We start from the raw sequence: 71,283 nt of genomic DNA on the forward strand, positions 1-71,283 counted from the left end.
GGTGAGGGTGATGCCCATGCCACGGCCTAGAGCCACCTGAAAGTCAAAAAGGACCCAGCAGGTAAGGCGGTTGATGGGCACGCGGAGGGCGCGGCGGCCGTGCAGGACGGTGCCCACGGCGTTGAAGCTGGTCACACAGGCACAGTGCTGGCACAGCAGAACGAAGCGGACATTGCGGCGCAGCTCGGCTGTGTGGAACACTGTCACCACAATGAGGTAGGTAAAGAAGAAGGTGGTCAGGAAGATGCCCCCGTGGACACACACTTTCACTGTGTCCAGCAGCCCTACGTCATCCCCAGATATAGTAGCATTTAAAAGGCCTGAGTAGAGGAAAGACACAGAAACCCTGAGAAATAACATGTGAAGTTAAACCACATAAAGGCATGAGTGAGATTATTTTGATACTTTGATAAACCACATAGGACGTCAATGACAATACAATGACTGTAAACCCAAGATAGAGCAAACTCATAGGTTGAGATGAAAGAAAAATTACAGGGAGGAAAAACAGCCATGTCTTACCTGTATTCTGTTCCACTGCCACATCATAGTTGGAGTCATTGGACATCGCTTCTGCTGATTCTGGCAGGTCACAGGGGTGAAAACTAAATTTGGAATTTGCAAAACCAAGAATTCGGAAAACCAAGTTATTGGTGCCAACATCTACAGTATGGGTGTCTCTACTGTGGCTGTTAGCCCTTAGCTTCAGGTAACTGTGACCTTCTATATCTTTGCCTTGTATTTTCTGTCACGTGTCACCACCGCCATGCATTTAGTTAGATTCTTTATCGACTGCCTCCTAATCCGTGGGTTTAGTGGAATAGACTGTTCTGAGAGTCAACACCTGCCTCTCAGCATAGCAAAATTCTATATTTAACAGTAGGTGGAGCAATTTATTGTGCTCCTAGGTGTGTGTGCTGTGCTGAGTGTGTGTGTGTGGACATCTGACCTGCACCAGGAGGGTGTGTCGCTAGTGACTGTGAAGGTCCATGAGTGGAGATCAGACTGAACACTTTCCCTATTATTAACTAGAAGGATGTTAAAATGATTGAACCCTTTGGTCCTCAAGTTATTTAGCTGAGATAAGGATTTAATATAGAATATACTGTAGGTTTAAGTCATGAGCATGTTTAAAATATTGTTATATTTTAAACATTGTAAAAATACATAATATATATTTACAAAACAATATCAAATAGGAAGAAATTTGTTATGAGAACACAGCTGGCAGGTTTTAATCCTTTTATTTTTACCAAACGTGGCCACCCTGAATCATTCCACTGGATGGTATTGTCCTGCTCGTGCAAAAATGTATAAGGAAAAAGATTATGGCACATGTACAACACAACGCAACAGCAGGTTAAAATGCATATTAACATCTCCAGCCATTGCCACAACATCCTTTGCTGCCAGGCAACAGTCTATGAGACAAACTGTCTTCCAACACAACACAGCCACTGTGCTGATTGAAAGACAAGAAGCATAACTAACATGAATTCAACAAACATTCAACAGTCATCATATTTGTATCAAAAACGACTTGTACTGTCTCCACCCGAGATCAAGCCGTCCTCTATTCCTCTGCATGGAAACCTCAAGGATCCTATTTAGAGTGTAAAGATAAAACAAACGTCATTTCTGTGAGCTCCCTGAATCAGAGCTCCAGTCCCCCTGTGCCACACCACGACCCTGGCCCGCAATCACCCCACAGAGCTGCATGTCTGTACAGAGCTGCTCCGGCCCAGGGTCCGACTCAGAACCTGGCTCTATATCTGCAGCGCGGCTCTCTGGGTCCTCACTGCGCTCCACCATTGTGTCTACATCATAGTGCTCCGGGTCTGTACAGAGTAGCTTCTGGCTCCTCTTCCTCCTGCGGCTGATCTGTTTCTGCAGCTGCAGCTTGCTGGTGAAGAAGACGCTCTTCCAGCCCAGCTCCAGGGCCAGGGCCTCCACCTCGGCCGACACGGTGCCGCAGTGGCCGCGCACCGCTTGCTCCCAGAACTCCTCCGAACGACACAGCTGACAGACACACAGGGAACAGTGGTTAGGGACCTAGACCAGAGTTTGTGGTCAATCATTCAGTCAGTTAACTCACCAGGGGTTTAAACCACAAACAAAAACAACAGATTCACTACAGAAAATAAACCAACAGAATATGGAAATATGAATATGGAAAACACATAATTACAGTCAGATATATCCATGTAGTTACAAAAGGATTCACATACAGTATACATCATAGGCAGTACACTGTCTACATCATAGGCAGTATACAGTCTACATCATAGGCAGTATACAGTCTACATCATAGGCAGTATACTGTCTACATCATAGGCAGTATACAGTCTACATCATAGGCAGTATACAGTCTACATCAAAGGCAGTATACAGTCTACATCAAAGGCAGTATACAGTCTACATCACAGGGTTTGATCCCGGGCTGTATCATAACCGACCGTGATCGGGGGTCACATAGGGGGGCTCACAATTGGCCCAGCGTCGTCAGGATTAGGGGAGGGTTTGCCCGGGGTAGGCCGTCATTGTAAATAAGAATTTTTCTTAACTGACTTGCCTAGTTAAATAATGGTAAAAAAATTCAAATAAATAGGCAGTAACACTGTCTACAGTACATGCATGCACCGAGTCTCACACAGACTGAGTGGGTCCATTCACCTTCCTGAACCTGTGTGAGGTGTGTCCAAGCCGTGCCACGTCCTCCAGTTCCAGATGGGTCAGGATGTGGAGAAGCAGGGGATCGGGCAGACGCTCCAGGTAGTCATAGTGGCCCTGACATAGTGCCTGGCTGTACTGAAGGATCCTTGGGCCAAACACCACACTCACCTGACCTAGGAAACCATCACACCAGTGGAGGCTGCTGAGGGGAGGACGGCTCATAATAATGGCTGGAATGGAGTCAACGGAATGGTATCAACCACATGGAAACCACGTCGTTGATGTATTTGATACCATTCCACTGACTCCATTCCAGCCATTATTATGAGCCGTCCTCCCCTCAGCAGCCTCTACTTGATCACACAGACAGCACCTGTCAACAGAGTCACTTAGCCTCATGCCCACCAATGGGGACGTTGCTTAACTTTTTTTTGTGCTGTGCCCAACCTAGCCAAAGTCCGTTACAAGGGCAGTAGACCATGGGAGAATCTCAATTACATTTCCTTGACTCCTCACGTCCCCTCTCCTTCTCAAACCCCATTGGATGAGAAAGTCAGAGCTCCCTCCCCTCTGACCATCTCCAATGGGTTTTGAGATTCTCCCCATCTCTCTGATTTCAAAAGTCTTCCTAGTAAAAGATGCTTAAAAAAACACAACACCCGTGAATGGACACAATCTCTACACCAAGGGTCTCCAATCCTGTTCCTGGAGAGCTACCCTCCTGTAGATTTTCATTCCAACCCTAGTTGTATCTAACCTGGTTCATCTTATCAACCAGATAATTATTAGAATCAGGTGTGCTAGATTAGGGTAGGAGTGTAAACCTACAGGACAGTAGCTCTCCAGGAACAGGGTTGGAGTTAAAACCTACAGGAGGGTAGCTCTCCAGGAACAGGGTTGGAGTTAAAACCTACAGGAGGGTAGCTCTCCAGGAACAGGGTTGGAGTTAAAACCTACAGGACAGTAGCTCTCCAGTGTCAGGTTTGGAGTGAAAACCTACAGGAGGTTATCTCTCCAGGAACAGGGTTGGAGAGCCCTAGGCCATTGCCTCTACGACCTCTGCCCTCCTAGAAACTACCCTTCTAACACAACTGTGAACCTAAATCATGTGGGAACTGCCGACTTAGCCGCTTGGAATAGTATCATTTAATTAGGGGTTGATTGGGTTACAATCAAAGCAGTCATTTTTAGCAAGGTAATTTGCTTCATTCGAGGGCATAGGGTTATTTTGGGCATTTACGCTCATTATCTATCTTGCTATTAGTGAGCTGTTGGGCTGTATGTTGAGCAGGTGGGCTGAGGGCTACACTGGGCACCTTACTCTGAAGCAGGCTGTCATCCAAGTAGTCATTGTGAGACTCCCTCAGTTCTCCTGGCTTTGTGTTCCTACCATCTCTTCTCAAAGAAATCTTCCACCATCTCCAAATAACCTGAAAATATGAGTATTGCAGAGCAAGTGGTATTACAGTATTTACTTAGAACAATTTAGCTAGCTAAATTGCTTTGCTGACTATTTGTTACGAGTGCTATTTACTTTAACTATTTGTTGCCAGCTTTCTGGCATAGCCTTATTTGTTAGTTAGCCGAGCAAGCTACTACTAGATTATATTGTTATGTGTTTAACGTTAACGTTACTGACATGTACGTTATTATAGCTAGCTAACGCGTTGGCTAAACTAAGATTGAAAGATTACTGTAGCGTTAGAGAATGAAAGGGCAAGGCAGTAAATGGCTAGCTTAGAAATGTCTAAGAAAAAATGTTCTAAATACTTTACATTTTAGAGAGGACATAACACGAAAAGATTTACCTCTGTCTTGGTAACAGAAAATTGGAAGAAGTCTTTATTGGGTGCAGGGCCTTGACCACTGACTTCAAATAAACTTTTCCCCAGCAAAGTCGACATTTTGGACGCTTGGTTTGGGTTGCCATGGCAACGAAATGGTTCGTTAAGTTCATTTCCAAGGTGCTAGAATGTAACGAAACCCCTCCTGCTGCGACATTCCTTCCTGCCGCAACATGCTACAATGTAACAAATGCAAAAATTTACAACATCCTCTTGGTTTTGAAGTCACTTTTGCAGCTGTGTATAAATGAAAAGCTAAGTTTTCCTGGTACTTGAGTCAATGAAAACATTTCCTCATAAAGAGCTATAGTGAACACAATTTTACTGAGTTACAGATCATATAAGGAAATCAGTCAATTGAAATAAATTCATTTGGCCCCAATCTTTGGATTTCATATGACTGGAAATACAGAGAAAAAAAGGTAGGGGTGTGGATCAGAAAACCAGTCAGTATCTGGTGTGACCATCATAGAGTTGATCAGGCTGTTGATTGTGGCCTGTGTAATGTTGTCCCACTCCTCGTCAATGGCTGTGCAAAGTTGTTGAATATTGGCAGGAACCTGAACACACTGTCGTACACGTCGATCTAGACTCTAGAGCATCCCAAACATGCTCAATGGGTGACATGTCTGGTGAGTTTGCAGGCCACGGAAGAACAGGGACATTTTCAGCTTCCAGGAATTGTGTACAGATCCTTGTGACATGGGACCGTGCATTATCATCCCGAAACATGAGGTGATGGGGGCGATTGAAAGGCATGACAATGGGCCTCAGGATCTCATGCAAATGCATTGTGCTCGTTGTCCATAGTTTATGCCTGCCCATACCATAACCCCACCATGGGGCACTCTGTTCACAATGTTGACATCAGCAAACCGCTCGCCAACACGACACCATACACGTGGTCTGTGGTTATGAGGCCGGTTCTACATACTGCCAAATTCTCTAAAATGACATTTGAGGCAGCTTATGGTAGAGAAAGGAACATTCAATTATCTGGCAACAGCTCTGGTGGACATTCCTGCAGTCTGCATGCCAACTGCACTCCCTTAAAACTAGAGACATCTGTGGCATTGTGTTGTGTGACAAAAATTTATATTATAGTGTCCTTTTGACCCCAGCACAAGGTGCACTTGTGTAATGATCATGCTGTTTAATCAGCTTCTTGATATGCCACACCTGTCAGGTGGATGGATTATCTTGGCAAAGGAGAAATGCTCACTAACAGGGATGTGAACAAATTTGTGTACAACATTTTAGAGAAATAAGCTTTTTGTGCATATGGAACACTACTGGGATCTTTTATTTCAGCTCATGAAACATGGGACCAACACTTTACATGTTGCGATTATATTTTTGTTCACTGTAGATTTTAACCTCAAATTCTAAATGAGAATCAAGCGCAAACTGCAGTTAAAAATCTTTAATATATTTATACATATTTATATATGTACACATTGACTTACGTATTACTGTAATGGCGAGTAACACAATTCCATTAATTAAAAGTGATTGGGGGGGCACAAGTTAACCATCTCTCCAAATAAATACAAACTTGTCATGTGTTTTTACACACCTGCGCAGGGCCGTAGCTACATATGAAGACACCGAGGTCCGGACACTGAGGTATAATGGTCCGGACCTCGGTCATTCTTTACAATTAAAAAAATAAAACATTTATTTAAAAAAAAAAATGTACGAACCTACTCGGGGTCTCCACTTACTGTTGCTAGGTAGAATAGTAAAATACACAAGGTGCAATTTAAAAACTTGGTTGTGCATCAGCAGTTTCCCTCATGTCACTCACTGACAATCACTAAAAAATGTTGGGATTGGTAAATGGGTCTCGTTAGTCTAGCCAGCTATCTAAACTTGTAGTAATCATGGTTGAATTACCAACCGGGCACGTGTCCTATTAACATGGCATGAGTCATGGCAAAATGTGTAGAATTGCAGGAAATTAGCTTTAAAACGGCAACAACAAGAAAATGTATGTAAAGCAAAAATGTTGTTGTTTATCTTTTGTTACTAAAAAAACTTTTTCTGTTAACAGATCCCTCTGTACGTATTAATTTCTAGTTTGTAATCCCGGTGCTGAGTTAATATGAGTTAATGTGTAGCGGCTAATCGTATAGCTAATAGGCTGTGTTTGTAGGCCGACTGAGGTGAATGAAGCTACAGCAACCACTGTGATAATGGCAGGGGTCATTTAAGCTTGTTTTTGCTGTTCTTCAAATAGCATTTTAGAGTTTATAAATTGTATAAATGCAGTAAATGAGCTTTAACTTTCTTAATTTCTTTGGGTAAAATCTAGGATTTTTTGGGTGGGTTTTGGGGGGGGGGGGGGGGGGTCCTGCTCCACAATCTTGTACTCTGCTGAACGCACCCCAGGTTGCACCCCAAGTAATAGTGGTATTAATCATGCACCAAATAAAAGTCCCTTTCCCAAACACCATAACTGCAGGCAGAGGCGTCATGCCAATTGAAACCACTACACAATAGATTGTTTCTTTAACACAGAATTCATTAAATGATAGTGAATATGACCATCGGTGCTACCTCGTTCACCAGCCTGATTCTTCACCAACATCTAATCGTCATCGTTTCCCGATGAGAAAATCTTTGTCACCTCAGTTCCCTCCTAGACTTGTTGTATACAACCATGTTAGTTATCATATAAACCCACTGGTAGAAACATTGTAGTGGCGTCAGCACAATGTCGTCCGCTCACGTCAAGTCCTAATTATACATAACATGTATTTTAAACGTGATTACAAATGCCGACATGCACAATAACTGTCAAACATAATAAACTACAAAATATATGTATAAAGAACGTATAAGTCCCAGGGCATAGTTCCAGGGCAGTCCCCGATCCCATAGTCCTTCATAGTGTCGTAAACATAGTTAAGAAAATCTTGAATTCAGAGTTTCAGAAATGTACTGTCACATCACAAGCTGTGAGTGAGCCGGTACATTGAATAGGTGCTGCATGCTGCCCTCTGGTGGTGACGACGGGGAGGGAGGCGCGCTACAGGAAGGGGTTGGTGTTGGAGCTTCCAGAGGGGTAGGATCCTGCCGGGGCTCCCGCCTGGTTGGAGACAAAGGGTTAATCAATATTGTAAAATACATGACCATCAGCATGACTTCCAAACATTCATCCATGAAGTTAGCAGAGAGAGAGGGGGCGCACAGATGCGTTTTTACATTGGACCCATGCAGAAGTTGAATGTGTGTAAGTAAATTGTATGTGTTCGGACTTGCATTTTGTTGGTCAAAGTCAGGCACAAAGTGTTTCACACTTGTATTACAAATCAAAGACCACAAAACATTCTTCGACATGATCTGGAAACATACACACTATTAAATACTCCCCATAAATGGGTTATTGGTCATCCCAGGACCAGCCATGGGCTGCCCAAACGGGGTCATGGAGGGCTTGGTCTGTCCATAGACTGTATATCCACCAGGACCTGTCAATGCAGAGAAAAAAACTGATTAAGGCTTAATGGTCTCTTTACCAATTAGGTTCCCAAATAGTGGAATGATGGCTATTTAGTTGCAGAGTGGATACTAGCCAGAAACATGATATTTGTTTATAGTGTAGGGTCACAAGAAAAGTCACAGCACAAAAATTGTTTTGGAAATGACAGCTTTAATGTTATGGCCAAACTATATTGCGATTGAAACTACACTACTTACCATTGGGTTGTTGGGGTTGGTAGGCCCCCGGCTGGGGGTAAGGGCAGGGGGCCTGGCCAGGGAAGGGCTGCTGGAAGGTCCCACTAAAACTGGTTGGGAGGCAGTAAGAGGAGGCATTCCCAAAGCCAGCAGGCATACTCATAGAGCCTGTGCCAAACGAGGCTAAGATACACAGAGAGATGGGAAGGGGCGGAGTGAGTAACATGAACACAGTGGCAAACACAAACTAACCTTTCAATGTACAGGATCTACTGATTTCAAAACACTATTTCAGACAAAGAGAGACAACTGGCTGAGTTCCAAACACACACTTGATATGCATGTATGTATGCACTTTCATGTGCTCACACAAACACACCTGTGGCCGGTGCTATACCATTGGTCTGGAAGGGGTTGGTGGCCATATCCGGGGCAGCAGCAACAAATGGGTTATTGGACGAGACGGCTATAACAACAGGAAATTACATTATGCTTTCATTGTGTTTGAGAGTCAACCATTTCAGAAAATACTGTAGGTGTAACAATCCACTCACCTCCAAAGCCTTGCTGCACATGCATGTTGGGCAAGACTGGCTGAGTCTGGGCAGGCGAGGTTCCCAACACAGCGCCAAACATACTCCTAGATTCACTTAAATACAGAACATTAATACATTTCTTAGCTCATTGAACCACCATTTTAATTTTTTTTATTTAAGGAGATGCAAAGGCTAAAAATATGTTTTTAGTGCCAAATTTTGGAGTGGTGTCTATCTCTCACCCCTGGACACTACTCCCTGTGGGGGCAGAGGAGCTCAACTCGTTGTCCAGCTCAGCCAGAGCAGCGTAGCGGTCCTCTGCCGACGTGCCCAGCTGGGATTGGGCCGGTACAGCACCAGCCACTGACGGCACTGGGACACCTCGCCCTACAGAGAGCGAGAGAGACATACACAGGGGTCAATATACACACATTCACACACAGGAGAAAGGACATGGACACAAACACACACACTAAAGAAAGAGGCACACATGGTATGATAAAAACAAGCTAACCTGTTCCCCTGTTGGGCTTGGAACAGAGATAATGAATTAAATGACATTTCATTTTCGTGTCAAACCGCCAATAGGCAACCCATCCCTTATGGGATTAATTGACACAAACAAACATTACAATAATTCACTGTGGCAATTAAATCATGTAAATGAGAGGGTATGTATGAGAATGGGACCCGGCGGTACCTGACGCAAACGACTGAGAGGGGGATGAGGTCCTGAAATGCGGAGGTACTCCAGAGTTGCCAAACGCCTCAAAGTTGGCAAAGTCAGCTTTTGAGTTAACCTTAGTCACTGCAAACCACAGAGGAGGAAACACAAAACCCTGACAATGTGAGGAATGAGGAATGGCGTGACGGTAAAACCCTGACAATGGGAGGAGCAGCAAATGACAATGATTTAACATACAAACAACATTATAATGACTTGTGTACCTGCTTAGGCACATTGGCAGTTTTACTACTCTTCTTAACTCATTTGCATTGAACTCGAGATTTATTTCATTTTGACTCCTTGAAGACAAATCATTCAAATCTACTCAATATTGGGCGACGTCTAAATCCAACTTAAAAAGGGTCAATCTGCAGTTGCTACATACATTTTTGGACTAATTAATTAATTAAATGTACCCATTGATTCTTGAAGAATATAACTTATAAATGTCTCATGAGCTTAGTTCAACAGCGGTACCTCATCAGAACCCAAAATATAAGCTTGTTTTACTCCAATGTTTGTAAACAAAGTACATTTTACATTTAAGTCATTTAGCAGACGCTCTTATCCAGAGCGACTTACAAATTTACCTTCTAATATTTAACTAGGCAAGTCAGTTAAGAACAAATTCTTATTTTTCAATGACGGCCTAGGAACAGTGGGTTAACTGCCTGTTCAGGGGCAGAACGACAGATTTGTACCTTGTCAGCTCGGGGATTTGAACTTGCAACCTTTCGGTTACTAGTCCAACGCTCTAACCACTAGGCTACCCATGCAGACCCGTAAATGTAAACAAACACTAAAAAGCCTCTAAACATGGTTAAAACTATCATCTTTGATATCATGGATGGTCAGTCCATCCATAGTGGTCTATGAATTTGAGAGTGGTTACATTTCTCCAGTCCTATCCATCACCTTTATACTAAAACAACAGTCTGTTATTGTTTCCACTGCTGATTGCTGCTTTAAATACAATTTTCACTTAGTCTCCCATTAACATCCACGCATGACCAAGTGAAAATTCAACCTAAATGGAAGTTAGGATTTGCCCCTGGGAGTTTGAGTGAAGGCCAATCGCACTCATTACTAGATTGTCTTGGGAACCTGGTTGGCTAGGGAAACCTGATTGGCTCATTACCTGATTGGCTGGGGAAATTCGCAAAGTTGGCAAAATTGGCGTTGCTGGCAGCCTGAGAGGGCAGAGCGGCAAAGATGTCTCCACCCAGGTCCGTAAGGAGGTCAATCTTCTTCTCCTGAACTATGGGATGGGCCAGGGAGCGAACCACCATCGGGGACTGGCGGAGGGAGAGAAAGACCATGAGAAATAATTAATAACAATTTATCAACGTGTATATAGTGCTTTTCAAAGAATCTTAAAGTGCCTGCACTTCAAAGCACAAAAAAAATATAGGTAATTTAGAAAAACAACATCACAACGTTATGAGATGGACAGTCATTAGAAAGTTCATGGCTTGAGTGGTCATCTGAGGGAGGTGGTCAAGCAGGGAGAGACAGTCCAGAGACAGGCAGGAAGAGTGATGTCTTCAAGGTGTCTCACTGTCTCTGGCTTTTCCGTAGTAGAACTCAGTCAGATGAAGTCTGAGCTAAGCCACTGTAGTCCATGGACTCCGTAGAAGGTAGGTAGCTAGCTACCAAAATTAAGCGCCCACTTGGATGATGCTATGGCAGTCACGTGGCACCAAAAGCACACCACGTTTCAATAATAATTAAATAGCAGCCTTGTAACTACGTCCTCTCTACGAGCCTCATCACTGCACACCTCTGCAGTCTTGTAGTCTTGCTTTTGGCTTCTCTCCATCCTCACCCTCCAGACACTAGCTGGCATTCGTATCAAAACAGCTAGCCAGCTAACATTAGCTAGCTATTCAAACAGCTTCAGTCAGCTTCAAGTCTTAACGTTGTGGTGGATTCTGATTATATTAGCTATATTAATTGTTCATTCTTAAAACAAAAAGATTGTAGGTAAAAATACCATACAAATTACAAAAATATTTAAAAAATGTACAGCTCTCTGCTGCTAGGGCGCCATGGCAAACGTCTACTCAAATGCACCCATTGACTTATATGACTAGACCAAGTTATGAAATGGCTAAAAGGGCATCAGCCTAAAATGTATTTCATCATTTGTTTGGAAATGACTCAAAAGCACATCAGCCTGAAATTTATTATGCCATATTTCATAGCTGGTCATGGGTGCACCTCAGCCACGCTCAAGGTCCTAAACGATATCTTAACCGCCATCGATAAGAAACAATACTGTGCAGCCGTATTCATTGACCTGGCCAAGGCTTTCGACTCTGTCAATCACCACATCCTCATAGGCAGACTCGATAGCGTTGGTTTCTCAAATGATTGCCTCGCCTGGTTCACCAACTACTTCTCTGATAGAGTTCAGTGTGTCAAATCGGAGGGCCTGTTGTCTGGGCCTCTGGCAGTCTCTATGGGGGTGCCACAGGGTTCAATTCTTGGGCCGACTCTCTTCTCTGTATACATCAATGATGTCGCTCTTGCTGCTGGTGAGTCTCTGATCCACCTCTACGCAGACGACACCATTCTGTATACTTCTGGCCCTTCTTTGGACACTGTTAACAACCCTCCAGACGAGCTTCAATGCCATACAACTCTCCTTCCGTGGCCTCCAACTGCTCTTAAATACAAGTAAAACTAAATGCATGCTCTTCAACCGATCGCTGCCTGCACCTGCCCGCCCGTCCAGCATCACTACTCTGGACGGTTCTGACTTAGAATATGTGGACAACTACAAATACCTAGGTGTCTGGTTAGACTGTAAACTCTCCTTCCAGACTCACATCAAACATCTCCAATCCAAAGTTAAATCTAGAATTGGCTTCCTATTTCGCAACAAAGCATCCTTCACTCATGCTGCCAAACATACCCTCGTAAAACTGACCATCCTACCGATCCTCGACTTCGGCGATGTCATTTACAAAATAGCCTCCAATACCCTACTCAATAAATTGGATGCAGTCTATCACAGTGCCATCCGTTTTTGTCACCAAAGCCCCATATACTACCCACCATTGCGACCTGTACGCTGTCGTTGGTTGGCCCTCTCTTCATACTCGTCGCCAAACCCACTGGCTACAGGTTATCTACAATCTCTGCTAGGTAAATCCCCACCTTATCTCAGCTCGCTGGTCACCATAGCAGCACGTGCTCCAGCAGGTATATCTTTCTGGTCACCCCCAAAGCCAATTCCTCCTTTGCCCACCTCTCCTTCCAGTTCTCTGCAGCCAATGACTGGAACGAACTACAAAAATCTCTGAAACTGGAAACACTTATCTCCCTCACTAGCTTTAAGCACCAGCTGTCAGAGCAGCTCACAGATTACTGCACCTGTACATAGCCCATCTATAATTTAGCCCAAACAACTACCTCTTCCCCTACTGTATTTATTTATTTTTGCTCCTTTGCACCCCATTATTTCTATTACTACTTTGCACATTCTTTCACTGCAAATCTACCATTCCAGTGTTTTACTTGCTATATTGTATTTACTTCGCCACCATGGCCTTTTTTTTACCTTTACCTCCCTTATCTCACCTCATTTGCTCACATTGTATATAGACTTATTTCTGTACTGTATTATTGACTGTATGTTTGTTTTACTCCATGTGTAACTCTGTGTTGTTGTATGTGTCGAACTGCTTTGCTTTATCTTGGCCAGGTCGCAATAGGAAAGTTGAGGACAAGTTCTCATTTACAACCTGGTTAAATAAAGGTTAAATAAAAAAAATAAAAAAATAATATGTTAAGCAGGTAGAAGCAATACCTGACGTGTTGGGGGGGTCTTGTTGAGCTGCAGGGTTTTCAGGGGCTGGACCTCCGGGGTGCTGGTTGTGCTGCTGGCTGAGGAGCCCGACTTGGAGGCCTGGGCCATGGCTACTGTCCTCGCCTGGTCTGGAGGGACGTACCTGTGTACACACAAGCATAAAGAAAAATACATCCAGAGAATTGCTGGAACTGAGTTCCAAAGGTGTAAGAATTTTTACATGTAAAACTGGGTTGTTGTTCATGAATTCATAGGATTTTACATTGGCAGTTCTCTAGAGAGTGATTTTTCCTCCAATTTCACCCCTGAATATATCACAATAGAAACTGGAGGATCTCTACTTTTTGAGATATTCCGTTAACTCGATAGAAAGCAAAAGAGTGAAGCTCCTCACCATCTTTTCTTCTCATATTTTTCCTGGAGGAATTCTTTTACTTTCTGTGGTTCGCGGAAGTCTGGAACAACTAATGTCTTGTCATCGTACAGCCCCAACCAGATGTATTTACAAACCTAGATAGAAAGTGTGTGGGGAAGGGGGAGAGAAAGGAAAAAGAGAAATGCCAATAAACTCCCTTGAGATAGAAAAACTCAGACGGCAGACATGAGGAGGCAGACATGAGGAGGCAGACATGAGGAGGCAGACATGCACAAAGACAATAATCCACTGTTCTTCAATACTGGTCCTGGGGACCCACAGGGTCAGCAGGATTTCATTCTCAATACTAACACATCTGACTAAGCTAATCATCAATGCCTTTGAATGAATACGATGTGTTAGTGCTAGGCTGGAATAAAAGCCTGCATTCACCCCGGATCCCCAGGACTAGGTTTGAAGAACACATTTCATAGTACATTACATGAATTAATGTCAGTACCTCGTTGGTGTGTTTCTGTAAGAATTCAATTTCCTGTAGTGTGAAGGTGGTCATAGAGATGGACTTCACTCTGTGGGGGGGATTCAGGCCTCTTCTAGAGTGTGTGTGTGTGTGTGTGGGGGGGGGGGGGGGGGGGGGTAACAATAGCAGAGGGGAACAATTGGTGAGTATGCATTCTGTGTCAATAATTTTACAATGACCAGACACAACATGACTATACACTCACAGCTAAAATGCTTTAATGTGCTTAGCCTTCACATATGGAGTGAGATGATCCGTTTTCGCATCAGTTGTGCTTTTGTCAGTAGTCCCTTCCTATTGTGGTCTCTAAACCATATGCATTTGAATTACTTGACCCACTTCAGGTATTCTATAAGTGTTTGGCAAGCAACAAATGCGACCATTTCTGCCTAGGGCAATACTATATACAACTACTATAGGAGTGAGCAACGGATGTCCCAAACTACCCTTATGGTATAGATAAACTTGGATTGGGAAAGAGCCGAGGTTGGGCAAGAGTTTCGCCGGCGGTACAGTGACGTGCTGTTTTGACACACTGGGCAAATACGCCTTTTATCAGCAACCATCACACACACTAACCTTGAGACAACTATTTTCGGCACAAACAATACTTTAGTAGAACTTTTAAAGATTGGGAATTGAAACCTCTCGTTACATCAAAGTACGGGCTTTGCGACCCTGCCGAACCAATAATAGTCTTTAGCTAACGTTGGATAGCATTACATGCGGTGTTGGGGAGCTTGATAAGTAATATTAGCTAAACCACCATAAAGAACGACTTTAGCTTGCTTTAAAATCAACCCCACATAAAAGCATAACAATGGTCAACACAGTACTTACAGGATGCCAGAACAGGTGGTACAGACGAAGGAACCCACTGTCATGTTGGCATAAGTCGGGCCGCGCTGGTCGCAATCAAAGCACTTCCTATTCGGGGGTTGGCTAGTCATTTCCCGAAGCATCTTAAGATGCGTCTCCTCTTGTTTTCGCTTCGCACTCGTCGCCATAGTTGAGAAAAGGGGCTGCTAAAGGTGGGAGAAGTTTATCCAGTGCTAGGCAGGGATGTCTTGCCTCGACAGCGATGGTTCAGACACCTTGCAGAGGTCTAGTGGGACGGACACATTTCTTCTTCGTTGGTTGACAGGTGTACTAGACAGCTAACCGGAGCGTGACTGACACCTACTGGTGGGCAGCAATGACCATTCGACAACATTACATTGATGAATAACAGTTTAATAGTAAATACAATGTTTACCATCATACTATGTTTTGTAAAAACAACGACTTAAGAGAATCTCCTCTTCCAAAAGGCATCATTTGGAGTTTTGGTCTCAACTTTGACATGATCCTGTCAGTTTATCACGATAAGAAAGTAATTTGTCTAGAATGTGGCACTGTTGAGGGTAGCAGGTGTCCACCCATTTGCCTTCCCTCAGTATAAATCAATCGTTTCCTGTTTTGGCTGAAGGAACAAGCAAGGCCCCACAGACAGTGGTTGCACAGTTCTCGCCAATGAGTCCCCGCCTCTGCTCATCCTGTTTACTCGTTCACTGGGAGTTGGCCAGGGCCGTGTTCATTAGGGCACACAAGGTTTTAAAACGGAAAACAAATAATATGAGAATTACCTACTGGACATGCCCAGTTAGTCTGTCCCCGTTTCAGTGCATTTTCTTCCGCTTTGTGCCTAATGAACATGACCCTGAGGTAGTCGCTGTCCCGAATCACTAATCGGTTTATGCTCAATTGTTCGGGAAGTGAAATAAGTGTATAGATCAGTTGATCTGCTCAGGTAGACCTTCGTGGTCCTTTTTCAGGTAGGAATGTGAGACAAAATATCCAGTGAAGTGTTATCAACCCGACCTTCAGTATGCTGGTCTGTAACGTTATATCGTTTGCATTTTCAATACTGGTGCAATTCACACGTGACAAAATACTTACACAATATGTCCGAGCCTAACCGAATGGCAAACACTTCCAGCTGATTGCGAGGAAACGTTATTCGGCCGACTACACTCGGTTACTGTTTACTTATTTTGCATCACGTTGAAAATACAATCGACAGAACCAACCGGCACCACAAAAAGTCAGGTAAAAAAACACTTTCCTGTGGATTTATCTCCACCTCCTACCGTCAAAAGGACCAACAGCATGTACAACCGGTAAAGTGTAAATATAATTTTATTCAACGACTGGGGTAACCATGGTAACAGTCTAGGGCATCCTCTTCACTGTCGGACAGCTGGGGTGGAATCATTAGTCCAAACGGTTGCAAAACGAGAGTTTCTATTGGACAAATTAAGTTATGTCCTTCCCCATTTAATTCCTTTTGCTTTTGTTTATGAAATGTTTTGTAACAGAATCGGCGAACTCGCCCCTGGTTAGTCAGGATGCATGTGCAGTACCGCCAGGCACCATCTGAGGACAGTGTCACTTGGACTCACTCTCTTTCCTTTGGCGGCGATGGAAGATTCAGCCGGCTACAAGGGGAGAGATAAGGCTGGTATTTCAGACAACACAATGACTAAATACATACTAGAAATACACTGGCCGATTTAGGTGCCACGTCACTTTCAGTTTAGCCTGGAATCCAGTCTGTTAGGTGCCACATCACTTTCAGTTTAGCCTGGAATCAAGTGTGTTAGGTGCCACAGCACTTTCAGTTTAGTCTGGATTCCAGTCTGTTTCTGCTTTAGCCAACCCGGTTATCTTGGAATATTATCTTGCCAAAAAAGGCAATGTGACGTTGTTGAATGCTGGAAGAGTTAGGCAACCAGGCTACTCCCAGTTCAGCAGTACAGGGTCGTGTTCAGTAGGGCACACGGTAGTGAATCATTATGCATGCAACAGAGAAGGAAAACCTGTGCTCTTATTGGACAAGTTCAGGTAGTACCTTCACTCTATTTCAAAGCGTTTTCTCCTGTTTCGAGCCTACTGAACACGACCCAGAAGAAAACATGGTTTTCAACACTTTTAAAATGTATCAAGAAGAGAGACAGTCAATATAACCAAATACATGAAAGGTGATCAATCAATAAAAATGCATACCTACACTGATGAGGTTATAAACTGTGAAAATCGCTGTACAATTCATACTGTTCACATTAGCTGTTCTGGATACAATGGACCAATGTAAAGGGTTGATACAGTCTGGGGATCTCCAAAGCAATAAGTATATGAAGCATTTGGCATCGATTAAATGCCTAATTAAGTTCTATATATAGCCATCTTTATACAGAGCTCTGGGCCTTATGATGAGATATAGAGTTTAGCAGGTACTCCCACCGTAAAAAGGTGAGGTGTCATTAAAATAGTGACCTGCTGGCTTTTCCGCGTAACGCGGAAGAATTCTTCCATGCGGGTTTGTCTGCTCCGTCCTGCTGCCTTGTCGCCCACCCTCTCCGCTCACGGAATTTCGCCATTCGACCGCGTACCCTGTACTCCCTACATATCACATACATATGGAATAATACCGTTTTAGATTACTACCATGGACATAAAACATGCACTGCAAGATCCAGATGATTTAGAGTTGTGCACACCAAGGGGTCACATATAAAAAAAAAACGTCTCAGTTTTAGCTTTTAGAACACAATGAAGAAGATTACATGGACAGGGAGGACCTGATCCTAGATCAGTACTCTGACTCTGAGACGCTTGATACATTATGACCCCTGGTCTAATTCCAAAGGGTGTTATACAGGACCAGAACAGTACTTGACGTGTTTATCATGGCACAGAAACCGGAACCAGGGCCTCCTCATCCGGCTCAGTCCAGGTCAGGGGGCTCGGTCAGGGTGGCGTCCTGGTACTGCCAGAACAGTGGGACAGGGTGGTTATGGAGGAGGAAGGGTTAGAGAGTGTTATTCTAGGTACAGTCCACGGACATAGCATAGGAGTTGAGGTCTGAGGTGAAAAATTAAATAACTATTAGTTAATATATGTTCATCATATGTGAAGTGGGAACAAATTACATTGATTATTGGTTTAATAGTATGTTTAATCCGGATTTATAAAAAAGACTTCTGCAAACGCATTGGCACCAAAATCTCCAAGTCAATTGTATTGTAGTAATATGAGCAGTGGTCAGGGAGGAAACATACCTTTCTGTTGATGTTCAGTACTACGTTCTCTATAGTCCGGTGCTGCTGGATCAGAGTCAGCGCTCTCTTGGGGCCAAGGCCTGCAATCTTATCGCAGTAGTCACAGCCTAACAAGATACACAAGTCCACAAACTGACAGACATTAGGAGGATAAAGAGAAGGGGTGTTAATGAGTATGGGAGCATTTTCAGAGTACAATAGTTGCGAGATCATACTTGAGAGACAAGTAAATAATGATGTTGTATGTCTTACAATACAAAGGACATAGTGTGCTTATATATACATGAAGCTTATGACCATGTAATGAAGGCCTATGACCATGTAATGAAGGCCTATGACCATGTAATGAAGGCCTAGGACCATGTAATGAAGGTCTAGGACCATGTAACGAAGGCCTATGACTCATTCATTACAAAAGCTGTGGGTGGTCTTACCTCTTCATGTGTAATCTTCAGAATGTCTAGCAGCTTGGGTAGAGTATCCAATTACTTCACTGTGAGGAGAGGAAGAATTCGACAGAGAAAAGTGGCCATCAGTCATTTCAATAACTCAACCAATAAATCAATTAAATGTAAATTGTATAGCCTTCTTTTACAAATACTTTGCCACAAAGTGCTTGGAAAGCCACTCAGTCCTAAAGCTTTTTTTCTATTGGAGAAGCCCACAGCAGTATAGACATGGTTATTGACTCAAAGGATGAGCTGGCGGATCAGGACATTGCCACCAAAGGGCAGTGCCCATGTCTTCTGATGCCACCACGTCTACTGTGCCCCGTTTCACCAGGTGGGCTCCTCGCCATCCCCAAGGGCCTTGAGAGAGTGAGAGAGTGAGATAGAGGGGGCTGGGAGACATGTCATTGTGCGGTGGTTAGTGTGTGTTCAAGTCAACTGGGTGTGTTCAGGGTTAGCATGCTACATAGAGGATTGGCACACTGACCTGGATGATGGACACACCCATTAGCTTCAGGAGCTCACATGTCTGAGGACACACTACAGAGACACAGAGAGACGGGTCAAAAGTCCAATACAGGAAGACGGAAAACTTGGGTATATTCATTTAAACCAAGAATGAAGCACATAGTTGCAAAACATTCTTGGCTGTGATATATTTTATTGTTATCTGTATGTTTTTGGTTTTTTATATTATGTGTTGTGCGAGGTTGGGGATTTGGTGGGGCCGCCAGGGGTTTGATGGGGATGGGAGGGGTTGTTAAGTCGGGTATTGTTATTTATCGATTGTATTGCCTTGATGCGATCCAATAAAATCAACTGTTCACAAAAAACTTTTCAACTGCAACCGTTCACTCTAAACGGAAAACATTTTGCAATGAAAACGAGTTTCTATTGGACAAATTCAGATAGGTCGAGCCCCATTCCATTATGTTTGCTTCTGTTGGCTTCAGTTTGGTTCCTAGTAAATAGACCCCTGATATGCGCAGTGATTGAATTCCAAATGTTCTCTTACCTGTTCCTGAACGACTGGGGGAGCTCTAGCCTGCAGCCTGTGCGCTCTAATCCAGCTGGAACGAAACAGGGATTTTATGGGATGTGTCGGGAAATTATACCATAAGTACTGTATTGCACTACTTGTGAGGGTGCCATTTTGTGAGGTAGGTAGCTATGGTTTCGGCTGTAATTCTAAGAGTGCCACTCAAAACAGCCCTTTTCTCCTCTGGAGGCTTCCCATCGAACACAAACACTGGCTTGATGTCATGCCCCAAGATGGTTAGCGTGTGAAAGAACATGCCTGTCACGTGACTAGAGCGAGAAGATGGGAACATGGGTTGGAAACAGGGCCCCCAACTCAGAGTTAGTTGACACAGAATAGAAACACATCCCAATAGCCTAAAGTGACTCCCTCTTCATCTGGGCTACGGTCTTCATCTGCACTCGCTTGAATTAACTGGACAGGTGAAAGTAAATAGCTGCCTTTCACCTATCCTGTGATCTCAGATCAGTGCAGAGGAGAGAAGAGAAAGCCACAGTGTTTTAACGTTATCAACTATGCCAATGGTTCGGTAAGCTGCTCAAGAAGTAAGAGATTACAGCTCACCTAGGGTACTGAAGATGAAGATTGGGTACTGCAGTGAGGAACTGGTTCAGGTGTCCAAAGCAATGACCTTTCCTAAAATTTAAACAAACAAATGACTGTATTAGTCAAATCTGTCAACTCAATGAGCAGCAAACCTGCAGATCATACATCCAACTAGGCCCATGTGTGCCCCATGTCAATAGATATGGGACATCTATTGGCTAACACTTGGCCAGCAAGCTAGTTTACTACTTCTGAGTAATACCTTGTCTGGTAGCTTCAGTGTTGGGGAGAAGACTAGTCAGCTCTTGGGGGGGGGGGGGGGGGGGGGGGGGCGCAAGGATGCTCCATAACATTACACATGTTAGGATGAGATGAATCACATATGGAAGAGGTCAAAGTTGATACTATTAGTACAGATGAAAGGGGGAAATTCTAGTAGGACCGAACTGCATGCTAGTTAGCTAAACTCTCGGCTAACCCACAGCTAACCGTTATAAACATGCACACTTACCCGTGTAATCGCAGATCTCTCTGTACGAAATGGCATCAGGTGCGTTGCTGCGCAACAAATCACTCCGTTTTGTAAAACCCACTGTGCTCGTCTGACTTAGTTATAAAGCCAACAACTTGATACACAGTTGTGGGTGAAGTTTTTTTTTTTTACACTAATCTACCAATAGGGGGCAGAGGGAAGAGAACAACAGATCATCCTTTTCAACCACACATCATTTATTACAAGTAAAATATTTCCAAACAATCCATTGATATTACAAGAAAATAGATAAATACATGCACAAATACATGTTCAACTAAAGAAAATAAATACATACATAAAAATACACAAATAAATGTTAAACTAAAGAAAACAAAATAAAAAAACTGTTTTTCAACTAAAGATGCCAGATTCGTGCAGCGAAAACAGCGTCTGATAAATACAGAACATAATCACATTTGTCGCAATGTTTCTTAGCTCATATATTCCACAAGATACATACATATTTATTCCTGAAAAATATGAGTTCAAACTATTTTTTCCACACACGGCAATTACGTCATACAGTGCTAAAGACTTCATTGGATGATAATGAATAGACATTTAGACTCATGCTCCGCTTCTTGCCAACATCGAGGTAGGAGAGAAATAAAGTCAATCCACACCATAAAATGGAGTAATGGTACGAATCCCTTCACACAGGACGTGCAACTAAATGCTTACATTTGGAGAAATCTCAACACTGGTTTCCTTTGCCTGTATCCTTGTAATTTCAGCAGCCTCACTGGTTCAAGCAATCTGGATCGATGGGGACATCCAAGCCATATTTTTAACCAACAGATTAGGCAGTCGGAGTTGTCATAGATACCACCACCCCCCCTCCACAATTTAGTTTTGCTCCAAACAGGTGGGTCCACCCCAAAGTGATGACAGACACCTGTCTCGATCAATGTGAGAAGACTTGAAATATACAAGATGGCGGTGTACACATTGTTGGATTACTTCACGGATCATAAAAAGTATTTATTTTAATAACAGAGCATTTAAAAAATAAAAATGTCATGGACCCCCTTGCACCCTGGACAAGGACATGTTATGAGACTCCTGTTGCTACAAAGAGAGGATGAGGACAGTATCGCCAAACTAAGGTCGGTCTGAAATGTTCTGTGCTACACCAAACAGTACCTAACCGGCAACTCCCAGTATATTAGATAAAAACATTGTTTTGATTAAATCACATTATCTGGTGTTACAATCTGTAGAAGGAATTGAGATATTTCTGGTTAAATGACAGTGTAGGTCCTGGTCATTGGGTTCCGTGCGGTTCTAACGTCGGAACCAGATCCAGGTATTGATGAGCCAGAACGCCACGGTGGCGGAGTAGAGAATCACCTCTCGCTTGGAGCGCTCCTTGTTCTCCTCCTCCAGTAGCTGGAGACGTCGGTTCAGCTTCACAATCTGAATAAGCAGGTGAATGTAGTGAATCAGTTTGTTAAAAATGATGATTCATCAGAACAGTTGATTCAGTCCATTCAGTGAATTAAATGAAATTCAGTTTAGTGGATTGAAAACTCCTTATAGAGACCATTTTATTCTTTCTTCATTGGGAGAGTGTCAATTCCACATCAATTCAGGACATCCCCAAAATGTCATTTCCCGAACTGAAATGGAATTGACTCAATTTCTGTGAGTCAGACAATTTATCAACTTATACATTACATACCTATCAGTGGTGGCTGGTGGCACTTTAAAAAGGGGAGGACGGGCTCATAATAATGCCTGGAACGAAATGAATGCAATGTGTTTGATACCTTTCCATTCACTTATGAGCCATCCTCCCCTCACCAGCCTCCTCTGATACCCATTATGCGTTAGCTACAGTTATTCATTTGATCAATATATAAATTGGAAGGTAATCAATCATTTAATAAATATAATTGGATAGGAGGGCAACACAGGGTACAATGCTTTGACTACCTGTCGCCGTAATGACGAGGCGTCCACTAAGCCTGAATCGTCAGGGGTCATGTCCATGTCGAGGGCCAAGTGACCAGCCCTACAGGAAACAAAAAGCAGAACATATTTATAATACGACAGAACATAAATGGATTTAACATATATGGAAAAAGTTACATTTGAATAAGTTACTGGCTGCAACACTGCAAAAGCCAACATCTATATTCCGAAGTAAAATGAGTTTCCCCAAACTGATGGACTGCATTTCCGGCTTGGTTAGTAACATTGTAAATACTTGACTCAGAGCATTTGAATGGTCTTTCAACTTTAAAAAACACAGTTTTAGTGGCGCTAAACATGCCATCACCACTCCGAGCTCAGCTTCATTATTGAGAGGGTAAGTACAGGCTAGGTGCCAATACAGCAGTGTTTGAGCTAACAGAGGCGATCATGAGCCAACTCTATGCAGTCTAATGCTATTCCATTAGAACACACACACACACACACGTCAAGAATCACCTTGATTCAGCGGAAAAAAAGGACAAAGTCATCATGAGAAAATATATATAAAAAAAGGGGCTATTGTAAAAACAGACTGACTGTCTGATGTTCTCCTAGAGAATGACTGATGTCACAAGATAAAATAGACCCAAGGAAATCTGTTGACAGTAGCTACGCACTACAGCTTACTTAGAGATAATATATCTTAATCTCATCCTAGCTTAGAGAAAGCATGAGGCACACACTGACTACTCCTGAAGTATGCACTAGCACACTTTCTCACATAGATGTTATTAACAAGGGTGGAAACTCCTTCCGGTCGATGTTTACACCAGTCTTATGCTTTTAAATCCATGACCGGGAGCGTGCAAGTGCACACACTTAGGAAAAAGGGTGATTTTTTTTCTTCTTTCAGAATGCAACATGTGTGTGGCTGAGGAGATCAAGGGGGTCACCTGCGGTGGATGTCGACCTCCAGGACCTCCAGGACCTGCTGGTAGGCCCGGCGCGTGGTGCATTGGATATAGGACAACAACCCTCCAGCACTGTACTGTAGGTTCACGACGTCCTCAGGGGTACACAGTGGAGGACAGGCACGGAGAGGGGGGGCGACGGGGGACAGGGTTACACTGAGAGAGAGAAGGGAAAAAAAATGTAAGAGTGAGATGAAGGGAGGGATGGAAAATTGAAAGAAGGTAGAGAGATGGACAAACAGAGGAAGAGAGGCAAAGACATGTCAAGGAATTGAGAGAGATGAAGAGAGATAGGCATTTCATAGTCTCTCGTGATTAATCACGGCAACGCAGAACCAAATCTAGGCTCCGGCCAACTGCTCGATGGGGGGGGGGGATGCGGGGGGGTGCATCCCCGCAAAATTAGGATTAGTCCAAAACCAGCGCACTGGAAGAATTGTTGCACATTATCCATCAAATCCCAGTCTCCGAGGAAAGACGCAACATTTGAATGTTTGGTCCTCATGAGATTCTTCCTGTGACAGATTACATTTAAATGTTAAAGGGGATACTTTTGGCGATAAAGACCCAGAGTCAGATGAACTCATGGACACCATTTTTATTTACATTTTAGTCATTTAGCAGACGCTCTTATCCAGAGCGACTTACAAGACCAATTAGGGTTAAGTGCCTTGCTCAAGGGCACATCAGCAGATTTTTCACTTAGTCGACGAGGGGATTCGAACCAGCGATCCTTTCCAGCAGTTATTTTTACGAATCATGATTTCGCCGAAGTGGTGCTAAGAGTGGGAACAGGGATTCTAACCGGAAAATTCTCTAATAAACACTAGTTATCTGCAAAATAGTCGCTTTGAAAACATTGTCATATACCTCCATGTTATTAGCATGCAGCATATACAAATATTGTAAAAACAGGGGGACTTTCCAGAAAGGATGGGGCTAGGAAGGGTCTTTGACAGTGAGTTTGCGTGGACTTATCTAGTTCAGATTTGAAAGCCTTTTTGCCCCAAGAACCAAATCAAGTAGCTGGCCACGCCAGATCTCGTTCTGGGTGCTGAAATTAGGCATTTCATAACTACGAGAAAGAAAGCGATGACTCTTCCAATGCTTCCCTCACACCTGGGCTGGTGCTTACCTTACGTGGGTTCTGTTGGCCGGGCCGCTCTGGCGGATGCTGGTTGTATCGCTCACAGTGCGCTCCCTCAGCGACCGAGAGTGGACCTGTGTATGGGGCACATCAGGGATGTATGATGGGATCGCTATATTTTCATTTTAGCCTTAGATTTTAAAGTGATAGGACTATTTCTGCCTAATTGGAAATGTAGTAACGGATAACTAGGAAGTAACTGGCGGTCCTTAGAGTAAGATACCAAACATACAGTATGGGTTGGTCTACTTTTTATTACCATTTTTTCTTTGGTCCAATTGGTAGTTACAGTCTTGTCTCATCGCTGCAACTCCTGTACAGACTCGGGAGAGGTCAAGAGCCATGCGTCCTCCGAAACACAACCCAACCAAGCCGCACTGCTTCTTGACACAATGCCCACTTAACTCGGAAGCCAGCCGCACCAATGTGTCAGAGGAAACACCGTGCACCTGGCGACTGTGTCAGTGTGCACTGCGCCCGGCCTGCCACAAGAGTCGCTAGTGCGCGATGGGACAAGGACATGCTTGCCGGCCAAACCCTCCCCTAACCCGGACGACGCTGGGGCAATTGTGCGCCGCCCCATGGGTCTCCCGGGTCGCGGCCGGCTGCAACAGAGCCTGAACTCGAACTCAGAATCTCTAGTGGCACAGCAAGCAACTGCGATGCAGTGCCTTAGACCACTGCACCACTTGGGAGGCCTGGGTTGGCCTACTTACCCGCTGATTAGTGTTAGCATCGTAGCATGAATAATAATGAAAAACCAGACCCAGGTTAGCATGCTCCAAATAGAAGGCTCCAAATAGAAAAGCATTTTTTTTTTGTAGAACATTTCTCATTTCTGAGAACCATTTATGGCTCTGTGTAGTTCTAATGACGTCACACCGTTGACACAAACTCACCCCCTGGTTGGCGTGGGCCTGTGTTGTGGGAGCCTGGTCAGTCTCCAGGGAGTCCAGGGAATGTTCATTGAGGGTGAGTATTCGTGGCGGCGCCTTCATGTCCAGTAAATCCACAGGAGGAGTGGACTGGATCAGGTCTAGGTCTCTGGGCCGGGAGTAACGGGAGTCCCCATCGTCCCCTGGAGAAGGCGGAAGGAGGACAGTGTCATGTTCATTAGTCAACAAACGGAAGAACACGGACTGAAACAGGGGAGGACTAGCTGGACTTGTCAGCACAATGGCTCAACAGGCATTTGGACTGACCTACTGACAACCAGATGGCTCTCTCCAGGTTTCCCCACAGACAACCAGATGGCTCTCTCCAGGTTTCCCCACAGACAACCAGATGGCTCTGTCCAGGTTTCCCCACAGACAACCAGATGGCTCTGTCCAGGTTTCCCCACAGACAACCAGATGGCTCTGTCCAGGTTTCCCCACAGACAACCAGATGGCTCTGTCCAGGTTTCCCCACAGACAACCAGATGGCTCTGTCCAGGTTTCCCCACAGACAACCAGATGGCTCTCTCCAGGTTTCCCCACAGACAACCAGATGGCCCCCTCCAGGTTTCCCCACAGACAACCAGATGGCTCTCTCCAGGTTTCCCCACAGACAACCAGATGGCTCTCTCCAGGTTTCCCTACAAAACCACCCTGACAACCAGATGGCTCTGTCCAGAGAGCAGACACCGCTCACCTGCTATCACAATCCTCTCTGGTACATGTATCATGTAGACCAGGGGCTCCAAAACTTTTTCCCTCCAGCCCCACTTCCAGCATTGGGGAACATCCCGTGTCACGTCTATTCCCATACGCACAAGCATTGTTCATGACACAAACTGCTCACACCACTCATTGGCGTAAAGAATTAGACAGATTTAAACCTACTTTTCTTGCAATTCTACACATGTTTCCATGTCTAATGTGCATTAATGTGATAGGAGTGACTCAAACATGACAACAAAATCTATGGGATAAAATAACTAGCAAAAAAACATTAGCTGACATGAGCAAGTTGATCTGGACTTTTCTGACAAGTTATAAATAGCTCTCTAAGTTCTGCAATGACTGACATGACAAGAGGAAATGATGATGCACTACCCAATTTAGAAAATGCACCTTGTGCATTCTACTATTACAACTTTCAAGAGTAAGTTGAAAGCCGGGCGGAGTTCCTTTTCTACGGGTGTCTAATCAATTGTGCTATGTGTTTTTTTTTTTGCGTTATTTGTAACTTATTTTGTAAATAATGTTTCTGCCACTGTATCTTACGGCAAAAAAGAGCTTCTGGATATCAGGACAGAGATCACTCACCTCGGATTAGACAAAGATTTTTTCTTCAACAAGCAGGACGCACAGGATGTACAAGGCTGAAATCCCCGTCATTGGCAAGAGAAAGAGACGCAGGTACAGAGGACACAGAGCGGGGTGCCTCGTAAGGATCCGCAGAAGGCAAGTGGGAAAGCTGCCGTTACCGTCAATATTACTTGCCAAAGTGCAATCATTGGACAATAAATTAGACAAGATACGATCACAAATATCCCACCAACGGGACATCAGAAACTGTAACATCTTATGTTTCACGGAATCGTGGCTGAATGACGACATGGATATTCAGCTAGTGGGATATACGCTGCACCGGCAAGATAGAACAGCACACTCCGGTGAGATGAGAGGAGGCGGTCTGTGCACATTTGTAAACAACAGCTGATGCACAATCTTAGGAAGTCTCTAGATTTTGCTCGCCTGAAGTAGAGTATCTTATAATAAAATGTAGACCAAAGTCTTGGCAAATAGTGTTCATCCATACTTTTTGTGGCTGTTTATTTACCACCACAGACAGATGCTGGCACTAAGACTGCACTCAGTCAGCTGTATAAGGAAATAAGCAAACAGGAAACCGCTCACCCAGACGCGGCACTCCTAGTGGCCGGGGATTTTAATGCAGGGAAACTTAAATCAGTTCTACATAATTTCTATCAGCATGTTAAATGTGCAACCAGAGGGAAAAAAATTCTGGATCACCTGTACTCCACACACAGAGACGTGTACAAAGCTCTCCCTCGCCCTCCATTTGGTAAATCCGAACACAACTCAATCCTCCTGATTCCTGCTTATACAAGCAAAAATTAAAGCAGGAAGCACCAGTGACTCGGTCTATAAAAAAGTGGTCAGATGAAGCAGATGCTAAACTACAGTTTTGCTATCACAGATTGGGATATGTTCCGGGATTCTTCCGATGGCATTCTTCCGATGGCATTCTTCCGATGGCACATCTGTCACTGGCTTTATCATTAAGTGCATCGAAGACGTCGTCCCCACAGTGACTGTACGTACATACCCCAACCAGAAGCCATGGATTACAAGCAACATTCGCACTGAGCTAAAGGGTAGAGCTACCGCTTTCAAGGTACGGGACTCTAACCCGGAAGGTTATAAGAAATCCTGCTATGCCCTCCGACAAACCATCAAACAGGCAAAGCGCTGATACAGGGCTAAGATTGAATCGTACTACACCGGCTCCGACGCTCATCTTATGTGGCAGGGCTTGCAAACTATTACAGACTACAAAGGGAAGCACAGCCGCGAGCTGCCCAGTGACACGAGCCTACCAGACGAGCTAAATCACTTCTATGCTCGCTTCGAGGCAAGCAACAGTGAGGCATGCATGAGAGCATCAGCTGTTCCGGATGACTGTGTGATCACGCTCTCCGTAGCCGACGTGAGTAAGACCTTTAAACAGGTCAACATTCACAAGGCCAGACGGATTACCAGGACGTGTGCTCCAGGCATGTGCTGACCAACTGGCAGGTGTCTTCACTGACATTTTCAACATGTCGCTGATTTGAATCTATAATACCAACATGTTTCAAGCAGACCACCATAGTCCCTGTGCCCAAGAACACTAAGGCAACCTGCCTAAATGACTACAGACCCGTAGCACTCACGTCCACAGCCATGAAGTGCTTTGAAAGGCTGGTAATGGCTCACATTAACACCATTATCCCAGAGACCCACACCAATTTGCATACTGCCCAAACAGATCCACAGATGATGCAATCTCTATTGCACTCCACACTGCCCTTTCCTACATGGACAAAAGGAACACCTTTGTGAGAACGCTATTCAACGACTACAGCTCAGCGTTCAACACCATAGTACCCTCAAAGCCCTTCACTAAGCTAAGGATCATGGGACTAAACACCTCCCTCTGCAACTGGATCCTGGACTTCCTGACGGGCTCAGTCCCCTCCTGTACTCCCTGTTCACTCATGACTGCATGGACAGGCACGACTCCAAAACCATCATTAAGTTTTCCAGTGACACAACAGTGGTAGGCCTGATCACCAACAACGACGAGACAGCATATAGGGAGGTCAGAGGCCTGGCCGTGTGGTGCAAGGACAACAATCTCTCCCTCAACGTGATCAAGACAAAGGAGATGTTTGTGGACTACAGGAAAAAGAGGATCGAGCACGCCCCCATTCTCATCAACGGGGCTGTAGTGGAGCAGGTTGAGAGCTTCAAGTTCCTTGGTGTCCACATCACCAATAAACTAACATGGTCGAAACTAGAGGTCGACCGATTAATCGGAATGGCCGATTAATCGGGGACGATTTCAAGTTTTCATAACAATCGGAAATCGGTATTTTTTTAATATATTTTTTTACACCTTTATTTAATCTTTATTTAACTAGGCAAGTCAGTTAAGAACACATTCTTATTTTCAATGACGGCCTAGGAAGGCAGAACGACAGATTTTTAACCTTGTCAGCTCGGGGGATCCAATCTTGCAAAACTAGTTAACTAGTCCAATGCTCTAACACAGGGGTGTCAAACTCATTCCACGGAGGGCCTAGTGTCTGCAGGTTTTTGGTTTTTCCTTTCAATAAAGCCCTAGACAACCAGGTGTGGGGAGTTCCTAACTAATTAGTGATGTTAATTCATCAATCAAGTACAAGGGAGGAGCGAAAACCCGCAGACACTCGGCCCCCCGTGGAATGAGTTTGACACCTGTGCTCTAACACCTGATTACATTGCACTCCACGAGGAGCCTGCCTGTTGGCGAATGCAGTAAGCTAAGGTAAGTTGCTAGCTAGCATTAAACTTATCTTATAAAAAACAATCAATCAATGACTGTCATTGTTCCAATGTGTACTTAACCATAAACATCAATGCCTTTCTTAAAATCAATACACAAGTATATATTTTTAAACCTGCATATTTAGCTAATAGAAATCCAGGTTAGCAGGCAATATTAACCAGGTGAAATTGTGTCATTTCTCTTGCGTTCATTGCATGCAGAGTCAGGGTATATGCAACCGTTTGGGCCGCCTGGCTCTTTGCGAACTAATTTGCCAGAATTTTACGTAATTATGACAACATTGAAGGTTGTGCAATGTAACAGGAATATTTAGACTCATGGATGCCACCCGTTAGATAAAATACGGAACGGAATAAATGTTTTGTTTTCGAGGTGATAGTTTCCGGATTAGTCAAAGGTATATGGTTTAGAGAGAAATAGTCGACGCGTTATAATTCCTGTAATAACTTGCGGCTGAATTTGAAAGGGGTTCCTTCGTTATTTTACCGTTCATGTCTTCCACAGAGAATGTCTTGATCTACTTCAAATAAGGTCTGTGTTTCGTGCAGGCTTAAACCGCCTCGACGTTTTGATACCCGTGTAAATCTCACTAGGATAAGGTAACGTTTGTCAACATATTTTCATAAATCCACTCTACAATTTTTTTTATCTTCGCTTATATTTAGCCAATATTGATCAGAGTTACCTTGTCCTATGGATATCTACACAGTTATAAAATTGGCACGGTGATGTAAGCCTACACGAAACACAGACCTTATTTTAAGTGAATCTAAAGAATATCCTATGCAATAAATGAAGGAACCGCTTTTCAGATTTTGCTAGGTGTCATGGGAATTATGACTCGCACTTTGGTTGTCAATTCTTACCATGCCCATTATTAAAATAGGATTTCCTGCATATAGAAATTAAGGTTTTTGTTTTCAACATTCATCACAGGTAACTTAAACTATTTTTATTCAAACAGTTGAGAGTATTTGTCTCCTAAGCAGACTCTTCAGTATCATTGTCACTTCAGAGCTGTGTGCGTGTGTGTGTATTTATGTATTATATTAAGTTAAAATAAAAGTGTTCATTGTTCATTCAGTATTGTTGCAATTGTCATTATTACAAAAATGTGTGTGTGTATGATATATATATATTTAAAAAAAAAAAGTTTTTTTTTAAAAAATAAATCGGCCGATTAATCGGTATCGGCTTTTTTTTGTCCTCCAATAATCGGTATCGGCATTGAGAAATCATAATCGGTCGACCTCTAGTCGAAACACACCAAGACAGTCGTGAAGAGGGCACAACAAAACCTATTCCCCCTCAGGAGACTAAAAAGATTTGGCATGGGTCCTCAGATCCACAAAAGGTTCTACAGCTGCACCATCGGAGCATCCTGACGGGTTGCATCCCTGCCTGGTATGGCAACTGCTCGGCCTCCGACCGCAAGGCACTACTGAGGGTAGTGCGTACGGCCCAGTACATCACTGGGGCTAAGCTGCCTGCCATTCAGGACCTCTACACCAGGTGATGTCAGAGGAAGGCCCTAAAAATTCTAAGACCCCAGCCACGCAAGTCATAGAATGTTCTCTCTACTACCGCATGGTACCAGAGCGCCAAGTCTAGGACCAAAAGGCTTCTCAACAGTTTTTACCCCCAAGCCATAAGACTCCTGAACAAGTAATCAAATGGCTATCCGGACCATTTGCATTCTCCCCCCCAACCCCTCTTTTACGCTGCTGCTACTCTCTGTTTATCATATATGCATAGTCACTTTAACCATACCTACATGTACATACTATATCAATTAGCCCAACTAACCAGTGCCTGTTTTTAGCCTCAATACTGTATTTCACCTTTATTTAACCATATAGCCTCGCAACTGTTATTTTCACTGTTGTTTTTATTTCTTTACTTTTCACATAATACCAATTTTTTTTAACTAATTTTTTTTAATCGCACTGTTGGTTAGTAAGTAAGCATTTCACTGTAAGGTCCACAGCTGTTGTATTCAGTGGGGCGGCAGGTAGCCTAGTGGTTAGAGCATTGGACTAGGAGCCGGAAGGTTGCAAGATCGAATTCCCGAGCTGACAAGGTAAAAATCTGTCGTTCTGCCCCTGAACAAGGCAGTTAACCCACTGTTCCTAGGCCGTCGTTGAAAATAAGAATTTGTTCTTTACGGACTTGCCTACTGTAGATAAATAAAGGTAAGATAATAACATTTGGCGCACGTGACAAATAAACTTTGATTTGATTCCCAAACCATCACAATTGGGTTGAGGTTCGGGTGATTGCGGAGGCCAGGTCATCTGATGCAGCACTCCATCACTCTCCTACTTGGTAAAATAGCCCTTACACAGCCTGGAGGTGTGTTGGTTCATTGTCCTGTTGAAAAACAAATGATAATCCCACTAAGCGCAAACCAGATGGGAGGCGTATCACTGCAGAATGCTGTGATAGCCATGTTGGTTAAGTGTGCCTTTAATTCTAAATAAATCACAGACGGTGTCACCAGCAAAGCACCCCCACACCATCACACCTCCTCCTCCATGCTTCACAGTGGGAAATACACATGCGGAGATCGTCTCACAAAGACATGGCGGTTGGAACCAAAAATCTCCAATTTGGACTCCAGACTAAAGGACATATTTCCACCGGTCTAATATCCATTGCTCGTGTTTCTTGGCCCAAGCAAGTCTCTTCTTATTATTGGTGTCCTTTAGTAGTGGTTCTTTGCAGCAATTCCATCATGGAGGCCTGATTCACACAGTCTCCTCTGAACAGTTGATGTAGAAGTAACAGGCATCTCAACTCTGAAGCATTTATTTGGGCTGCAATTTCTGAGGCTGGTAACTAAGGAACTTATCCTCTGCAGCAGAGGTAACTCTGGGTATTCCATTCCTGTGGCGGTCCTCATGAGAGACAGTTTTAAATCAAATCAAATTTTATTGGTCACATACACATGGTTAGCAGATGTTAATGCGAGTGTAGTGAAATGCTTGTGCTTCTAGTTCCGACCATGCAGTAATATCCAACAAGTAATCTAACAATTTCACAACAACTACCTTTTGCACACAAGTGTAAAGGAATGAATAAGAATATGTACATATAAATACATGTATGAGCGATGGCCGTGCAACATAGGCAAGATGCAGTAGATGGTAGAGTACAGTATATCCATATGAGATGAGTAATGTAGGGTATGTAAACATTATATAAAGTGGCATTGTTTAAAGTAACAGGTGATACAGTTATTACATGCAATTTTTAATGATTAAATTGGCTAGATGCACAATCGAGAGATGCACAATCGAGAGCATCCTGTCGGGCTGTATCACCCCGTGGTACGGCAACTGCTCCGCCCACAACTTTCAAGAAGGCACACCTGTTAATTGAAATGCATTCCATGTGACTACCTCATGAATCTGGTTGAGAGAATGCCAAGAGTGTGCAAAGCTGTCATCAAGGCAAAGGGTGGCTATTTGAAGAATCTCAAATATAAAATATATTTTGATTTGTTTAACACTTTTTGGTTACTACATGATTCCATATGTGTTATTTCATAGTTTTGATGTCTTCACTATTATTCTACAATGTAGAAAATAGTAAAAATAAAGAAGACCCCTTGAAATCAGTAGGTGTTTTAAAACCTTTGACCGGTAGTGTATATATAAATCAAAATATAACTTTTTTTGTTGGGGGGCGCCCCTCCCCACAATTTGGGAACGACTGATGTAGACCACACACTGCTCACCTGCTATCACAATCCTCTCTGGTACATGCATCATGTGGGGGGCCAGGGGCTGAGACAGCAGCCCATGTTGGTTTTCGGGGGCCACTTTGAGTGTGTCGGGAATGCGCATGCGCTGGCTGATGCCCTCGGTGTACTCCAGCTCATAGTGGATACGATTCATCTCTGCCTCTTTCGAAGAGGGGAAGGTTGCCCCACTCATCCAGCCTTGTAATAACAACAACAAAAGCCTCAATTATTAAACATTTAAAAATCGCTCATATGTTAACATTTAGGTCAATGGATTTTAAGGGCTTGCCCTAAAAAAGGAATGCAATTTGCCATTTATATGCAATTTAACCAACTGTGTTGATAACAGGGCATTTGATATAGCATAATGATTTCATGGTTTTATTGCATTCTACACATTATTGACATTCTTGTGCATTCCTGATATGTTTAATACCAACTCATAATCAAATAATGATGACTGCATTTCCTAGTTAAATGGTAGCCTACATGATCATTTGTGTGGGCTAACTAACATAGTGATGTTTTTTGTACTTCTGGTTATTAATAGCCTGATACCTCTGCTTAATCCAAAACAAGCTGATCATGGTTTTATTTATACTGAACAAAAATATAAATGTAAAGGGTTTTAGCCCATGTTTCATGAGCTAAAACAAAAAATCCCAGACATTTTTCCATATGCACAAAATGCGTATTTATCTCTGATTTTGTGCACACGTGTTTACATCCCTGTTAGTGAACATTTCTCCTTTGCCAAGATAATCCATCCACCTGACAGGTGTGGCATATCAAGAGGATGATTAAACAGCAAGATCATTACACAGGTACAACTTGTGCTGGGGACAATAAAAGGCCACTCTAAAATGTGCAGTTTTGTCACACAACACAATTCCACAATTCTGTTTTTGAGTGCGCTAACAATTGGCATGCTGACTGCAGGAATGTCCACCAGAGCTGCTGCCAGAGAAATTGTTAATTTCTCTACCATAAGCCGCCTCCAATGTTGTTTTAGAGAATTTGGCAGTACGTCCACCGGCTTCACAACCGCAGACCACGTGTAACCACGCCAGCCCAGGACCTCCACATTCGGCGGCTTCACCTGCGGGATCGTCTGAGACCAGCCACCCAGACAGATGATTAAACTTTCTGAATAATTTCTGCACAAACTCTCTCAGGGAAGCTCATATTTTTTATAAATGTTTTATTTGATTTAACCTTTATTTATCTGTGTGCTTGTCATCCTCAGCAGGGTCTTGACCTGACTTCAGTGGGCAAATGCTCACCTTCGATGGCCACTAGCACACTGGCGAAGTCTGCTCTTCACGGATTAATCCCAGTTTCAACTGTACCAGGCAGCTGGCAGACAGCGTGTATGGTGTCGTGTGGGTGAGCGGTTTACTGACGTCAAAGTTGTGAACAGAGCCTGGTGGTGGTGGTGGGGTTATGGTATGGGAAGGCATAAGCTACGGACAACGAGAACAATTGCATTTTATTGATGGCAATTTGAATGCACAGACATAACGTGACGAAATCCTGAGGCCCATTGTTATGTCATTTATCCGCCGCCATCACCATGTTTCAGCATGATAATGCACGGCCTCATGTTGCAAGGATCTGTACACAATTTATGGAAGCTGAAAATGTCCCAGTTCTTCCATGGCCTGCATATTCACCAGACATGTCACCCATTGAGCATGTTTGGGATGCTCTGGATCGATGTGTACGACAGCGTGTTCCAGTTCCCGCCAATATCCAGCAACTTATCCACAGGCCACAATCGACAGCCTGATCATCTCTATGCGTTGCATGAGGCAAATGGTGGTCACACCAGAAAATGACTGGTTTTCTGATCCACACCCCAACTTTTAAAAAAAGGTATCTGTGACCAACAGATGCATATCTGTATTCCCAGTCATGTGAAATCCATAGATTAGGACCTAATGTATTTATTTCCATTGACTTATATGAACTGTAACTCAGTAAAATCGTTGAAATTGTTGCATGTTGCGTTTTTTGGTGTAGCTACGGAATTGTAAAGCAATATGTGATGGTTCCATATCTGGTGTTATGGCTTAGTTAATGGAAAACTACGCCACATTTTTCTACTAACCTGGTCTTGGCGATACTTTCTTTGTTCTCGATTTGGAAGAAAAGTGTATCTCATAAATGTCCTTGTCCAGTTGCAAGTGGTTCTACAAAAACCAGAAAATTCAGAAAGATATTAAATCCATGTTTTGTACCGCATGAGGGGGTTCCTTGTCATTTTAGCTGCCTGCACATCTAGCATTCCCCAGCATCTTTGCAGGAACTAGTTGCTTCTGTGACACCCCCGCGGCCACATGTAGAAGTAGATGACAGCCATCACACAGTGCGACCAAAACAAAGATATGCACACATGCCAGTTCTCACTCACTACACTGTAGCTAGGTTTTATTGCATTCTATAAATTGACATTCTTGTTACCAACTCCTAATCAAGTCATAATGACTTCATGCAAAATGAACACGTAGGCTACCATTTTAATTATGTTTTTTTTTTAACCTTTTTTAACTAGGCAAGTCAATTAAGAACAAATTGGTATTTATAATGACGGCCTACCCCGGCCTTTCCCTAACCCGGACGACACTGGGCCAATTGTGCGCAGCCCTATGGGACTCCTGATCACAGCTGGTTGTGATACAGCCCGGGATCGAACCAGTGTCTGCAGTGACGCCTCTAGCACTGAAATGCAGTGCCTTAGACCACTGCACCACTCGGGTTAACTGTTGTTTGTTTTCCTAATTATGGTTAATAATAGCCAGATACCTCATGCTTAATCCTAAACAAACATGGACTGAAATTAGCTCAAACGAATTGTCTTAACGTGCTATTCAGAATCCTTGGGACGTCTCCCCCAAACGAAGTTGATATTGCAAATGGTTATGGTTAGGTAAGGGTTAATGTTAGGGTTTCGGATATGCGTCCCAAGGATCCCAAGTAGCAATGGCATTGGCTCAACTGCGTGGGTCAGACAGTGGATTACTTGACCATTACAGGCAGTAAACAATAACGCTGGAAAGCACCGTGTGGCTGTGATATTTGAGACTCGTATCAAACAATGACAACTAGTGTGAAGATATTACAAATACTAACTAGTTAACATTTTCAGTGTTTCCCCCATCAGGCTAGCTAGCTATTTGAAAGTCTAACCAGGTAACGTTAGCTATATTGTTTCGACGCTTTGCAACCGAAAGCCAACAGGGCATTCAGTCGTCGGCTGACTGGAGAATGTAGATTGATTGTACTAAGACAAGCCAGACGAAATGTTGTTTTTTTGCTCACGGTAAACGCTAACAAAGGCGTGCATGCCAAATAATTATTGTTGCAAGTAACTATAGCTAGCTAACGTTAACTGGCTTGAAGTTAGCTACATACATTCTCACGACGGTGAAGGCTAAACATTCAGACACTTACCTGTTGTATTTCTTCGTCCAACTGCAGATTTCATAAGCTAAATGATGACATTTAATTCGTGTGTTTATGTTCTCCGTGTGCTGCTCATCATCATCAACCAACCGCATGAACCTGTAGTAGTCGACAAGACCGGGTAGGGGAGTACCAGCTAGTTACGAAATGTTAGCACATAGCTGTAGCGTCATTCATTCACTGTAGTAGTAATGGCAAACCAGTCATTGTGTCAACGGTGTCGTATCTTACTATCTTCAAAAGGGCATTTCGAACTTAGCACATTGCTAACGCTAGACATTACTTGACATGTTTCACTAACTGGTGTGAGTTTGCATGAGTTAACTTAGTAGCCTAGTTACTAATAACACATCTTTCAACTCGAGGACAAAATCACATATACACTGAGTGTATAAAACATTAAGGACACCTTCTCTTTCCATGACAGACTGACCAGGTGAAAGCTAGCTATGATCCCTTATTGATGTCACTTGCTAAATCCACGTCAGTCAGTGTTGATGAAGTGTAGGATACAGTTTAAATAATTATTTTTAAGCCTTGAGACAATTGAGACATGGATTGTGCTATTCAGAGGGTGAATGGGAAAGACTCAGGGTATTCTTCCTGGGGTCCTGCAAAATTAAGGCAGTTTTACAATTTTAAAAACATTACAATACATTCACAGATTTCACAACACACTGTGTTCCCTCACAGCCCTACTCCACCACTGCCGCATATCTACAATACAAAATCCATAGGTATGTGTGTGTGCCTGTGCCTGGGCTCCCGAGTGGTGCAGCGGTCTAAGGCACTGCATCTCAGTGCTAGAGCCGTCACTACAGTCCCTGGTTCAATTCCAGGCTGTATCACATCCAGCTGTGAAGAACTGCAAAACTGCTGGGTTTTTCATGCTCAACTGTTTCCCAGCCAACTTGGCATAACTGTGGGAAGCATTGGGGCGGCAGGTAGCCTAGTGGTTAGACTGTTGGGCCAGTAACCGAAAGGTTGCTAGATCAAATCCGTAAACTGACAAGGTAAAAATCTGTCGTTCTGCCCCTGAACAAGGCAGTTAACCCACTAAGCCGTCCTTAACCCACCTAAGCTGTCAATTTAAATAAGAATGTGTTCTTAACTGACTTGCCTAGTTAAATAAAATTACCTAATAATAAATACAATTCCCCAATATAATCTCCACCTCTGTCTCTCTTCCATCTTTTCTTCTTTCTCAGCATTTCAAAAGAAAAATCCTTTTAACGACAGGAGGTAACAAATCTGAAGAATGAGTATGGAACTGTGGACATTTGAACATAATACCTTGTAGTCACCCCCCCCAAAAAATATTCTAAATATTATTGACACAATACGCTATGAAAGTGACACGTTATTTTCCAGGATGTAGCTTTGTAGTTTTTGAACTTTTTATTAGGCAATGGTCTAAAGCGCAAAAATGTAATAAAAGCCAATCTGGCAGAAGTAAATTAATCAACAATCTAGTTTGACTTACCATATTTCTTCGTCTCTCCATTTCCCCCTCACCTTCCTCTTATTTTTACATTTCTATCATGTTGGTGTCCAATAACCAATCACCTTCGAGCTGAAATTCTAATTCTGTTTGTAAATGTTTACAATTACTTAGAATATCAACAAAAACAACAACACAACAGAAACGTCTACCTTACTTAGTCTCTAGCGCCCTCTAGTGCTCTCTGTGTGGTGTTACAGCCTGATTTCAACCACTGTGTCTCACATTCCTCCATTATTCTGTGCTGCTCTTCTGTCGATCTCCAACTCCCTCCATTGGGGACTCAAATTCCATCTCTTTTCTTCTGTTGTTCCCATGCTCTCATCCTCAGTTACTTGTTCCTCTGTTGTTCTTTCCATCTTTCTCTCCATCCTCCTCCCTTTCTCTTTTGTATCACGTTGGTGAATCTATCGATCTCTCTCCATAGCCTCCTGGATAGTTGGCTTTTCCTCCCCGATCGATCTCATTTGATCTTTCATTCTTTCTGTGTCCATTCCCTTCCCACCACCACCTCCAACCTGTGTGTCCTTTCTCTTCCCACCTCCACCTCCAACCTGTGTGTCCTTTCTCTTCCCACCTCCAACCTGTGTGTCCTTTCTCTTCCCACACACCACTCCAACCTGTGTGTTCTTTCTCTTCCCACCCCACCTCCAACCTGTGTGTTCTCTACCACCTCCACCTGTGTGTCCTTTCTCTTCCCACCACCACTCCAACCTGTGTGTCTTTCTCTTCCCACCTCCAACCTGTGTGTCCTTTCTCTTCCACCACCACCTACACTGTGTTGTCCCTTTCTCTTCCCCACTCCACCTCCAACCTGTGTGTCCTTTCTCTTCCACCTCCACCTCCAACCTGTGTGTCCCTTTCTCTTCCACACCACCTCCAACCTGTGTGTCCTTTCTCTTCCACCCCACTCCAACCTGTGTGTCCTTTCCCTTCCCACAACCACCTCCAACCTGTGTGTCCTTTCTTCCCACCTCCACCTCCAACCTGTGTGTCCTTTCTCTTCCCACCACCACCTCCAACCTGTGTGTCCTTTCTCTTCCCACTCCACCTCAACCTGTTGTCCTTTTTCTCTTCCCACCACCACCTCCAACCTGTGTGTCCTTCTCTTCCCAACACCACCTCCAACCTGTGTGTCCTCTCTTCCCACCACCACCTCCAACCTGTGTGTCCTTTCTCTCCCACCTCCACCTCCAACCTGTGTGTCCTTCTCTTCCCACCTCCACCTACTACCTGTGGTCCTTTCTCTTCCACCTCCACCTCAACCTGTGTCCTTTCTCTTCCTCCACCTCCACCTCCCCTCCAACCTTGTGTTTTCTCTTCCCACCTCCACCTCCAACCTGTGTGTCCTTTCTCTTCCCACCTCCACCTCCAACCTGTGTGTCCTTTCTCTTCCCACCTCCACCTCCCTGTGTGTCCTTTCTCTTCCCACCACCACTCAACCTGTGTGTCCTTTCTCTTCCCACCACCACCTCCAACCTGTGTGTCCTTTCTCTTCCACTCCACCCCAACCTGTGTGTCCTTTCTCTTCCAACCACCTCCAACCTGTGTGTCCTTTCTCTTCCACCACACCCCAACCTGTGTGTCCTTTCTCTTCCCACCTCCAACCCGTGTGTCCTTTCTCTTCCCACCTCCAACCTGTGTGTCCTTTCTCTTCCCACCTCTAACCTGTGTGTCCTTTCCCTTCCCACAACCACCTCCAACCTGTGTGTCCTTTCTCTTCCCACCTCCACCTCCAACCTGTGTCCTTTCTCTTCCCACCTCATCCTCCAACCTGTGTGTCCTTTCTCTTCCCACCTCCACCTCCAACCTGTGTGTCCTTTCTCTTCCCACCTCCACCTCCAACCTGTGTGTCTCTTCCCACCTCCACCTCCAACCTGTGTGTCCTTTCTCTTCCCACCTCCACCTCCAACCTGTGTGTCCTTTCTCTTCCCACCTCCACCTCCAACCTGTGTGTCCTTTCTCTTCCCACCTCTAACCTGTGTGTCCTTTCCCTTCCCACAACCACCTCCAACCTGTGTGTCCTTTCTCTTCCCACCTCCAACCTGTGTGTCCTTTCTCTTTCCACCACCACCTCCAACCTGTGTGTCCTTTCTCTTCCCACCTCCAACCTGTGTGTCCTTTCTCTTCCCACCACCACCTCCAACCTGTGTGTCCTTTCTCTTCCCACCTCCACCTCCAACCTGTGTGTCCTTTCTCTTCCCACCACCACCTCCAACCTGTGTGTCTCTTCCCACCTCCAACCTGTGTGTCCTTTCTCCCCACACCTCCAACCTGTGTGTCCTTTCTCTTCCCACCTCCACCTCAACCTGTGTGTCCTTTCTCTTCCCACCACCCACCTCCAACCTGTGTGTCCTTTCTCTTCCCACCTCCACCTCCAACCGTGTGTCCTTTCCTCCCACACCACCTCCAACCTGTGTGTCTCTTCCCACCTCCAACCTGTGTGTCCTTTCTCTTCCACCACCTCTAACCTGTGTGTCCTTTCTCTTCCCACCACCACCTCCAACCTGTGTGTCCTTTCTCTTCCCACCACCACCTCCAACCTGTGTGTCCTTTCTCTTCCCACCTCCACCTCCAACCTGTGTGTCCTTTCTCTTCCCACCTCCACCTCTAACCTGTGTGTCCTTTCTCTTCCCACCTCCACCTCCAACCTGTGTGTCCTTTCTCTTCCCACCTCCACCTCCAACCTGTGTGTCCTTTCTCTTCCCACCTCCACCTCCAACCTGTGTGTCCTTTCTCTTCCCACCACCTCCACCTGTGTGTCCTTCTCTTCCCACCTCCACCTCCAACCTGTGTGTCCTTTCTCTTCCCACCTCCACCTCCAACCTGTGTGTCCTTTCTCTTCCCACCTCCACCTCCAACCTGTGTGTCCTTTCTCTTCCCACCTCCACCTCCAACCTGTGTGTCCTTTCTCTTCCCACCACCACCTCCAACCTGTGTGTCCTTTCTCTTCCCACCACCACCTCCAACCTGTGTGTCCTTTCTCTTCCCACCTCCACCTCCAACCTGTGTGTCCCTTCCCTTCACACCACCACCTCCAACCTGTGTGTCCTTTCTCTTCCCACCTCCAACCTGTGTGTCCTTTCTCTTCCCACCTCCACCTCCAACCTGTGTGTCCTTTCTCTTCCCACCTCCACCTCCAACCTGTGTGTCTCTTCCCACCTCCACCTCCAACCTGTGTGTCCTTTCTCTTCCCACCTCCACCTCCAACCTGTGTGTCCTTTCCCTTCACTCACCGTGTTCTTTCTTTCCCCCACCACCTCCAACCTGTGTCCTTCTCTTCCCACCTCCACCTCCAACCTGTGTGTCCTTTCCCTTCCCACCTCCAACCTGTGTCCTTTCTCTTCCCACCTCCAACCTGTGTGTCCTTCCTCTTCCCACCTCCACCTCCAACCTGTGTGTCCTTTCCCTTCCCACCTCCAACCAGTGTGTCCTTTCTCTTCCCACCACCACCTCCAACCTGTGTCCTTTCTCTTCCCACCTCCACCTCCAACCTGTGTGTCCTTTCTCTTCCCACCACCACCTCCAACCTGTGTGTCCTTTCTCTTCCCACCTCCACCTCCAACCTGTGTGTCCTTTCTCTTCCCACCCACACTCCAACCTGTGTGTCTCTTCCCACCTCCAACCTGTGTGTCCTTTCTCTTCCCACCTCCACCTCAACCTGTGTGTCCTTTCTTCCCCACCACCTCCAACCTGTGTGTCCTTTCTCTTCCCACCTCCACCTCCAACCTGTGTGTCTCTTCCCACCTCCACCTCCAACCTGTGTGTCCTTCTCTTCCCACTCCACCTCAACTGTGTGTCCTTTCTCTTCCCACCTCCAACCTGTGTGTCCTTTCTCTTCCCACCTCCACCTCCAACCTGTGTGTCCTTTCTCTTCCCACCTCCAACCTGTGTGTCCTTTCTCTTCCCACCTCCAACCTGTGTGTCCTCTTCTCTTCCACCTCCACCTCCAACCTGTGTGTCCTTTCTCTTCCCACCTCCACCTCCAACCTGTGGTCCTTTCTCTCCCTCACACCTCCAACCTGTGTCCTTTCTCTTCCACCTCCCCACCTCAACCTGTGTGTCTTTCTTTCCCACCACCACCTCCAACCTGTGTGTCCTTTCTCTTCCCACCACCACCTCCAACCTGTGTGTCCTTTCTCTTCCCACCTCCACCTCCAACCGTGTCCTTCCTCCACACCACTCCAACCTGTGTGTCCTTTCTCTTCCCACCACCACTCCAACCTGTGTGTCCTTTCTCTTCCCACCTCACCTCCAACTGTGTGTCTTTCTCTTCCCACCTCCACCTCCAACCTGTGTGTCTCTCCACCTCCACCTCACCGGTGCCTCTCTTCCACCTCTCCAACCTGTGTGTCCTTTCCCTTCCCACCTCCAACCAGTGTGTCCTTTCTCTTCCCACCACCACCTCCAACCTGTGTGTCCTTTCTCTTCCCACCTCCACCTCCAACCTGTGTGTCCTTTCCCTTCCCACCTCCAACCTGTGTCCTTTCTCTTCCCACCTCCAACCTGTGTGTCCTTCCTCTTCCCACCTCCACCTCCAACCTGTGTGTCCTTTCCCTTCCCACCTCCAACCAGTGTGTCCTTTCTCTTCCCACCTCCACCTCCAACCTGTGTGTCCTTTCTCTTCCCACCTCCACCTCCAACCTGTGTGTCCTTTCTCTTCCCACCACCACCTCCAACCTGTGTGTCCTTTCTCTTCCCACTCACCTCCAACCTGTGGTCTTTCTCTTCCCACCCACCTCCAACGTGTGTCCTTCTCTCTTCCACCACCACCTCCAACCTGTGTGTCCTTTCTCTTCCCACCTCCACCTCCAACCTGTGTGTCCTTTCTCTTCCCACCACCACCTCCAACCTGTGTGTCCTTTCTCTTCCCACCTCCAACCTGTGTCCTTTCTCTTCCCACCTCCAACCTGTGTGTCCTTCCTCTTCCCACCTCCACCTCCAACCTGTGTGTCCTTTCCCTTCCCACCTCCAACCAGTGTGTCCTTTCTCTTCCCACCACCACCTCCAACCTGTGTCCTTTCTCTTTCCACCACCACCTCCAACCTGTGTGTCCTTTCTCTTCCCACCTCCAACCTGTGTGTCCTTTCTCTTCCCACCACCACCTCCAACCTGTGTGTCCTTTCTCTTCCCACCACCACCTCCAACCTGTGTGTCCTTTCTCTTCCCACCTCCACCTCCAACCTGTGTGTCCTTTCTCTTCCCCCTCCACCTCCACCTGTGTGTCCTTTCTCTTCCCACACACACTCCAACCTGTGTGTCCTTTCTCTTCCACCACCACCTCCAACCTGTGTGTCCTTTCTCTTCCCACTCCCAACCTGTGTGTCCTTTCTCTTCCCACCACCACCTCCACCTGTGTCCTTTCTTCCACCTCCACCTCCAACCTGTGTGTCCTTTCTCTTCCCACCTCCACCTCTAACCTGTTGTCTTCTCTTCCACATCCTCCAACCTGTGTGTCCTTTCTCTTCCCACCACCACCTCCAACCTGTGTGTCCTTTCTCTTTCCACCACCACCTCCAACCTGTGTGTCCTTTCTCTTCCCACCACCTCCAACCTGTGTCCTTTCTCTTCCCACCACCACCTCCAACCTGTGTGTCTCCTTTCTCTTCCACCCCACCTCCAACCTGTGTGTCCTTTCTCTTCCCACCACCACCTCCAACCTGTGTGTCCTTTCCTCTTCCCACCTCCAACCTGTGTGTCCTTTCTCTTCCCACTCCACCTCCAACCTGTGTGTCCTTTCTCTTCCCACCACCACCTCCAACCTGTGTGTCTTTCTCTTCCCACCTCCAACCTGTGTGTCCTTTCTCTTCCCCCACCCACCTGTGTGCCTTTCTCTTCCCACCACCTCAACCTGTGTGTCCTTTCTCTTCCCACCACCACCTCCAACCTGTGTGTCCTTTCCTTCCCACCACCTCCAACCTGTGTGTCCTTTCTCCTTCCCACATCCACCTCCAACCTGTGTGTCCTTTCTCTTCCCCCCCCTCACCACCTCCAACCTGTGTGTCCTTTCTCTTCCCACCCTCACCTCCAACCTGTGTGTCCCTTTCTCTTACCCACCTACCACCTCCAACCTGTGTGTCCTTTCTCTTCCCACACCACCTCCAACCTGTGTGTGTTTTTCTCTTCCCACCACCACCTCCAACTGTGTGTCCTTTCTCCTTCCCACCTCACCACCCTCCAACCTGTGTGTCCTTTCTCTTCCCACCACCACCAACCTGTGCCTGTGTCTCTCTTCCCACCCCACCTCCAACCTGTGTGTCCTTTCTCCTTCCCACCCCTCCACCACCTCCAACCTGTGTGTCCTTTCTCTTCCCACACACCCTCTCCAACCTGTGTGTCTTTTTCTGTTCCTCACTAACTGGTGTCTCTTTCTCCCACCACCACCTCCAACCTGTGTGTCCTTTCTTCCCCACCCTCCACCTCACAACCTGTGGTGTCCTTCTCTTCCCACCTCCACCTCCAACCTGTGTGTCCTTTCTCTTCACTTACCTTCAACCCACTTCCCCAACCAACCATGTGTGTCCTTTCTCTCCCCACCTCCACCTCCAACCTGTGTGTCCTTTCTCTTCCCACCTCCACCTCCAACCTGTGTGTCCTTTCTCTTCCCACCCCACCTCCACCTGTGTGTCCTTTCTTTCCACCTCCACCTCCAACCTTTGACTTTTCTCGTATTCACTTCCTGTGTGTCCTTTCTCTTCCACCCCACCTCAACCTGTGTGTCCTTTCTCTATCCACCTCAACCTCCAACCTGTGTGTCCTTTCTCTTCCCACCTCCACCTCAACCTGTGGTCCTTCTTCCTTCCCACCTTCCACCTACCAACCTTGTGTCCTTTTCCCTGTTCTCCCCAACTGTGTCTCTTTCTCTCACCCACCACCTCCAACCTGTGTGTCCTTTTCTTCACTCACCCTCCACACTCCAACCTGTGTGTCTTTCCTTCCCTCCACCTCCAACCTGTGTGTCCTTTCTCTTCCCAACCTCACACCTCCAACCTGTGTGTCTCTCTTCCCCACCCACCTCCAACCTGTGTCCTTTCTTCCCACCTCATGTGTCTTTTCCTTCCCTCTCCACACCCCAACCGTGTGTCCTTCTTCCCCCACCTCCACCTCCAACTGTGCGTCCTTCTCTCTTCCCACCTCCACCTCCAACCTGTGTGTCCTTTCTCTTCCCACCACCACACCAACCTGTGTGTCCTTTCTCTTCCCACCTCACCCAACCTGTGTTTTTCTGTCCTACCACAACCTGTGTGTCCTTCTCTTCTCCCACCACCTCCAACCTGTGTGTCCTTTCTCTTTCCACCACCACCTCCAACCTGTGTGTCCTTTCTCTTCCCACCCCACCTCCAACCTGTGTGTCCTTTCCCTTCCCACCACCACCTCCAACCTGTGTGTCCTTTCTCTTCCCACCTCCACCTCCAACCTGTGTGTCCTTTTCTCTCTCCTCCACCTCCAACCTGTGTCCTCTTCTCTTCCACCACCTCCCAACCTGGCCTCTTCTCTGTCTGTGTCCTTTCCTTCCACCACCCCTCCAACCTGTGTGTCCTTTCTCTTCCCCCACCTCCAACCTGTGTGTCCTTTCTCTTCCAACCACCACCTCCAACCTGTGTGTCCTTTCTCTTCCCACCGTCCACCGTCCACCTGTGTGTCCTTTCTCTTCCCACCACCACCTACAACCTGTGTGTCCTTTCTTTCTTCCCCCACCACCTCCAACCTGTGTGTCCTTTCTCTTCCCACCTCACGCCTCCACCTGTGTGTCCTTTCTCTTCCCACCACCACCTCCACACTGTGTGTCCTTTCTCTTCCCACTCCACCTCCAACCTGTGTGTCCTTTCTCTTCCCACCTCCACTACTGTGTGTCCTTTCTTTCCCACTCCACCTCCAACCTGTGTGTCCTTTCTCTTCCCACCACCCTCCACCTGTGTTCCTTTCTCTTCCCACCACCTACCCTCCAACCTCTGTGTCCTTTCTCTTCCCACCTCCACCTCCAACCTGTGTGTCCTTCCCTTCCCACCCAATCCACCTCCAACCTGTGTGTCCTCTTTCTTCCCCACCACCTCCAACTGTGTGTCCTTTCTCTTGCCCCACCATTCCTTCCACCTCCAACCTGTGTGTCCTTTCTCTTCCCACCTCCACCTCCAACCTGTGTCGTTTCCTCTTCCCACCTCAACCTCCAACCTGTGTGTCCTTTCTCTTCCCACCCTCCACCTCCACATGTTTTCTCTTCCCCCTGCTACTCTTCCCTGTGCCTTTCCTTCCCACCCACCAACCTGTGTGTCCTTTCTCTTCCCACCTCCACCTCCAACCTGTGTGTCCTTTCTCTCCCCCACCACCTCCAACCTGTGTTTTTCCTCTTCCCACTCCCACCTCCAACCGTGTGTGTTTCCTTTCTCTTCACCACCACCTCCAACCTGTGTGTCTGTCCTCCTCTCCCCACCTCCCACCTCCAACCTTGTGTCCTTTCTCTTCCCACCCCACCTCCAACCGTGTGTCCTTTCTCTTCCCACCCACCCTCCAACCTGTGTGTCTTTTCCCCTTCCCACCACCACCTCCAACCTGTGTGTCCTTTCTCTTCCCACCACCACCTCCAACCTGTGTGTCCTTTCTCTTCCCACCTCCACCTCAACCTTTCCTGTGTGTGTCCTTTCTCTTCCCACCCCACCTCAACCTGTGTGTTCCTTTCTCTTCCCACTCACCTCCAACCTGTGTGTCCTTTCTCTTCCACCTCCACCTCCAACCTGTGTGTCCTTTCTCTTCCACCACCACCCTCCAACACTGTTGTGTCCTTTCTCTTCCCACCTCCAAATACCTCTGTTGTCCTTTCTCTTCCCACCTCCAACCTTGTGTTGTCCTTCCTCCTTCCCACTCCAACTCCAACCTGTGTGTCCTTGTCCTTTCCCTCCCACCTCAACTGTGTCCTTTCTCTTCCCACCACCACCTCCAACCTGTGTCCTTTCTCTTTCCACCACCACCCAACTGTGTCCTTTCTCTCCCACCTCCAACCTGTGTGTCCTTTCTCTTCCCACCACCACCTCAACCTGTGTGTCCTTTCTCTTCCCACCACCACCAACCTGTGTGTTCCTTTCTCTTCCACACCACCTCCAACCTGTGTGTCCTTTCTCTTCCCCACCTCCCCCTCCAACCTGTGTGTCCTTCTCTTCCCACCACCACCTCCAACCTGTGTGTCCTTTCTCTTCCCACCACCACCTCCAACCTGTGTGTCCTTTCTCTTCCCACCTCCAACCTGTGTGTCCTTTCTCTTCCCACCACCACCTCCAACCTGTGTGTCTTTCTCCTTCCCACCTCCACCTCCACCTGTGTGTCCTTTCTCCTTCCACCTCCACCTCCAACCTGTGTGTCCTTTCTCTTCCCACCCCACCTCCAACCTGTGGGTCCTTTCTCTTCCACCAACCACCTCCAACCTGTGTGTCCTTTCTCTTTCCCACACACTCCAACCTGTTGTGTCCTTTCTCTTCACCACACCTCCTATCCTTTGTGTGTCCTTTCTCTTCCCCCCCACCTCCAACCTGTGTGTCCTTTCTCTTCCCCCCTCCACCTCCAACCTGTGTGTCCTTTCTCTTCCCACCCACCACCTCCAACCTGTGTGTCCTTTCTCTTCACCCCCACCCTCCAACCTGTGTGTCCTTCTTTCTTCCACCCACTAACCTGTGTGTCCTTTCTCTTCCCACACCACCTCCAACCTGTGTGTCCTTTCTCTTCCCACCACCACCTCCAACCTGTGTGTCCTTTCCCTTCCCACCACCACCTCCAACCTGTGTGTCCTTTCTCTTCCCACCCCCACCTCCAACCTGTGTGTCCTTTCTCTTCCCACCACCACCTCCAACCTGTGTGTCCTTTCTCTTCCCACCTCCACCTCCAACCTGTGTGTCCTTTTCTCTTTCCACCTCCACCTCCAACTGTGTGTCTCCCTTTCGTCCTTTCCCACCAACCACCTCAACCTGTGTGTCCTTTCTCTTCCCACCTACCACCTCCAACCTGTGTGTCTTCTCTTCCCACCTCCTCCACCTCCACCTGTGGTCCTTCTCTTCCCACCTCCACCTCAACCCTGTGTGTCCTTTCTTCCCACCACCACCTCCACCTTGTGTCCTTTCTTCTCACCTCTTGTGTGTTCCTTTCTTTCCACACCTCTCCAACTGTGTGTCTTTCTCTTCCACCACCACCTCCAACTGTGTGCTTTCTCTTCCACCTTCTTTTTTTCCCCACCTCCAACCTGTGTGTCTTTCTCTTCCCCACCTCCACCCACCTGTGTGTCTTCTCTTTCCCACCACCACCTCCAACCTGTGTGTCATTCTCTTCCCTACCCCCCACCTCCAACCTCGTGTTGTCCTTTCTCTTCCCACACCTCCACCTCCAACCTGTGTGTCCTTTCTCTTCCACCTCCACCTCCAACCTGTGTGTCCTTTCTCTTCCCACACCACCTCCACCTGTGTGTCTTCTCTTATGTTTCCCCACCCCCACCTCCAACCTGTGTGTCCTTTTTCTCCCTCCATTCTCCACACCATCCACCTTTCCACCTACTACTCACCTGTTGTTGTTTTCTTCCCAACCTCCTCCAACCTGCTGTGTCCTTCTCTCCATTTCTCTTCTTTCACCCACCTCCACACTCCAACCTGTGTGTCTTTCTCTTCCCACCACCTCCAACCTCTGTGCTCATCCTCATGTCTCTGTGTCCTTTCTCTTCCCACCTCCACCTCCAACCTGTGTGTCTTTCTCTTTCCCTACCCACCTCCAACCTGGTGTCCTTTCTCTCCTCACCCCACCCTCCAACCTGTGTGTCCTTCTCTTCCCACCTCACCTCCAACCTGTGTGTTCCTTTCTCTTCCCACCACCTCCAACCTGTCCGTTTCCTTCCCACCTCCCAACCAGTGTTCCTTTCTCCTCTCACCACACTCCAACCTGTGTGTCCTTTCTCTTCCCACCCCACCTCCCAACCTGTGTGTCCTTTCTCTTCCCACCTCAACCTGTGTGTCCTTTCTCTTCCCACCCTCCACTGTGTGTCCTTCTCTCTTCCCACCTCCACCTCAACCTGTGTGTCCTTTCCTTCCCACCTCCAAACGTGTGTCTTTCCTTCCTCTCTTCCCACCTCCACATCCAACCTGTGTGTCTTTCTCTTCCCACCCACTCCAACCTGTGTGTCCTCTCTCTCCCACCACCACCCATCCCAACCTGTGTGTCCTTTCCTTCCCACACCTCCCACCGTCACCTTGTCTCCTTTTCCCCCACCCACCTCACCCAGCCTGTGTGCCTTTCTCTTTCCACCACCACCTCAACCTGTGTCCTTCTCTTCCCACCATCCACTCCAAACCGTGTGTCCTTTCTTCCACTACCAACTTCCAACTGTTGTGCCTTCTCCTTCCCACCTCCAACCTGTTGTTCCTTTCTCTTCCACCTCCACCTACATGTGTGTCCTTCTCTTCCCACCCCACCTCCAACCAATGGCCTTTTATTGTGTTCCTTTCCCTCCCACCTCCAACCAGTGTGTCCTTTCTCTTCCCACCACCACCTCCAACCTGTGTGTCCTTTCTCTTTCCACCACCACCTCCAACCTGTGTGTCCTTTCTCTTCCCACCACCTCCAACCTGTGTGTCCTTTCTTCCACCACCCTCCAACCTGTGTGCCTTCTCTCTCTTCCACCACCACTCCAACCTGTGGTGTCCTTTCCTTCTTCCCACCTCCAACCACTGTGTGTCCTTTCTCTTTTCCCCACCACCACTCAACTGTGTGTCCTTTCCTCTCCCACCCACCTCAACCTGTTGTGTCCTTTCTTCTTCCACCTCACCCTCAACCTGTGTGTCTCCTTTCTCTTCCCACTCCACCTACCAACTATGCCTGTGGTCCCTTTCTCTTCCCACCTCCACCTCCAACCTGTGTGTCCTTTCTCTTCCACACCACCTCCAACCTGTGTGTCCTTTCTCTTCCACCCACCTCCAACCTGTGTGTCTTCTCTTTCCACCACCACCTCCAACCTGTGTGTCCTCTCTTCCCACCTCCAACCTGTGTGTCCCTTCTCCTTCCCACACCACCTCCAACCTGTGGTCCTTCTCTTACCACCTCCACCTCCAACCTGTGTGTCCTTTCTCTTCCCCACACCACTCCAACCTGTGTGTCCTTTCTTTCTTCCCTACCCACCTCCAACCTGGTGTCCTTTTTTCCCACCTCCACCTCCAACCTGTGTGTCCTTCTCTTCACACCACCTCCACCTGTGTGTCCTTTCTCTTCCCACCACCACCTCCAACTGTGTGTCCTTTCTCTCCCACCACACCTCCAACCTGTGTGTCTTTTCTTCCCAACACCACCTCCAAACCTGTGTGTCCTTTCTCTTCCCACCACACCTCCAACCTGTGTGTCCTTTCCCTTCCCACCACCCACCTCCATCCTGGGTCTTTATTTGTCTTTAATTGTGTGTCTCTTTCCCTTGGTGTTCTTTCAATTACTCATAACCTGTGTGTTTTTCCATACTCTGTGTTTTTTCCAACAACCTGGCCTGTACCGCACTCCACCAATGGTGTGTCTTTACCACCTACAGTGTATTGTTCTCTTGTCTGTTGTCTTTTTTCCCTTTTTTCTTCCACTCCACCCCCAACTGTTTTCTCTTTAATTCCAATAACTTTGTTTTATCGGTCTTTCTCCTGTTCTTTGGTTCCTTTGTTTTTCTCCTCGTCCTTATCAACCACCTCACAACCTGTGTGTCCTTTCTCTTCATTCCCCTCCACCTCCCCCCCACCTTCGTCTTGTTACTTTCGCACTCGTCCTTTCTCTTCCCACACCTCCAACCTGTGTGTCCTTCTCTCTTTTCCCACCCTCCACCTCCAACTGTGTGTCCCTTCTTTCTCCACCACCACCTCCAACCTGTGTGTCCTTTCTTTCCCACCTCCACTCCAACCTGTGTGTCCTTCTCTTCCACCCCACCTCAACCTGTGTGTCCTTTTCTCCCACCTCCACCTCCAACTCCAACCTGTGTGTCCTTTCTCTCCCCCCACCTCCAACTGTGTGTCCTTTCCCCTTTCTGTTCCCCCACCCACTCCAACCTGTGTGTCCTTTCTCTTCCCACCTCCACCTCCAACCTGTGTGGTCTTTCTTCCCATCCCACCTCCAACCTGTGTGTCTTTCTCTTCACCCCAACTCAACTGTGTGTCCTTCTCTTCCCACCACCACCTCCAACCTGTGTGTCCTTTCTTCCCACCCCACCTCCAACCTGTGTGTCTCTTTTCTCTCCACACCACCTCAACCTTGCTGTGTCTCTTCCACCACTCCAACTGTGTGTCCTTTCTCTTCCCACCTCCACCTCCAACCTGTGTGTCCTTTCTCTCTCACCACTCCACCTCCAACCTGTGTGTCCTTTTCTCTTCCCACCTCCAACTCCAAACCTGTGTGTCCTTTCTCTTCCCACCACCACCTCCAACCTGTGTGTCCTTTCTCTTCCCACCACCACCTCCAACCTGTGTGTCCTTTCTCTTCCCACCACCACCTCCAACCTGTGTGTCCTTTCTCTTCCCACCTCCACCTCCAACCTGTGTGTCCTTTCTCTTCCCCCTCCACCTCAACCTGTGTGTCCTTCTTTTCCACACCACCACCAACCTGTGTGTCTTTCTCTTCCCACCACCACCCTCAACCTGTGTGCCTTTCTCTTCCCACCCCACCTCAACCTGTGTGTCCTTTCTTTCCCACTCCACCCTCCAACCTGTGTGTCCTTTCCTCTCCCACACTCCACCTCCAACCTGTGTGTCCTTTCTCTTCCCACCCACCTCCAACCTGTGTGTCCTTTCTCTTCCACCACCTCCAAACTGTGTGTCCTTTCCTTCTTCCCACCTCCAACTGTGTGTCCTTTCTCTTCCCACCCCACCCCCAACCTGGTTGTCCTTTCTCTTCCCACCTCCACCTCCAACCTGTGTGTCCTTTCTCTTCCCACCACCTCCAACCTGTGTGTCCTTCTTCTTCCACCACACCTCCACCTGTGTGTCCTTTCTTTCCCACCTCTCCAACACTGTGTGTCCTTTCTCTTCCCACCACCACCTCCAACCTGGTGTCCTTTCTCTTCCACCACTCCACCTCCAACCTGTGTGTCTTTCTCTTCCACACTCATCCAACCTGTGTGTCCTTTCTCTTCCACCACCACCTCCAACCTGTGTGTCCTTTCTCTTCCACCTCCACCTCCAACCTGTGTGTCCTTTCTCTTCCCACCCCCACCTCCAACCTGTGTGTCCTTTCTCTTTCTCTTCCCACCTCCACCTCCAACCTGTGTGTCCTTTCTCTTCCCACCACCACCTCCAACCTGTGTGTCCTTTCTCTTCCCACCACCACCTCCAACCTGTGTGTCCTTTCTCTTCCCACCTCCAACCTGTGTGTCCTTTCTCTTCCCACCTCCAACCTGTGTGTCCTTTCTCTTCCCACCTCCAACCTGTGTGTCCTTTCTCTTCCCACCTCCACCTCCAACCTGTGTGTCCTTTCTCTTCCCACCACCACCTCCAACCTGTGTGTCCTTTCTCTTCCCACCTCCAACCTGGTGTTCCTCTTCTTTCCACCTACCTCCAACCTGTGTGTCCTTCTCTTCTCCACCTCCACCTCCAAACTGTGTGTGTCCTTCCCTTCCCACCACCATCCTTCAACCGTTGTGTCTTTCTCTTCCCCTACACCACCTCCACCTGTGTGTCCTCTTCCTTCCCACCACCACCTCCAACCTGTGTGTCCTTTCTCTTCCCACCACCTCACCTCCAACCTCCACTGTGTGTCCTTTCTCTTCCCACCCCACTCCAACCTGTGTGTCCTTTCCTTCCACCTCCACCTCCAAACCTGTGTGTCCTTCTCTTCCCACCACCACTCCAACCTGTGTGTCCTTTCTCTTCCCCCCCACCTCCAACCTGTGTGTCCTTTCTCTTCCCACTCACCTCCAACCTGCTTGTTGTGTCCTTCTTCCACCACCACCTCCAACCTGTGTGTCTTCTCTTCCCACCACCTCCAACCTGTGTGTTCCTTTTTCTTCACCTCCACCTCCAACCTGTGTGTCCTTTCTCTTCCCACCTCCACCTCCCACTGTTGTGTCTCTTCCCACCTCCACTCCAACCTGTGTGTCCTTTCTTTCCACCTCCCCTCCAACCTGTGTCGTTGTCTTCCCACCCCTCAACCGTGGTCTTTCTCTCCCACACACTCCAACCTCTGTATGTCCTTTCTCTTCACCTCCACCTCCAACCTGTGTGCCTCTTTCCACTCCACCTCCAACCGTGTGTCCTTTCTCTTCCCACAACTCCAAACTGTGTGTCTTCCTCCCTTTCTTTCCCTTCCTCACACTCCACCCCCAACCTGTGTGTCCTTTCCTTCCCACCTCCAACTGTGTGTTTCCTCTTCTCTTCCCACCCCCACCACCCTCCATTCAACCTGTGTTTTGTCCTCTCCTCTTTCCATCTGTTCCTTTTCTTCCACACCTCACCCTCCAAACCTTGTTGTAAGTCCTTTCTCTTCCCACACCCACTTTTCCATATCCCTGTGTGTTTTCTCTTTCTCTCTTCCCACCTCTTTCACCCTACCTTCTTCTACAAACTGTGTGTCCTTTTTTTCTTCCCACAACTCAAACCCTGTGTGTTTTCTTTCAAAATTGTTTTTTCTCACCACCTCACTCCAACCCCTGTGTTTTGTCCTTTCTTTCCCACCTACTTACCTCCAACCTGTGTGTCCTTTTCTTTCTTTCCATACCATCCACCTCAAACTGTGTGTTCTTTCACCTCAATCCACTTGTCCACTTTCTCAACCTTTGTCCTTTTTCATACCAAAAATCTGCTGTTGTCTTTTCCACACTAATCCACCACCACCTCAACAAACACCTCAACACTGTTTGTGTCCTTTCTCTTCCACCACCACCACCTCCAACCTGTTGTGTCCTTCTTCTTTCCTCCAAAACCTGTGTTCACCACCAAACCCTCTATTCTACATCCACCGTGTCCAACTTGTGTCCTCTCTGTCTCTTCTCCCACCACCACCTCCAACCTGTGTTTTTTACCTTTTCTCTTTCTCACCTCACCTCAACGTGTTGTCCTTTCTTTCCCACCTCCACTCCACTCTGGCTCGTCCTTTTTTCTTCCCTTCACCCCTCCCACCTCCAACCGTGTGTCCTTTCTCTTCCCACCACCTACCCCCCAACCTGTGTGTCCTTTCTCTTCCCACCACCACCTCCAAACTTGCCCACACTACCTGTGTGTGTCCTTTTCCTTCCCAACACCACCTCCAACACTGTGTTTTCTTATATGTGTCCCTTTCTTCCCTCTCTTCTCCTCCTCCCACCACCAACTCCAACCTGTGTGTCCTCTCTCTTCCCACCACCACCTCCAACTGTGTGTCCTTTCTCTTCCCACCACACCTCCAACCTGTGTGTCCTTTCTCTTCCCAACCACATCCAACCTGTGTCCTTTCTCTTCCCACTCCACCTCAACCTGTGTGTCCTTTCTCTTTCTCCCACCTCCACCTCCAACCTGTGTGTCCTTTCTCTCCACCACCACCTCCAACCTGTGTGTCCCTTCTTTTCCCCCCACCTCAACACCTGTGTGTCCTTTCTCTTCCCCACCACCAATCCAACCTGTGTGCCTTTCTCTTCCCACCTCCACCTCCCCTGTGTGTCCTTTCTCCTTTCCACCTCCAACACTGTGTGTCCTTTCTCTTCCCACCTCACCTCCAACCTGTGTGTCCTTCTCTTCCACCCACCACCTCAACCTGTGTGTCCTTTCTTTCCACCACCTCCAACACTGTGTGTCCTTCTTCTTCCCACCTCCTCACCTGTGTGTCCTTTCTCTTCCACCACCACCTCCAACCTGTGTGTCCTTTCTCTTCCCACCCACCACTCCAACCGTGTGTCCTTTCTCTTCCACACCACCTCCAACCGTGTGTCCTTTCTTCCCACCACCACTCCAACCTGTGTGTCCTTTCTCTTCCCACCTCCACCTCCAACCTGTGTGTCCTTTCTCTTCCACCACCTCCAACCTGTGTCTTTCCTGTGTCCTCTCTTCCCACCCCACCTCCAACCTGTGTTTCGTCCTTCTCTTCCCCACACCACCCCAACCTGTGTGTCCTTTCTCTTCCCACACCACCTCCAACTGTGTGTTCCTTTCTCTTCCCACCTCCACCCCAACCTGTGTGTCCTTTCTCTTCCACCACCACCTCCAACCCGTGTGTCCTTTCTCTTCCACCACCCTCCAACCTGGTGTCCTTTCTCTTTCCCACCTCCACCTCAACCTGTGTGTCCTTTCTCTTCCCACTCACCTCCACCTGTGTGTCTCTTCCCACCTCCCACCTCCAAACTGTGTGTCCTTCTCTTCCCACCCACCTCCAACCTGTGTGTCTCTTCCACCTACCACTCCCAACCGTGTGTCCTTTCCTCTTACACCACACCTCCAACCTGTGTGTCCTTTCTCTTCACCACCTCCATCCAACCTGTGTGTCTTCCCTCCACCTCCAAACTGTGTCCTTTCTCTTCCACCTCCAACCTGTGTGTCCCTTCTCTTCCCACTACACCTCAACCTGTGTGTCCTTCTCCTTCCACCTCCAACCGTGTGTCCTTTCTCTCTCCACCTCCACCTCCAACCCGTGTGTCCTTTCTCTCCCACCACCACCTCCACTCCAACCTGTGTGTCCTTCTTTCCACACCTATCCAACCTGTGTGTCCTTTCTCTTCACCTACAACTCCAACCTGTGTGCCTTTCCTCTTCCCACCCCACCTCCAACCTGTGTGTCTCTTCTCTTCCCACCCCACCTCCAACCTGTGTGTCCTTTCTCTTCCCACCTCCACCTCCAACCTGTGTGTCCTTTCTCTTCCCACCACCACCTCCAACCTGTGTGTCCTTTCTCTTCCCACCTCCAACCTGTGTCCTTTTACCTTCTCCAACCTGTGTGTCTTCCTTTCACCTCCACCTCAACCTGTGTGTCCTTTCCCTTCCCACCTCCAACCAGTGTGTCCTTTCCCTTCCACCACCACCTCAACCTGTGTCCTTTCTCTTTCCACACACTCCAACCTGTGTGTCCTTTCTCTTCACCACCTCCAACCTGTGTGTCCTTTCTTCTTCCACCCACCACCTCCAACCTGGTGTCCTTTCTCTCCCACCCACCTCCAACCTGTGTGTCCTTTCTCTTCCCACCACCCACCAACCTGTGTGTCCTTTCTCTTCCCACCTCCACCTCCAACCTGTGTGTCCTTTCTCCTTCCACCCCACTCCAAACGTGTGTCCTTTCTCTTCCCACCTCCACCTCCAACCTGTGTTCCTTCTCTTTCACCACCACCTCCAACTGTGTGTCCTTCTTCCCACTCCAACCTGTGTGTCCTTTCTCTCCCACCACCACCTCCAACCGTGGTCCTTTCTCTTCCCACCACTCAACCTGTGTGTCCTTTCTCTTCCCACCTCCACCCAACCTGTGTCCTTTCTCTTCCCACCTCCACCTCAACCTGTGTGTCTTCTCTTCCCACCACCACCTCCAACCTGTGTGTCCTTTCTCTTTCACCACCACCTCCAACCTGTGTGTCCTTTCTTCCACCTCCACCTGTTGTCCTTTCTTTTCCACCACCACCTCCAACCTGGTGTCTTTCTCTTCCCACCTCCACCTCAACCTGGTGTTTCCTTTTCTTCTCCCCACCACCTCCAACCTGTGTGTCCTTTCTTCCCACACCACCCAACCTGTGTGTCCTTTCTTTCCCACCCCACCTCCAACCTGTGTGTCCTTTCTCTTCCCACCACCACTCCAACACTGTGTGTCCTTCTCTTCCCACCACCAACTCCAACCTGTGTGTCCTTTCTCTTCACCACCTCCAACCGTGTGTTCTTTCTCTTCCCACCTCCACCTCCAACCTGTGTGTCCTTCTTCTTCCACCCTCCACCTCCAACCTGTGGTCCTTTCTCTCTCCCACCTCACCTCCAACCGTGGTCCTTTCTTTTCCCACCTCCACCTCCACTGTGTGTGTCCTTTCTCTTCCACTCCACCCTCAACCTGTGTCCTTCTCCTTCCCACCCACCTCCAACCTGTGTGTCCTTTCTCTTCCCACCCACCTCCAACCTGTGTGTCCTTCTTCCCCACCACCTCCAACCTGTGTGTCCTTTCTCTTCCCACCTCCACCTACCAACCTGTGTGTCCTTTCTCTCCCACCACCACCTCCAACCTGTGTGTCCTTTCTCTTCCACCTCACCATCCAACCTGTGTGTCCTTTCTCTTCCCACCACCACCTCCAACCTGTGTGTCCTTTCTCTCCCACTCCACCCCAACCTGTGTGTCCTTTCTCTTCCACCACACTCCAACCTGTGTGTTCTCTTCCCAACCTCCAACCGTGTGTCCTCTCTCTCCCACCCACCTCCAACCTGTGTGTCCTTTCTTCCACCTCCACCTCCAACCTGTGTGTCCTTTCTCTTCCACCTCCACCTCCAACTGTGTGTCTTTTCTCCCACCACCACCTCCAACCTGTGTGTCCTTTCTCTTCCACATCCACCTCCAACCTGTGTGTCCTTTCTCTTCCCACCTACACTCCAACCTGTGTGTCCTTTCTCTTTCCACCACCTCCACATCCAACTGTGTGTCCTTCTCTTTCCCACCCCAACCAGTGTGTCCTTTTTCCACCACCACCTCCAACCTGTGTGTCCTTTCTTTCCCACCATCACTCCAACCTGTGTGTCCTTTTCCCTTCCACCTAAACCTGTGTCCTTTCTCTTACCACCTACACCCTGTGTGTCCTCTCTTTCCCACCTCCACCTCCAACCTGTGTGTCCTTTCCCTTCCCACCTCCAACCGTGTCCTTCTCTTCCACCACCACTCCAACCTGTGTGTCCTTTCTCTTCCACCTCACCTCCAACCTGTGTGTCCTTTCTTTCCACCACCACCCCAACCTGTGTGTCCTTTCTCTTCCCACCTCACCCCAACCGTGTGTCCTTTCTCTTCCCACCACCACCTCCAACCTGTGTCCTTTCCACCACCACCTCCAACCTGTGTGTCCTTTCTCTTCCACCTCACCTAACTGTGTGTCCTTTCTCTTCCACACCACACTCCAACACTGTGTGTCCTTTCTCTTCTACCACCTCCAACCGTGTGTCCTTTCTCACTTCCCACCTCCAACCTGTGTGTCCTTCCTTTCCCACCTCACCCCAACTGTGTGTCCTTCCCTTCCCACCTCCAACCTGTGTGTCCTTTTCTTCCCCACCACCTCCAACCTGTGTGTCCTTTCTCTTCCCACCACCACTCCAACCTGTGTGTCCTTTCTCCTTCCACCTCCAAACCTGTGTGTCCTTTCTCTTCCCACCACCACTCCAACCTGTGTGGTCTTTCTTTCCACCCACCTCCAACCTGTGTGTTCTTTCTCTTCCACACCTCCAACCTGTGTGTCCTTTCTCTTCCCACACCACCTCCCAACTGTGTGTCCTTTTCTCTCCACCTCCACCTCCAACCTGTGTGTCCTTTCTCTTCCCACCTCCACCTCAACCTGTGTGTCCTTTCTCTTCCCACCTCCACCTCCAACTGTGTTCCTTCTCTTCCCACCCCACCTCCAACCTGTGTGTCCTTTCTCTTCCCACCACATCCAACCTGTGGTCTTTCTTCCCACACACCTCCAACCTGTGTGTCCTCTTCTCTTCCCACCACCACCTCCAACTGTGTGTCCTTCTCTTCCCACCACCACCCCCAACTGTGTGTCCTTTCCCTTCCACACACCTCCAACCGTGTGTCCTTCTCTTCCCACCTCCACCTCCAAACTGTGTGTCCTTTTCTTCCCACCACCACCCAACCTGTGTGTCCTTTCTCTTCCCACCTCCAACTCCAACCTGTGTGCTTTCTCTTCCCACCTCCACTCCAACCTGTGTGTCCTTCTCTTCCCACCACACCTCCAACCTGTGTGTCCTTTCTCTTCCCACCTCCACCTCCAACCTGTGTGTCCTTTCTCTTTCCACCTCCACCTCCAACCTGTGTGTCCTTTCTCTTCCCACCTCCACTCCAACCTGTGTGTCCTTTCTCTTCCACCACACACCTCAACCTGTGTGTCCTTTCTCTTCCACCTCCACCTCAACTGTGTGTCCTTCTTCCCACCACCACCTCCACCCGTGTGTCCTTTCTCTTCCCACCTCCACCTCCAACCTGTGTGTCCTTTCTCTTCCCACCACCACCTCCAACCTGTGTGTCCTTTCTCTTCCCACCACCACCTCCAACCTGTGTGTCCTTTCTCTTCCCACCTCCAACCTGTGTGTCCTTCTCTTCCACCACCACCTCAACCTGTGTGTCCTTTTCTTTCCCACCCCACCTCCAAACTGTGTGTCCTTTCTCTTCCCACCCACCTCCAACTGGTGTCCTTTCTCTTCCCACCACCACCTCCAACCTGTGTGTCTTTCTCTCCCACCTCCAACTCCAACCTGTGTGTCCTTTCTCTTCCACCACCACCTCCAACCTGTGTTCTCTTCCCACCTACAACCTGTGTGTCCTTTCTCTTCCCACTCCACCCCAACCTGTGTGTCCTTTCTCTTCCACCACCACCTCCAACCTGTGTGTCCTTTCTCTCCCACCTCCACCTCCAACCTGTGTGTCCTTTCTCTCCCCACCACCTCCAAACTGTGTGTCCTTTCTTTCCCACACCACCTCCAACCTGTGTCCTTTCTCTTCCCACCCACCACCTCCAACCTGTGTGTCCTTTCTCTTCCACCCCACCTCCAACCTGTGTGTCCTTTCCTTATCCCACCTCACAACCGTGTGTCCTTTTCTTCCCACCACCACTCCAACCTGTGTGTCCTTCTCTTCCCACACCACCTCCAACCTGTGTGTCCTTTCTCTTCCACACCACCTCAACCTGTGTGCCTTTCCTTCCCACCTCCACCTCCAACCTGTGTGTCCTTTCTCTTCCCACCTCCACCTCAACCTGTGTGCTTTCTCTTCCCACCCCACCTCCAACCTGTGTGTCCTTTCTCTCACCACCACCTCCAACCTGTGTGTCCTTTCTCTTCCAACCTCCAACCTGTGTGTCCTTTCTCTTCTCCACCACCACCTCCAACCTGTGTGTCCTTTCTTTCCCACCCACTCCAACCTGTGTGTCCTTTCTCTTACCACACACTCCAACCTGTGTTGTCCTTTCTCTTCCCACCACCACCTCAACCTGTGTGTCCTTTCTCTTCCCACTCCACCTCCAACCTGTGTGCCTTCTCTTCCCACCTCCACCTCCAACACTGTGTGTCCTTTCTCTTCCCACCACCACCTCCAACTGTGTGTCCTTTCTCTTTCCACCTCCACCTCCAACCTGTGTGTCCTTCTCTATCCACCACCTCCAACCTGTGTGTCCTTTCTCTTCCACCCCACCTCCAACCTGTGTGTCCTTCTTTCCACCACACCTCCAACCTGTGTGTCTTCTCTTCCACACCACCCCAACCTGTGTGTCTTTCTCTTCCCACCACCACTCCAACCTTGTGTCCTTTCTCTCCCACCTCCACCTCCAACCTGTGTCGTCTTCTCTTCCACCACCACCTCCAACCTGTGTGTCCTTTCTCTTCCCACCTCCAACCTGTGGTGTCCTCTCTCCCACCTCACCTCAACCTTGTGTCCTTTCTCTTCCCACCTACCTCCAACCTGTGTGTCCTTTCTCTTCCCACCACCACCTCCAACCTGTGTGTCCTTTCTCTCCCCCCCTCCAACCTGTGTCCTTTCTCTTCCCACCTCCAACCTGTGTGTCTTTCTTTCCCACCTCACTCCAACCTGGTGTCCTTTCTCTTCCCACACCACTCCAACCTGTGTGTCCTTTCTCTTCCACCTCCACCTCCAACCTGTTGTCCTTCTTTCACCACCTCAACCTGTGTGTCCTTCTCTTCCCACCACCACCCCAACCTGTGTGTCCTTTCTCTTCCCACCACCACCTCCAACCTGTGTGTCCTTCTCTTCCCACCCACCTCCAACCTGTGTGTCCTTTCTTTCCACACCACTCCAACCTGTGTGGCCTTTCTCTTCCCACCTCACCTCAACCGTGTGTCCTTTCTCTTCCCACCTCCACCTCCAACCTGTGTGTCCTTTCCTTTCTCTTCCCACCTCCACCTCCAACCTGTGTGTCCTTTCTCTTCCCACCACCACCTCCAACCTGTGTGTCCTTTCTCTTCCAACACCTACCAACCTGTGTGTCCTTCTCTTCCCACCACCTCCAACCTGTGTGTCCTTTCTCTTCCCACCTCCACTTTCCCACCTCCAACTGTGTGTCCTTTCTCTCCCACCTCACCTCAACCTGTGTGTCCTTTCTTTCCCACCACCACCTCCAACCTGTGTGTCCTTTCTCTTCCACACCTCCAACTGTGTGTCCTTTCTTCCCACACTACCTCAACCTGTGTGTCCTTTCTCTTCCCAACACCTCCAACCTGTGTGTCCTTTCTCTTCCCACCACCACCTCCAACACTGTGTGTTCCTTCTCTTCCACACCACCTCCAACCTGTGTGTCCTTTCCTTCCCACAACACCTCCAACCTGTGTGCCTTTCTCTTCCACCACCACCTCCAACCTGTGTGTCCTTTCTCTTCCCACCTCCACCCCTAACTGTGTGTCCTTTCTCTTCCCACCTCCACCTCCAACTCGTGTGTCCTTTCTCTTTCTCTTCCCACCACACTCCACCTGTGTGTCCTTCTTTCCCACACACCTCAACCTGTGTGTCCTTTCTCTTCCCACACTCCAACCTGTGTGTCCTTTCTCTTCACCACCTCCAACCTGTGTGTCCTTTCTCTTCCACCACACCTCCAACCTGTGTGTCCTTCTTTCCCACTCCAACCTGGTGGTTTCTTCCCACCTCCACCTCCAACGTGTGTCCTTCTCTTCCCACCACCACCTCAACGTGTGTCTTTCTTCCCACCTCCAACCTGTGTGTCCTTTCTCTTCCCACCACTACCTCCAACCTGTGTGTCCTTTCTCTTCCCACCACCACCTCCAACCTGTGTGTCCTTTCTCTTCCCACCACCACCTCCAACCTGTGTGTCCTTTCTCTTCCCACCACCACCTCCAACCTGTGTGTCCTTTCCCTTCCCACCACCACCTCCAACCTGTGTGTCCTTTCTTCCCACCACCACCTCCAACCTGTGTGTCCTTTCTCTTCCCCACCTCCAACCTGTGTGTCCTTTCTCTTCCCACCTCCACCTCCAACCTTTGTGTCCTTTCTCTTCCCACCACCACCTCCAACCTGTGTCCCTTCCCACCACCACCTCCACCTCCAACCTGTGTGTTTGTGGAGCAGACAGTCATACTCCTCAACACTCCCAACAGACCACTGCTTCTCCCCTCTGTCTCTTCACCTGATCACCTGTTATACAAGCACTCTTGTTCAACCGCTTTTTCTCCCCAACTCCCTATTAATTTGTGCCTTTGTCGCTCACTTTCTTCTTCCCGTTTCTCCTTGCTGTCTCAACACTGTCACTCTCAAATTCTTCTGATTTTAGAATATCTGTGAGAAAACAACCACATCCAACACTTTCAGGAATAATATTACCAGTGTCTTTTAATTTTCAAAACACTGATTCTATTAAACTAGTATAACACTGGAAACCAGGTCAGATTAGCTATGGATAACATGGCTACCATGGGGACAGAGGACACGGCTTCTTTTGTAGAACCTTTGGCTTATGACATCATGGTTTGTTACCATGACCTAATTTCACATGAATCACTGTGCGGCATTCAAAAAGTATCCCGTTTTTTTTGTTGTATTGATTTTATAGCCAAATATAACATACACTCACCACAAGCAGACTGAGTGGAGAAACAGGCGATTCTTTTAAATATTAAATTGTTCTGAATGAAGCTGAACCATCTGAATGTGGGCGGATAAGGCTGCTTCATTGTTCAACCAAAACTAGAAACAAAGTATTGAAATGTAAAGACCTGCTCAAAGCTTTCAATAACTTTGTACAACTACTGATTGCGTTCTGTCCTGTTTGTTACATTCTCTGTGAAGTCGTTTTTTAATTTTTTTGTCAAGCATCAGTGTTACTTCACCGAACGTCACAATTTGTAACCGTGACGTCAATTTCTTTAATTATATCCATTCGGTCACTATGGAAACCACTTTATGATGTCAGACCTGATTACCTGGCTATATCACAGGCTGAGGCCAGTTGTAACCTAGGGGTTTCTTCAACCATGTAACTTCCCCTAAGGAAAAACTGGATTCGCTGGTAATAAGCAGGATGTCAAATCCATTTCAAATGAATTAAAACATGAACATACTGTATTATATCAGTCTCATACGTAGTTTTTTTTTTTAATTCTGCAGTTCAAACTATAAAGCGGTCACTTCGCTACTGTTTTGGTAAAGAGCTGAGGGATGGGGGCTGGAGAAATGTCCATTCATGACCATCCCTAATATTAAAATTATGAGTTTTAATCATGTTTTGAGGCTATGCACTATTTGTTTACAATCACTGCAGTAAAACAATCTTATATTTTCTGGGATCTGATGGGAAGATGGCTGAAGTAAGCTGATTAAATTAATCTATTATCCATGGCTATACTGTATATCATTACTTAAAAGTAAAAAAATAAATAAATGGATATACTTTAGCAACTACAGATTGTTCAGACAGAAGCTACCATTAGTCAAAAAGTCAAAGTCTACAGTTTTCAACTCAAGATAACTTGCAAAGAGGCAAGTTTTAGCACCATCTGCCACGTAGAGCTGGAAACAGGCCAGTCTATATTAATGAAGCTTTGTGTTCTGTTTTGGTTTGATATCTACCCTTAATTGGCCCTGGGAACATAAAATAGCCATATCACTCTCTCACAACCGCCCTAGAATTCATGTAAACCAGCCATTCACTGATTGCAACCTTGTTATATCATACATATTTGTCTCAGTAATTTAAGTGTTTACTCTGTCAGAAAAACGCTAAACAAACGTCCACTCTGTCAGAAAAACGCTAAACAAACGTCCACTAAAATGAAGATTGCGAGCTTGCCGACAAAGTCTCATATTGTGATCTGGCTGTCTGTTCCCAAAGCTCTCTCTCCTTGCCAACCCCTTTGTGATGTCATGCCTGTTACGCTTGTTACTGTGACAACACAGTTAGACAAAAACTTACTACAGTAGGTGCAATTAATTATGGCGCTTGCACTCCGTACACTCTCGTAATCTTTTTTTTCACATACAAACTTACCATATAACTTTGCAACACTGAATTGTTGAATTACATTTTGCTGAAAAATATCTCCTCATGAGAATTCTCCTCAGAATTAAAGAAAGGTTTCATTTGTATGTAGCAGTTCAGTTTGGAGTCTGTGTTTGCTGATTTAGGCCAACAGATGGCGCTTGATATCTGCGCTTTCAATTTAACTTGTTTTGAGTGTGAAACTACGTAGGTGGCCATAACTATCGATATCATGAATGCAGTGTATGAAAGGAGGGTTATCTGTTTAAAAGCTGATGAATCGGAATGTGTGTAGGCTATGACAAGAAAGCACTGAGCTCCAATTCACCAACCATCTGGGGCTTATGCAGTAAGTTTCCTGAGCGGCGCAGCGGTCTAAGATACTGCATCTCACTACAGACCCTGGTTCTATTCCGGACTATCACAGCGGTCTAAGATACTGCATCTCATTACAGACCCTGGTTCGATTCCCCGGCTGTATCACAGCAGTCTAAGATACTGCATCTCACTACAGACCCTGGTTCCATTCCGGACTATCACAGCGGTCTAAGATACTGCATCTCACTACAGACCCTGGTTCGATCCCGGGCTGTATCACAACCAGCCGTGACCAGGAGTCCCATAGGGCTGCGCACAATTGGCCCAGCGTCGTCCGGGTTAGGGTTTGGCCGGGGGTAGGCCATCATTGTAAAATAAGAATTTGTTCATAACTGACTTGCCTAGTTAAATAAAGGTTAAATAATCAAAACAGAAATGGTAAATCGGTAGTGTTTTCTTCACACAACATCACAATACCACTGTAAGGTCAATTATAGTTTGCATGACAACTGGGGTCAGATCACAATTTGTATTGCACATCGTGGTGGCTTTACAGTAAACGTCTTATAAGGTCACTTAGTACAATCACCTCTGTAAACCTAACAGCATTAACAATAACCTCCAATGAATCCTATGCAATAGCAGCCTACATTAGGAGTCCCTGTTAATTTGTACATATTTAATCAAGTCATTTTGATAGTTTTTTTTTTTTATCAACATTTTAATTTTTGTTAGCTATCGGCATGGCATGACTGGCAAGTCAGTTGATTTTGCCTAACTAATGCTTCACTGTGTCATCAAGAAGCTTAGTTAGCTATATTTTGATTGGAAGTAAGCGGGTGGTGTTTGAAGATGTTGAAGTTTTCCGAAGTTCTCTCCAGTAGTTAGCTTCAAGGCGGACTATTCTGGACGGATGGGCAGTGTTCTTTTCTGGTGCCTTCGCGTCTGTCGTGGCTTCACCCAGGTGGGTGCTACACATCAGTAGTGGAGTGAGTTCTAGCCATGGAGTCTGACTTCAGAGACTACTACTGGAAAACACTGTTTCAGAGACTACTGGGAAACACTGCTTCAGAGACTACTACTGGGAAACACCGCTTCAGAGACTACTACTGAGAAACACCGCTTCAGAGACTTCTACTGAGAAACACTGCTTCAGAGACTACTACTGGGAAACACTGCTTCAGAGACTACTGGGAAACACTGCTTCAGAGACTACTGGGAAACACTGCTTCAGAGACTACTACTGGGAAAAACGCTCAAGGACTACTCTGGAAACACTGCTCAGAGACTATACTGGAAACACGCTTCAGAGACTACTACTGAGAACACCGCTTCAGAGAATTCTACTGAGAAACACTGCTTCAGAATCTACCGTGAACACTGCTTCAGAGACTACTGGGAAACACCGCTTCAGAGACTACTACTGGGAAACACTGCTTCAGAGACTACTACTGGGAAACACTGCTTCAGAGACTACTACTGGGAAACACTGCTTCAGAGACTACTACTGGGAAACACTGCTTCAGAGACTACTACTGGGAAACACTGCTTCAGAGACTACTACTGGGAAACACTGCTTCAGAGACTACTACTGGGAAACACTGCTTCAGAGAATACTACTGGGAAACACTGCTTCAGAGACTACTACTGGGAAACATGCTCGAGACTACTACTGGAAACACTGCTTCGAGGACTACTACTGGGAAACACTGCTTCAGAGACTACTACTGGGAAACACCGCTTCAGAGACTACTACTGAGAACACCGCTTCAGAGACTTCTACTGAGAAACACTGCTTCAGAGACTACTACCGTGAAACACTGCTTCAGAGACTACTACTGGGAAACACTGCGTCAGAGACTACTACTGTGAAACACTGCGTCAGAGACTACTACTGTGAAACACTGCGTCAGAGACTACAACTGGGAAACACCGCTTCAGAGACTACTACTGGGAAACACTGCGTCAGAGACTACTACTTGGAAACACCGCTTCAGAGACTACTACTGAGAAACACTGCTTCAGAAACTACTACTGGGAAACACCGCTTCAGAGACTACTACTGGGAAACACTGCTTCAGAGACTACTACTGGGAAACACTGCTTCAGAGACTACTACTGGGAAACACTGCTCAGAGACTACTACTATGGAACACGTCAGAGAATACTACTGGGAAACACTGCTTAGAGACTACTACTGGGAAACACTGCTTCAGAGACTACTACTGGGAAACACTGCTTCAGAGACTACTACTGAGAAACACTGCTTCAGAGACTACTACTGGGAAACACCGCTTCAGAGACTACTACTGGGAAACACTGCTTCAGAGACTACTACTGGGAAACACTGCTTCAGAAACTACTACTGGGAAACACCACTTCAGAGACTACTACCGTGAAACACTGCTTCAGAGACTACTACTGGGAAACACTGCGTCAGAGACTACTACTGTGAAACACTGCGTCAGAGACTACTACTTGGAAACACCGCTTCAGACACTACTACTGGGAAACACTGCTTCAGAGACTACTACTGGAAAACACTGCTTCAGAGACTACTACTCTGAAACACTGCTTCAGACACTACTACTTGGAAACACCGCTTCAGACTCTACTACTGGGAAACACCGCTTCAGACACTACTACTGGGAAACACCGCTTCAGACACTACTACTGGGAAACACTGCTTCAGAGACTACTACTGGGAAACACCGCTTCAGAGACTACTTCTGGGAAACACTGCTTCAGACACTACTACTGGGAAACACCGCTTCAGAGATGGCGAGGACCAGGGTGCCCTGATGAACATCTCTGGACCAGTATGAAACCCCTTGGATGTGACCCCTCCGTTTCATCTCCAAACTGCCTCTATTCTGGCCTTTCTTCCTGACACTGACTACTCAAGCCACGAATGAACTACCCTACCTGCCGTGATCTTCCGTTAACTATTTGTTTCCGTTTTAAAGCGTTTTGAGATTTCAATGAAAAGTGTGCTAAAAGTATAATTATAATAACCTATCCTGTCATCACCGTAACCACAGTGCATTTCCTGGTCAACTCCGTAGCGACAGTGCATCTGGTCAACAACGTAACCACAGTCCATTTCAAAGCGGTCACAGTGTATCTCCTGGTCAACTCCGTAGCGACAGTGCATCTGGTCAACAACGTAACCACAGTCCATTTAAAAGCGGTCAACACCGTAACCACAGTGCACATCTCACGCATGGCTGTCATCACTGTATCCTCAGTGCATCTCCTGGTCAACACGGTAACCACTGTGCATCTCCTGGTCAACTCCGTAACCACAGTGCATCTCCTGGTCTACTCTGTAACAACTGTACATCTCCTGGTCTACTCTGTAACGACAGTGCATCTGGTCTACTCCGTTACCACTGTGCATCTCCTGGTCTACTCCGTAACAACTGTGCATCTCCTGGTCAACTCCGTAACCACTGTGCATCTGGTCAACTCCGTAACCACTGTGCATCTCCTGGTCTACTCCGTTACCACTGTGCATCTGGTCAACTCCGTAACAACTGTGCATCTGGTCAACTCCGTAACCACCGTGCATCTCCTGGTCAACTCAGTAACCACTGTGCATTTCCTGGTCAACTCCGTAATCACAGTGCATCTCCTGGTCAACACGGTAACCACAGTGCATCTCCTGGTCAACTCCGTAATCCCTGTGCATCTCCTGGTCAACACGGTAATCACTGTGCATCTCCTGGTCAACACAGTAATCACTGTGCATCTCCTAGTCAACACAGTAACCACAGCGTATCTCCTGATCAACACGGTAACCATAGTTCCCCTCCGACATGTCTATCCTTTGACCACTGTGGGATGAGGAGGGTCTTCTGTCTGGGTCCAGCCCGTCTGCAGCTATGTATGGTGCTTTAGCCCATCAGTTGTGGCCCTCTGAACTGGGGATTTAGGGGCTTATGGGGGGTTAAATCCCCGGATTCAAGCCCCCAGCCGCCTGATTGAGGGATTACGATCCTCGACCCCCATTTTCACCTCTCCATCTTGACTAACGAGGAGTGGGGGTCGTCTTTCTGGTTGTGTCTCTACTTGACATCCCTGGGGAGGAGAGGAGGGAGAGGAGAGGTCGCTAAATGATTGCGTTAGTTGTTGGAGGGGTGGGGGAGGAGGGAGGGAGAGGAGAGGAGAGGTCAATAAATCTAGTTGTTAGGGTGGTATAGTGGGGGAGAAGTTGATAAATGAGTGGGCTGGTTGTTAGGGTGGTATAGAGGTTGATAAATGAGTGGGCTGGTTGTTAGGGTGGTGTAGTGGGGGAGGAGAGGTTGATAAATGAGTGGGCTGGTTGTTAGGGTGGTATAGAGGTTGATAAATGAGTGGGCTGGTTGTTAGGGTGGTGTAGTGGGGGAGGAGAGGTTGATAAATGAGTGGGCTGGTTGTTAGGGTGGTATAGAGGTTGATAAATGAGTGGGCTGGTTGTTAGGGTGGTGTAGTGGGGGAGGAGAGGTTGATAAATGAGTGGGCTGGTTGTTAGGGTGGTATAGTGGGGGAGAGGTTTATAAATGAGTGGGCTGGTTGTTAGGGTGGTATAGTGGGGGAGAGGTTGATAAATGAGTGGGCTGGTTGTTAGGGTGGTATAGAGGTTGATAAATGAGTGGGCTGGTTGTTAGGGTGGTATAGAGGTTGATAAATGAGTGGGCTGGTTGTTAGGGTGGTGTAGTGGGGGAGGAGAGGTTGATAAATGAGTAGGCTGGTTGTTAGGGTGGTATAGAGGTTGATAAATGAGTGGGCTGGTTGTTAGGGTGGTGTAGTGGGGGAGGAGAGGTTGATACATGAGTGGGCTGGTTGTTAGGGTGGTATAGAGGTTGATAAATGAGTGGGCTGGTTGTTAGGGTGGTGTAGTGGGGGAGGAGAGGTTGATAAATGAGTGGGCTGGTTGTTAGGGTGGTATAGAGGTTGATAAATGAGTGGGCTGGTTGTTAGGGTGGTGTAGTGGGGGAGGAGAGGTTGATACATGAGTGGGCTGGTTGTTAGGGTGGTATAGAGGTTGATAAATGAGTGGGCTGGTTGTTAGGGTGGTGTAGTGGGGGAGGAGAGGTTGATAAATGAGTGGGCTGGTTGTTAGGGTGGTATAGAGGTTGATAAATGAGTGGGCTGGTTGTTAGGGTGGTATAGAGGTTGATAAATGAGTGGGCTGGTTGTTAGGGTGGTGTAGTGGGGGAGGAGAGGTTGATAAATGAGTGGGCTGGTTGTTATGGTGGTATAGAGGTTGATAAATGAGTGGGCTGGTTGTTAGGGTGGTGTAGTGGGGGAGGAGAGGTTGATAAATGAGTGGGCTGGTTGTTAGGGTGGTATAGAGGTTGATAAATGAGTGGGCTGGTTGTTAGGGTGGTATAGAGGTTGATAAATGAGTGGGCTGGTTGTTAGGGTGGTGTAGTGGGGGAGGAGAGGTTGATAAATGAGTGGGCTGGTTGTTAGGGTGGTATAGAGGTTGATAAATGAGTGGGCTGGTTGTTAGGGTGGTATAGAGGTTGATAAATGAGTGGGCTGGTTGTTAGGGTGGTGTAGTGGGGGAGGAGAGGTTGATAAATGAGTGGGCTGGTTGTTAGGGTGGTATAGTGGGGGAGAGGTTTATAAATGAGTGGGCTGGTTGTTAGAGTGGTATAGTGGGGGAGAGGTTGCTAAATGAGTGGGCTGGTTGTTAGGGTGGTGTAGTGGAACATAAGGAAAATACTGTATTACAATGTGAAGACGAATGCTGAGGGTCTTTAGAGTGTTGTTGTTGTGACAGGTGGAAGCCCCTGGAATGCTGAGGGTCTTTAGAGTGTTGTTGTTGTGACAGATGGAAGCCCCTGGAATGCTGAGGGTCTTTAGAGTGTTGTTGGTGTGACAGATGGAAGCCCCTGGAATGCTGAGGGTCTTTAGAGTGTTGTTGTTGTGACAGATGGAAGCCCCTGGAATGCTGAGAGTCTTTAGAGTGTTGTTGTTGTGACAGATGGAAGCCCCTGGAATGCTGAGAGTCTTTAGAGTGTTGTTGTTGTGACAGATGGAAGCCCCTGGAATGCTGAGAGTCTTTAGAGTGTTGTTGTTGTGACAGATGGAAGCCCCTGGAATGCTGAGAGTCTTTAGAGTGTTGTTGTTGTGACAGATGGAAGCCCCTGGAATGCTGAGAGTCTTTAGAGTGTTGTTGTTGTGACAGATGGAAGCCCCTGGAATGCTGAGGGTCTTTAGAGTGTTGTTGTTGTTG

At 47.1% G+C, this 71,283-nt stretch overlaps 3 protein-coding genes across 6 annotated transcripts; all 3 read right to left on the bottom strand.

The window, feature by feature from the left end:
- Positions 1-1,632: 1,632 nt before the first annotated feature.
- On the bottom strand, positions 1,633-4,577 carry fbxo36b (F-box protein 36b). The gene is made up of 4 exons (XM_038963355.1): positions 4,482-4,577; positions 3,995-4,103; positions 2,674-2,846; positions 1,633-2,019 (listed from the first exon to the last, which is right to left on the bottom strand). The coding sequence occupies exons 1-4, from the start codon at positions 4,575-4,577 to the stop codon at positions 1,633-1,635; spliced, it is 765 nt and encodes a 254-aa protein (XP_038819283.1).
- Positions 4,578-5,925: 1,348 nt separating this feature from the next.
- Positions 5,926-15,301, bottom strand: LOC120020732 (arf-GAP domain and FG repeat-containing protein 1-like). 4 transcript variants are annotated; one of them, XM_038964464.1, is made up of 12 exons: positions 15,012-15,301; positions 14,151-14,244; positions 13,670-13,785; positions 13,276-13,417; positions 10,600-10,756; positions 9,435-9,542; positions 8,977-9,121; positions 8,753-8,838; positions 8,578-8,664; positions 8,220-8,381; positions 7,893-7,990; positions 5,926-7,608 (listed from the first exon to the last, which is right to left on the bottom strand). In XM_038964464.1, the coding sequence occupies exons 1-12, from the start codon at positions 15,176-15,178 to the stop codon at positions 7,549-7,551; spliced, it is 1,422 nt and encodes a 473-aa protein (XP_038820392.1). In that variant the 5' UTR covers positions 15,179-15,301; the 3' UTR covers positions 5,926-7,548. The 4 variants fall into 4 exon arrangements, with proteins under 4 accessions (XP_038820392.1, XP_038820391.1, XP_038820394.1 ...); XM_038964463.1 differs by having other exon boundaries at positions 8,753-8,847; XM_038964466.1 differs by having other exon boundaries at positions 7,879-7,990; positions 8,753-8,847.
- Positions 15,302-21,209: 5,908 nt separating this feature from the next.
- Positions 21,210-33,853, bottom strand: LOC120019945 (mitochondrial fission factor homolog A-like). Its single transcript, XM_038963356.1, has 6 exons — positions 33,655-33,853; positions 25,775-25,953; positions 24,864-24,949; positions 23,711-23,944; positions 22,776-22,854; positions 21,210-22,256 (listed from the first exon to the last, which is right to left on the bottom strand). Exons 1-6 carry the CDS (start codon positions 33,851-33,853, stop codon positions 22,125-22,127), a joined length of 909 nt encoding a protein of 302 aa, XP_038819284.1. The 3' UTR covers positions 21,210-22,124.
- Between the last annotated feature and the right edge of the window lie 37,430 nt (positions 33,854-71,283).

Source organism: Salvelinus namaycush, chromosome 25, assembly GCF_016432855.1.
Source record: "Salvelinus namaycush isolate Seneca chromosome 25, SaNama_1.0, whole genome shotgun sequence".
NCBI classification, from domain to species: Eukaryota; Metazoa; Chordata; class Actinopteri; order Salmoniformes; family Salmonidae; genus Salvelinus; species Salvelinus namaycush.

Excerpts from the sequence above, each read along its gene's own strand:
- fbxo36b (XM_038963355.1), bottom strand. The coding sequence starts at position 4,577 with ATGTCGACTTTGCTGGGGAAAAGTTTATTTGAAGTCAGTGGTCAAGGC. Across the intron at positions 2,847-3,994 it reads GGATGACAGCCTGCTTCAGA|GTCAGGTGAGTGTGGTGTTT; the intron begins GTAAGGTGCCCA and ends ATGGTTTCCTAG. Across the intron at positions 2,020-2,673 it reads CCTCACACAGGTTCAGGAAG|CTGTGTCGTTCGGAGGAGTT; the intron begins GTGAATGGACCC and ends TGTGTCTGTCAG.
- LOC120019945 (XM_038963356.1), bottom strand. The coding sequence starts at position 33,853 with ATGAGTGGGGCAACCTTCCCCTCTTCGAAAGAGGCAGAGATGAATCGT. Across the intron at positions 24,950-25,774 it reads AGGCCCACGCCAACCAGGGG|GTCCACTCTCGGTCGCTGAG; the intron begins GTGAGTTTGTGT and ends CCCCATACACAG. Across the intron at positions 22,257-22,775 it reads CCTCGTCATTACGGCGACAG|ATTGTGAAGCTGAACCGACG; the intron begins GTAGTCAAAGCA and ends CTGCTTATTCAG.
- LOC120020732 (XM_038964463.1), bottom strand. The coding sequence starts at position 15,178 with ATGGCGACGAGTGCGAAGCGAAAACAAGAGGAGACGCATCTTAAGATG. Across the intron at positions 14,245-15,011 it reads ACCACCTGTTCTGGCATCCT|AAGAGGCCTGAATCCCCCCC; the intron begins GTAAGTACTGTG and ends CACACACTCTAG. Across the intron at positions 13,786-14,150 it reads TACAGAAACACACCAACGAG|GTTTGTAAATACATCTGGTT; the intron begins GTACTGACATTA and ends CTTTCTATCTAG.